The sequence below is a fragment of the Papaver somniferum genome, chromosome 7 (assembly GCF_003573695.1).
Source record: "Papaver somniferum cultivar HN1 chromosome 7, ASM357369v1, whole genome shotgun sequence".
Taxonomy (NCBI): domain Eukaryota; kingdom Viridiplantae; phylum Streptophyta; class Magnoliopsida; order Ranunculales; family Papaveraceae; genus Papaver; species Papaver somniferum.
This window is the reverse complement of record NC_039364.1, coordinates 154,328,501-154,400,589: the sequence shown is the minus strand read 5'-3', so window position 1 is coordinate 154,400,589 and position 72,089 is coordinate 154,328,501. Positions and strand designations below refer to the sequence as shown.

The following is a 72,089-nucleotide window of genomic DNA, read 5'->3' as shown; positions in this document are numbered from 1 at the left end:
TGATACTAACATTGATCTATCTTCTTACTCAGATGCCGATTGGGCAAGATGTGTAGAAGACAGAAAAAGTACATCGGGGGATTTCTACTATACAGGACTAAATTTTGTATCTTGGCATAGCAAGAAGCAAAATTCTCAATCCCTATCTACATGTGAGGCAAAATATATTGCTGCTGGATCATGCTATACTCAACTCCTATGGATGAAACAAATGCTAGATGATTATGGAGTTGATACTGGAATAATGAAGATATTTTGTGATAACTCTAGTGCGATTCAAATCACTGAGAATCCCGTTGAGCACTCAAGAACAAAGCACATTGACATAAGGTACCATTTTATTCGTGATCTCTATGAAAATGGTATCATAAGTATGGAATTTGTGCCTTCCGAACAACAATTGGCTGATATTCTTACCAAACCATTAGACACTGCTACGTTTCAACACTTGCGGCAGTCTATTGGTGTTGTTTTGGTTCATTAAAACGTTTCTATAACTCTTTCCCCTACGCTTATCTCTATCTTTTGGGCCATTGAGTTTGAAACTCTAGTAGGTTTACTCCAGTTCCGTTTTTGTAGAGTTGTTTTTGTCTTGTTAGTGTCATTTTTGTTTCAAAATCCTTCTTTTCTTTCGAAATTAAGGTCGTTCTTGTTGTTCCTTCGGGAATGACATCATATGGGGGAGAATTCTTTTGAACTTGTGCTTAATGGTCATATCTTGAGGGGTGTGCGGCTGTGGAATTTTAGAGGGGTTATCTTGTATCTTTAAACTCCTTGATGATTGCATTTAGCTTCGGCTTTATGATTGCATCTAAATTAGTTGGTATGTATTTTTTCTTTTTGTCATGAAATGTCTCTCTCGGAAATTTCATTATGGTCCCGTTCTTGTACCTTTGCCAATTTTATTGACAAAAAGGGGGAGAATTAATATGTAGTTCACACTACAAATACATATGGTTTTCGGATCATTGTGTAAGAGGGAGTGGTTTCCACGTGAGATGGAGTATTGACTAAGCGGGAGTGATAAATATCACCATAGTATTATTATTGAAGTTGTGATACAAATGGACTTTGACACTGTGTAATAATACTATGACACTGTATAACAATGACTGAGACCGATGCTTTCTCATTGTTATAGCTACGGATCTTCAACAACGGTGATGCTAAACTTACAACCTTTGGGATCATTGGAGTACTTGGAAGTGACGAAGATTTCGAGGAATGTTGAAGATTAGACATGTGGAATAGGAGCTACTAAAGTTTTTTTTATCTTTTTTGTATTCGATATGTATTGACAGTTTTGTCACTAAAATTGACAAAGGAGGAGATTGTTAGAGCATTACTCGGCCGAACTCGCATGCGTTGCTATCTCAAGAATGTTTTTCAATGTTAGTGATTAAAACTATAAGTCTTGATTTCTATTGTATTATCGCTAAGTCTTGGACTAGAATAGAAAGTGTAGTTGAGCTCAAGAACTTCATGGCGATTCATCATACAAGTAGAAGAACTACTCAAGGAGCCGGTGGAACTTCTCGACAAAAAGGTTTGTGAAGACTTGAACTTATCTATCACTCAAAATTCTATCTACTTTATCTCCTACTATTTGAGACAAGAAGTCGTGTGCTATATATATATAGACTTTGATTATAGACATTTGGTATTTCGAGCCGAGTATACCTCGCCTATCTATATCTCGAAATATGATTTTGTAAGCTTTTCGTTTTAACCAAGTTTATCTTTACCATGTGAAGAAAGTCATGATATGTTTCAATCATCTTGTAAATTGTTATGACGAGAAATGGTGTAAAAACTATATAACGTCCTCTAAGAATGTTTCAATAATTGAAATGAGATTTTAGATTACATAACCAATGGTGGACATAAGCATTGTTGTGGAAACACATTTATGTATAAGTCTTATTCCTTGAACCAAAGTTTGCGAACTCTGTTGATCAAGAGAACCGGAAGAATGGCGTGATCCAAGTCCGCGAACTGCCGAAGTTCTCAAACACGAGATTTTCTGCTGGAGTTTACAAACTACTTGCGTGAAGCTAAGTCCGCTAATTCAGTCCACGAACTGGCGAAGTTCTCATACCCGAAAATTTCTGTTGGAGTTTGTAAACTCTACCCGGTAACTTAAGTCCGCGAACCTAGTCTGCGAACTTGAGAAGGTTATATATCTGAAGATGATTTCTGAACTTAAACTTAAAAAGACTAAGGAATGCAGTTTGCAAACCGTGGCTATAAAAGTTCATGAACTGATTCGAGTGAATCAAATCATCTTTGCTTCAATTATGTCTTGTGTAGTACACGAGATTTCCTTGCAATTGAACAACTCTCTAACTAGTTCATTTGAAGTCATTTGTACTAGTTATGGTGAAGAAGAACATGGTTGATATGGAATGCTCATATGGCTAACCATTTGGTTAATTATTGTTGAACCAACAAGTGCATACGTTTGGGTATGGTTAACAAACCTAGAAGCGTGCATTGTCAAGTGTGTGTAACAAGCTAAGTTTTCGATATAATGGTTGAGAAATATTAGCTTGAATCTAAATCAGGTTTTCATCTAACGGTGGATATTGATTGCTTTGTTACCAAGGTAACTTAATTGCAAACCCTGATTTGAAAGACTATATAAGGGGAACTATAGTATCTGTGCAAAAATAATCACCACACCTCACGTGTGATACTAGTTTGCATACTAGAGTCGGTTCTCCTTTAACCTTTGGTTTTCTTCTTCAAAAACCAGGTTAACGACTTAAAGACTTCATTGGGATTGTGAAGCCAGACCGATACTACTTTTATCGTAGTTGTGTGATCTGATATTGCATCTTCTATCGTACGAGTACAATCAGATTGATTGGATTGAGATTGATATCTCCGATAGGCAAGATATGAAAAGTAATCACAAACATCTTCGTCTCATTGTATGTGATTCCGCAACATCTTGTTTCGCTACCATACGATTAAGATTGTTGTGAGGTGATTGATAACTCTAGGCTGTTCTTCGGGAATATAAGATCGGATTATTAATTGGTTCCTGTTCACCTTGATTATTATCAAAAGACGGAACAAAACCTTTTGGGGTTTATCTGTGGGGGGGACATATTGATCCTTTGATAGACTTGTATGTGTGAGACAGATTTGTTTATTGTCAAAGCCTGCGATTTTGGGTCGTAGCAACTGTTAGTTGTGGGTGAGATCAGCTAAGAGAATCAAGTGCGCAGTATCCTGTTGGGATCAGAGGCGTAGGGAGTACAACTGTACCTTGGATCAGTGGGAGACTGATTGGGGTTCAACTAAGTCCAGTCCGAAGTTAGCTTGGAGTAGGCTAGTGTCTGTAGCGGCTTAATACAGTGTGTGTTCAATCTGGACTAGGTCCCAAGGTTTTTCTGCATTTGCGTTTTCCTCGTTAACAAAATTTCTGGTGTCTGTGTTATTTCTATCTCCGCATTATATTGTTTTATCTTTATAATTGAAATAATACAGGTTGTGCGTTTAGATCATCAGTTAGAATAATCCAACCTTTGGTTGTTGATTGTCATTGATTGATCCTTGGATATTGGTCATTGGTACCATCCAAGTTATTCCTTGTAGTTGATTAAAGACTCGTTGATTTCTATTAGATCGAGTAAATCAAAACAAGAGAGATATATTAACTCCTTGAGATACTTTTACCTTGATTGAGTCTGACTGTCTTGATTCTCTAGAAAGTTTTCGGAGTTAGTCCATACAGATTGCTAAGCGAAAAATTGGGTGGTGTTGTTAGACCCCCGCTTTTTCAGTTACGATGACTATCAAGCAGCGCGCTAGTTTGTGCGACAGTAAGTTCGTAATTAAATCCAGTGATTTTTTCTGTCAACATTTCATAATAAGAATTATACTTGAATGGTTGTTCTGTTTGATTCTGAAAATGGTCTCGAGCATCTCGCGTCTGAAATATTATAACAGTAGTTTTCTACAGACCGAGAAAACGGGCCAGGTAAAAACCGCCTCTCACATTTTTTATTTTTTTTGTGGGCCCCGCACTCTCGAAAGACGAGTAGGGGTGGGCTGTGAGGGGCGTTTTTTTTTATGTGTGGTTTTTATCTCGGTCTGCCCAGACTTTTTGATATTACATCCTTAAAATTTCTTATACATTCGATCTTTCAATGTGGGCCATGATTTTATTGTTCTAATTTATAATAATATATGTAACGGCTACTTAGGATCTTCACTTCACCCAAAAGTGAGCCCCCACAGCGTCCCCCAAAACCCAAATACTACTGTAGCATCAAAGTAACCGTTACAAAGACCCTAAAATCCCCATCTCTGCAAAAGAACCCTCTTCTTTACTTCTCCATTGAAGACCCTGATTCTTGAATCTTCAAAACCCTAATCTTAATTTTGTTGATTCTATCAACAGAGAGAATCCAAGAATGGATTCAACTCAAAGAACGAAAAGTGGGATAAATCTCCCAGTTGGAATGGCTCAAACATCCTTACATTTGGAAACAACATTTAGAGCTGTATCAAAATTAACATCACCATCAAAGAAAACAATATACAGTGATAGATTTATCCCTTGTAGATCATCTTCAAGACTTGATACCTTTGAGTTGATTGATAAACCCTCACCTGTTAAAGAAGGTGGAAATGAAGCTTATTCTAGATTATTAAAAGCTGAACTTTTTGGTCCTGAATTTGCTTCTGATTCTCCTGGTGGTGGTCAAGGTGGTTCACCTATTAGTCCTAATAAGAATATGTTAAGGTTCAAGACTGAGCCTTCTTCACCTTCTTCACCTTATTCTCCCTCAACTCTAGGTCATGATAATGGGATCTCTAGTGAAGCTTCTACGCCTCCGAAACCACCTAGGAAAGTACCTAAGACTCCACATAAGGTAAACAATGCTCCCCCCTTAGGTTTGTTTATTTTAACTTGAAAAGGGTCAGAATTGATTTGTTACATGTAGGGTTTTTTAGATGAGAATTTCAATTTTTAGAAGTTTTCGACTCTATTATAGGAATGAATTGCAAAATATGGTTGCTGCTTACTGAGGATTAAATTAAATGGATTTGTAGGTTTTGGATGCACCTTCACTTCAAGATGATTTCTACCTGAATCTTGTTGATTGGTCCTTACAAAATGTTCTTGCTGTTGGATTGGGTACTTGTGTTTATCTATGGACTGCTTCAACTAGCAAGGTAAAGAATTATCTTGATTATATACCACATTGTCATTGTTATTTTGAACTTGTGAGTGTTTATTACCATTGCTAAAGAATGTATTTGAATTTAATTTTTTTATTAGGTTAGGGAAGAGTTTGTGACTAATTTTTCTTTACTTAGGTGACGAAATTGTGTGATTTGGGACCTGATGATGGTGTATGCTCGGTTCAATGGACTCGCGAGGGATCATATCTGTCTATTGGAACAAATCATGGGGAAGTTCAGGTAAAGATTTTACCATTATTAAAGAAATGAAACTAGCAAAATCTTTTTGTTAATGGCTGATATATGGTGAACAGAAGAAAATCACCCCTGTCTGGGAGATTTTATATGTTCAAATATTTGTTACCATTATTAGAAGGAATGGAACTAGCAAAATCTTTAAGTTAATGCCCGAGATATGGCGAACTCTAGAATATCACTTCTGGTGTTGGAGATAGTATACAGATAGTTATATGGGTTGAAAGACATTGTTAATGCCGCCGAGAAACCATTCAAATGACGTAATAGTTCCGCCTTGAAACTACTGAACTCTTTATGTTAATGCCCAAGATATGGGGAACACAAGAAAATCTCCCATACGTGGGAGAATTTACACATTCGAACATTTATATGGGTCGACGAAGTTATTGATGCTACCGAAAAAGCCCTTTAATGCCACAACAGTCCCACCCTGAAACTACCAAAAAGTCTTAGTTAATGGCCGAAATATGGGGAACACAAGGAAATCACCCGTGTGAGAAAATATATAAGCTCAAATTTTTATGAGTCAGAACCAAGTTGTTCCAAAAAACAATTTAATGCAATAGTAGTTCCAACCTGAAAACTTTCTATTTTACAACACATTGAAACTTTTGTTTATTTTGCTATTCAATCTTTGTAACAGGTTTGGGATGGCACTCAGTGCAAGAGGGTTCGTACTATGGGCGGACATCAAACAAGAACAGGTGTTTTGGCGTGGAGTTCACGTATACTCTCTTCTGGCAGTAGAGACCGTAACATACTTCAACATGATCTTCGTGTTTCAAGTGACTTTGTTAGCAAGCTTGTGGGGCATAGGTCTGAGGTATTATCTTCAAGACTTTTTGGATCAATGGTATGTCAACTGTAGGAAAATGGTAGCAACCTAACTCTTCTATTCTTACTCAACTTAATTAGGTTTGTGGGCTGAAATGGTCCCATGATGATAAGGAACTTGCATCAGGTGGAAATGATAATCAGGTGTTACCTTGAGCTCCTAATTAATTTTGTTTCTTAAGTTCCAGCTTTCAGAATAAAGGTACTAACATGATAACATGTATTTCTGCATGCTCTTGTTGTCAGCTCTTAGTTTGGAACCAGCATGCAACTCAGCCAGTCTTAAAATTTACACAGCACACAGCTGCCGTCAAGGCCATTACCTGGTCACCACACCAAAATGGCCTTCTTGCATCGGGCGGAGGAACTGCTGATCGGTGCATTAGATTCTGGAACACCACAAACGGAAACCAGTTGAAGAGTGTGGATACGGGCAGCCAGGTTTTTATACTTAAATTCAGACATTAAGTGATCCAAATCTATTCTATATTACCTGCTAATTAATTCTCATCATACTCCCTTGAAGGTCTGCAATTTAGTATGGAGTAAGAATGTCAATGAGATAGTCAGCACTCATGGCTATTCCCAGAATCAAATTATGGTGTGGAAGTATCCATCAATGTCAAAGGTGACAAAGCTGCTTCTTACCATATATATTAGTTTAAAAACATTAACTTCGAAATAACCAAAAATAATCACCATAAATTTCATTTTCCTCGGTGCGTAAAATTTCAAAAAAGCTCCGGTTTATTTTGGCAATTTTCTTTTTTGGCCAAAGAGAATCTAATCAATTTTTTGGTAAACTAAATCGGACAACAGGTAGCAACCCTGACTGGTCATACCATGCGGGTTCTATATCTTGCAACATCACCCGACGGGCAGGTATTAATCTTTCTTTAGCAATGATTTCGGCCAGTTCCATTATGCTTTTCCACATTTTTTTTCCTTTCATATTAGTAATGTAAACTGAACAACTCACGTGCATCTAGACAATTGTAACTGGAGCTGGGGATGAGACACTGCGATTTTGGAACATCTTTCCTTCTATGAAAGCACCGGTATGTCCTATACCTATCTCTGCAATTTAAAACACCTCATGCGAGTTGTTTACCACTTATATCGGTGCTGTTATTTTGTACCAGGCATCTATGCGAGACAGTGGACTTTGGTCTCTTGGACGAACACATATTCGATAGCAAGTTGATTGCATATAACAGCGGAAGACATTTTTTTTTTGTAAATGGAAAGTTAACTGCATGTTTTATGTCAGTTTTATTCGTTTCTAGTGAATTTGATAATCCCATTAATCATGTAAAAGAAAGAAAAAAGAAAGAAAATTGCAGTGTGTTGTAAAGGTATAGTCTTGATCCAAAATATATATTCAAGAACTTGCACTAAATTAAGGGTTTCTTGATCCGAAACATATTTAAAAACTTATACTTAATAAAGAGTTCAGAAATTTTTGTACTTGTTGTTAATTTGAGATGAAAGGGAGAACAATCAGTGTGTTTTGTAAGTACAGTATAATTTTAGCACCTTACGTTGAACTTGTGTTTTTCCGTTGCAAGGCAACAGGAGTCCTGGAGTGGCCACTCGGCCCACTCCTCCCTGAAGGAGCGCTTATATGATTATATCCCATGAGTCTTGGTCCACAAAAGTCGTTCAAAACTTGGATGCCAAGCGTCCAAGGCAAATAGTCAGCATCAACAATTTTAAAAAGGCGTGGATAATCTTTTTGACACTAGCTAGTTAACTCTGAAAATACCAACTTACCCTCCACCCTCAGTCTAAACCATATCCGTTCCACACAAGACCCGAGAGAAATAAACAAACAAACCTCAGCTTTCATAGATTTCCTGTGATTTCTTCCTTCGTTTTCATCCTTTTTTTTGAAAAAAAAAAACCTAAGTTTGTAGCCCTAATTTAAATTCGTTTGTTCCATAAGTTTGTGTACTGGTTGATGCTTGGTTGCAAAATAGAATGATTTTTTCCAGATTAGGAAGATCAGTGCCTCGTTCGGCACGATATATCCAGAGAGTAAGATCTTATTTTGATGTTTATCGAAGTCTTTAATATCTAAATGATTTGGTTGGTTTTGGATTGCTTGTTTGTTTTGTTTCTTAAAATGAGGGTTTGTATTGTGCAGAATGGATTATTAGGTGGGAATGGTGGAAGGTCTGCTAGTGAAGGGCTTTTGCAATCGGTTAATGGGAACGTTGCAGGGGAAGTTGTTGGATTGGGGTTTGTAAGGGGTTATTTGACTTCTATTGGTGGTGGTAGTAAAGAAATTTTGTCCAAAAATTACTTATCAAAATTTAACTTTGCTCTTGCAAACCCTAAATTACATCGGTTTTTCTGTAGTGGAGCCCCCAAAAAGAGTAAGATCTGTTTATTTGAAAAATCAATTTGTGTTTGAGTTGTTTCGATTGTGAAATGTGAAAAATGTTTAATTATTTGTGGCTTTGATGCAAAGAGGATGAGTTTTAATGGATGCAATTTGATGCAACTGTAGATTACGAGAACTATTACCCCAAGGAGAAAAAAGAAATTCCCAAAGGAAATTCCCAAAAGACAGAATCCAACTCCAAGAGTGGTATGTTTCTCAAAATGTTTTTATATTTATGCATTAGTTCTGACCTGATTTAGTCATTATTAGTGCCACAATAGCATTGTCTGTTGATTTGCAGAGATGTGTGATGCTCTGCTAAAGGATTTTCTTATGCTGTTAGAATACATTATATGATCTAAATCCTACCTGCGTTTGAGTTATTTTCATTCTTCTAAGCAATCATGCAAGGTTTCAGAATCACAACAATGAGTCAGCTTATTTCTTTTTCAGAGGAAGCGCACACCGGTGAGGAGGGGGATAGCTTCCTAAAGCAGTTTCAGAACTTCCTTACTCCTTTGATATTTATTGGATTGGTTCTTTCGTCTTTCAATTTCGGTTCCAGTGACCAGAAGCAGGTGATACTTTTTTTTTCTTTTTCTTTCTAGCACTTCCATATGGGTAACGCTTAGTGAATTGTATATTTTGGATTTCACCAATTCTATATAAGTGGATTCGACTGCTTATGATAAATCTTTAGTGGATTAGGGAGCTTTATTTATACACCCTCAATTTATATAGGATAAGGAACCACTACGTTATGTGATGATTACCGAGTATAGTTTCGTTTTTCTCATTGAGTGGTTGTAATTTTATGTATTGTTTTGGGATGGTACTATATTCATACTCTAATTAATCATAGATATTACAGATTAACTTCCAAGAGTTTAAAAACAAACTTCTCGAACCTGGATTAGTTGATCATATTGTTGTCTCCAACAAATCAGTTGCAAAAGTTTTTGTCAGGAGTGCACCACGCATTCAAACCAACGATGAAGTTAAAGAGGGAACTATTGATGGTACTACTGCTAGAGGAAATGGGGCCCAATATAAATACTATTTTAACATTGGCAGTGTTGAATCTTTTGAGGAAAAGCTGGAGGAAGCCCAGGAAGCTTTAGGTGTAGATTCACATGATTTTGTTCCTGTAACTTATGTTGCTGAGACACTCTGGCACCAAGAGCTGATGAGGTTTGCCCCAACACTTTTGATTCTTGGATCTCTCTTGTATATGGGACGGAAAATGCAGGGCGGCCTTGGAGGACTAGGTGGTGGTGGAGGGGGTGGTAGGGGTGGAATATTTAATATTGGAAAAGCCCATTTCACAAAATCGGATAAAAATACAAAAAACAAGGTCAGTTTTATTATTCTGCTTCTAGTTTACTGCCGTCTTTCTGTCAAACAGTAAGGAATTCCATATATTACCACGCTGTTCGTTAGTTCTACCAAATCCTTTTTGGATTGATGTAGTACTCCTTGATAAAAAGTTCTTCCCGCCTTCAAATGATTCATTTGATATCTATTTTTGGTCCAGATATATTTCAAAGATGTAGCTGGCTGTGATGAAGCGAAGCAAGAAATCATGGAGTTCGTACATTTTCTTAAAAACCCAAAGAAATACGAGGAGTTGGGAGCTAAAATACCAAAAGGTGCTCTTCTTGTGGGCCCTCCTGGAACAGGGAAGACACTGCTTGCAAAGGCAACTGCCGGGGAATCTGGTGTACCCTTCCTTTCTATATCTGGCTCTGATTTTATGGAGATGTTTGTTGGGGTTGGGCCATCTAGGGTTAGGAGTTTATTTACAGAAGCCAGAAAATGTGCACCTAGTATTATATTTATTGACGAGATAGACGCAATTGGTCGGGCAAGGGGACGTGGGGGCCTAACAGGTTCCAATGATGAACGCGAGAGTACTCTCAATCAATTGCTTGTGGAAATGGATGGGTTTGCAACCACTGCTGGAGTTGTTGTACTTGCTGGAACAAATAGGCCTGATATTTTGGATAAAGCCTTGCTGAGGCCAGGCCGATTTGATCGTCAGATTTCAATAGACAAACCTGATGTCAAAGGCCGTGACCAGATTTTCCGTATCTATCTACAAAAGGTTAAACTTGATCACGAGCCATCATACTATTCTCAGAGACTTGCAGCATTAACTCCTGGGTTTGCTGGAGCTGACATTGCAAATGTTTGCAATGAGGCTGCCTTAATTGCAGCAAGAAAGGAGAGTGCGCAAGTCACAATGGAACACTTTGATGCAGCTATAGATAGAATCATTGGTGGCTTGGAGAAGAAAAACAGGGTATTCTAATCCTTGCTCTGCTAGTTCATTTTGATTTATCTATATATATGTTTATTTTACTTAGTATGGACTTCTCCATCATTGATAACCATATCACATCACCTGCAACCAAATATTTGCTACATTCAGTTTTTCGTTATGATTGTGTAGTGAAATATAGTTGGCATGGATGCCTCTAGTTGTTTGAGAAGCTAAAAGCGGATGATGCGCCCTATACCTCTATTGATATTATGCTAGACTTGATTGTTTTATTTTTTTTCTTCTTTCAATTATGCAAGCACTGTTCAGGGAATGCTACAGATCTTTAGTCACGTGGAAACCTTATAGATTTATCGGATCAGAACTTTGGAAGTATTCTTTAGATAAACTGTTTGCATAGTTTTTATTTGGTGTGCCTATGTGCTTGTTACAGAGCACATGAAAGATTCCACCAATATATATGATTGCTTTTTTAAGTAGTTTTTTGTATAATGACCCGTCTAAGAGTCCTAAGGCGTTCATGTTTTCCTCCTGTTTTTGTTGAGCAGGTTATTAGTAAGTTGGAACGAAGAACTGTTGCCTACCATGAATCTGGTCATGCTGTTGCTGGATGGTTTTTGGAGCACGCAGAGCCCTTACTTAAAGTTACGATTGTTCCACGTGGTACTGCAGCACTTGGGTTTGCGCAATATGTCCCCAGTGAAAACCTTCTAATGACCAAAGAACAGCTCTTTGACATGACATGCATGACTCTTGGTGGCCGAGCTTCTGAGCAGGTACTGAAACTTCCTTTTTTCTTTTGTGTTGGAGATAAATGTACTTCGATTATCGCAATTTGCCTTTCCACCAAATATGTAGTCCCATAGAGAACAAAATCCTGGACTTGCTAGATTCAGGCTACTTCTATTTACAAATGGCTGAAAATTTCTAAACCATTTTCCATTTGTGGAATTGCCTGGTAGTGTAGTAATCCTTGATAGCGGGAGTGTTTGATATGCGTTTTTTTTTGGTGTAGGTTCTGCTAGGGAAAATCTCAACTGGTGCTCAGAATGACTTGGAGAAGGTGACCAAAATGACCTATGCCCAAGTGTCCATCTATGGTTTCAGCGACAAGGTAGGTCTCCTTTCTTTCCCTCCAAGAGAAGATTCTATGGAGATGACCAAGCCCTACAGCAGCGAAACCGGGGCTATAATTGACAGTGAGGTGAGAGAATGGGTGGGGAAGGCTTACAAGCACACAATAGAGTTAATAGAGACCCACAAGGAGCAAGTGGCTCAGATTGCGGAACTGCTATTGGAGAAGGAAGTCCTTCACCAAGAGGACTTGGTTCGAGTACTTGGTGAGCGTCCGTTCAAGTCAAGTGAACCAAATAACTATGATAGATTCAAGGATGGGTTTGAGGAAGAAGATAAGAAGGCCACGGATGATGGGTCTTCATTTGAACCCATACCTGTCCCTGCCTAGAAATAATACAAAAAAGTCTCTCTTTGTAATACTAGAACTTCTCTTCCATTTTGATCTCCTTTTTCCTGTATTTTATTTAAATGAACGAATTGTACAGGTCAACAATATCTCCGGAGTTGGTGTTTCGTCTTAAATAACATCTGCTTGGGAGAATTTGTTATACTATTTGTTGTGTTGATTAGCAAGTGCCAGTCCAGTAATGCTATTTGTCCCAAGTTCCCAACTAGGAATTGGGTTTTCTCCGGACCAGCTTAGGTGGATCCCGTGCGGGATATCAACTGATTTTTCCAAAAAAATAAAAAAAATATTCCTCTTTTATATTAATTGGTTTATTAGGCATCTCCTCTTCCCTACCGAAAAAACCTTTCTCATATGGCAGATAACACCATTAGAGAATAAATCTTTGGACAATTTGGGGGTGAAGGTTAGATCAAGGGATAGGGGTTATGGATCTGAGAAATCCGATACGAAATACTTTTATTTGATGGCATAAACAATTTTTTTTTTTTATATTTGAGTTTCTTTCCTGTCTCTTCTTCTTTTTATCTTGGTCTTTAGATGTTGTTTTAGTATTATTGGCTTCTATGGATGTCTATCCTTCTGCATCTTTCTCGAATCATTTTATTTAGGATTTCTATTGCATATTTGTTATTGTTTTGCTTGCTTATAGATTTATCTAGGGCCTTTGTTGCTGATGTATGCCAGTCTAATCTCTAATCTCTGTGTTGACTCTGGTTGCTTTTTAAGTTGTGATGATTCTCTCTTCAGATCTTGCTTCTTTTCTTTCTCTCCTTTTTTCGTTCTTTTGCCCGTAGTTGTGGAATTTGAGATCTGTATCTTGGGGTTTGATAAGATGTCTTCTAAATTGATTCTCTTAATTTTGGGGTTCTTAAAAAGGAGATCTGTACCTGTAGGAAAATGAAATCCTTGACTTTCTTCTTATTGCTTCTTCCTTTCTAATTTTTGTGCGGCTTGTTTAGTTTGATGGGTGTGCTCTTTCCCTGTCCTGCTTCTTCTCTCCTTCTTGATTTCTTCTGAGTTTTCTGCTTTTTGTTAGTTGACTAAGTTAGATTTTGTTGAAAATGCTCCTTTCTTTAACCCCTGCTCTTGTTCTGTTGCTCTAAAAAAAAGGGGCTTCTTGTCTTCTTAACCCCTTGGTATGTCTCTTGAGTGTTTTCTTTAACTTTTTCTCTGTCTTCTCGTTCAGAGATTGTAGAATTAGTTGATTGTTTTTCTTTATTCTAAATGTTGCTAAAGTCTATCTTTCTGTTTTCTCTGGTCTTGATTTTCTCTAGCATCGCTTTTTCCTTTTTGCTTGTTTGCAGCCTTTTCTCCCTTTTACTTCCATTTTCTCTTTAGGATTTTAGATTTTCCTATGATCTTATGCCTCTCTTGATGTTTTTGGGTTCTGTTTTGCCTGAAAATAATGATTAAAATGAAGAAATAAATTTCAGTCTCCAACCCTAGCCCCACTGATATGACTAAGCCCCTAGGTAAGTCCATCCTTAATACCTGTGAAACCTTTCATTTCGTTTCTGTGTTCTACTTTTCTTGTTTTTTTTCTTCTAATCCTTTGTGTCCGAGTTTAGGAATCAAGTGCCTTGGCAGAGTCACAAGTTGGTTTGGCTATTCAGGGGCGTATTTCTTACACTTTTATTTGGTTTCCTTCTTTACATTGTGAATTTCTTCCTCTTTGTATATGATGCATGTCATTCAGGTCCACTAGCTTCTACAAATTTATAGTATCCGTTGATTTCCCTAGGTTTCTTAACACTAAGTTATTAATTGTCTGTAGTTTTGCTCTGTATTTTTGTTATTTCCCTTTCTATTCGTGATGTTACATGCAATTTTACCCAGAATTAGTTGAGACTGCACAATAGACTAAGCTTCTTAACTTGCACTCATCTTGTATAGTTTCATCTGCCTTTTAGTAATAGGTTTTATTACATTAAATTTCATGTTGGTGTTAGCCTTGAATTGTAGTTATTTCTATTTATTAGCTTCTCTCTTTAACATGTATTGTGTCTGTGTAATGTTAGTGTGCAATTTAATCTCCCTTTGTGATCCTTCTTGGAATAGGAAGTTGAAGACTCCTGTGAAACAACATGATGCTGAAATCAATATTGGCTATGTTCGACATGGTTGCATTTTTTTGAAGATGCTGCCCTCACCAACAAAATCTTAGATTGCGGGAAAGGCTATACCGTCATCCTCAATCATTAAGAAGAGATCTCTTTCCTGTACAGGACGTAGTGACACTTTTATCAGACTAGTTCGTGATAGAAGAGCTCAGGAATCCATCTTGATAGTATCTCGAGCAAAGATGCTCAATTTTTACACCTTGTTTGTGGATCCTTACACACTTCCAGTATTGGAAGACTACTCATTGGGTACCGATGGAGAAAGCATGTTTCCTAGTCTCCTGAGGAATTACAAAGGCTTTGGTTGTCTCTGCTTTTTCAGTTGTAGGACTTTTTTTAGGACTTATCGCGTTGTGCTCTTTTCCTTCGTCGAGGTTTTATCCTTTTGGTTATGGGTTTTCTTCGTTAAGGTTTTTAACGAGGCGACATATGCGTGTCCAACACCTCTTGGTGGTTTTATCATTTACTTTCAGTTTGTTTTTAATTTTTCTTGTAATGTTTCTTCTCGTATACCATTCTGATTAGATGGTTATACTTATGTTATAATTTTCACTCCTTCGGAGTTTTAATATCTTAATGCAATGCCTAATTCACAAAAAAAAAATGTAAATATGTAAAAAAAATAAAAATAGTCACCTGTTATATTGAAAAATGTAAAAAACAATAACATTTAAGAATGGTGTTAATTGGCATTGAAAAATGCAATACTTCTTTGATCTATAAATGTATTCCGCAATGTAAATAAGCATTATTTCTCATATATTTTATCGTTGTCTACAATTTCATACGGTAATGATTAGCTCTTATCTTGTGCATTGATATACGAGATAAACAAAACGCAGAGCATAAAGTCGATTTTTTCAATTTTTTCTTTTAATACAAAATCTCACGGGATATTTACATCTCATGTGATTATGTAATCTAAACACTAGCAAAAACGCATATGCGTTTCAACTGCCACTCCATTTCAAAACCTGTGAACTATATTGTTTGTTGAATTTTTTTATCCGTTTTATAATAAGGTTAGTCGAAGGTGGTAGATTCATTGAGGACTTCTCCGCGCAGAAACATTCCCCGATTGATTACCCATGTCAGTTTACCTATTTAAAAGGATAAGTTTCGACGAGGGACAAATTTTTGTGAGGGGTAGATTTTGATATGGGCATGTGGACAAATGTTAAAATGCCAGTTTTTATGACATTAAGATTTTAAATTTCTACTTCTGATATGCCCTTCGTTAAATGATATAAACTCTATTGATTATCTTTAACAAATTTTTGGAACACTTAAACTCCATAATTTTTTGTTGAAGGAATCATCTTTGTTTTCATCGATACGGTAAAATTAAATATAACAATTACAAATACACCAGAGAGGAGAACAATGAAAAATTACGTATATCTTGTTTCATATGCGAAACTGATATTTGAAAACCGACATGTGAAATAATATTATGCCACTAGAGTTCATCTATTCTAGTGAACTTGGAATGTATTATCCATAAAAAGAAAGAGAAATAACAAAATTAACAATCTGGAAAAGAAAAGAAAAGAAAAGATAATAGCAGAAACATGTCCTTGAATAGCCCAACTAACTCAAACTACATTTCCGAACAACCACTTGTCTTTTGTAGAGAAAAGATTGAGCTTGACCGCACGCCCATCATCTAATAGATAACTAGCCACAACGCCAACACAAAATGATCAAGTGATAAAGCTAACCAACTTGGAATTAAGGATGAAATCTGAGAGCTTAATTTGATCAGAGGAGCTTAGGGTTAGAAGCTAATTAAGGATGAAATCTCCATTTTAACACAGATAATCGGCAGGCCAAATAGACAACAAACTCAAAAGGCATAACATATATTCATAAGAGGTTCTAATTCAAGACAAAATAACATTCTCTAGATTTAACTAAAACGTACAACACACAAGAATGAAAATGAAAATGAAATTTTTTATAAGAATTTGAACTAGGCCCATAAAAATGGGTTTCACCCCATTTCAAAAAACTCCCAAAGGAAGAACCAAAGAGAAAACAACCCAAAAAAAGGAGAAATAAAAATAAGTAAAAAGCTCAAATCACAATTAGAACAGGCAAAGAACACTCAACGTCTCATGCTATAAATTCATAACTAATCTGAAAACGCGGGGTATAACAACCACACCAAATATTTCGTTCGGCAATCTGTATGGACTAAACTCCAATGTAATTCCGAGATCACCTACTTAAAAGTGAGAATCAATCAAGAAAGATACCAAAAAGCTTTATCTCTTTCTCAATACAATCAGTAAATCAACTAGATAGAAATCCGTGAGACTGATTAATATGAGAATAACTGGGGTGGTACCAAGGACCAATTGCCGAGTGTCAATCAAGTTCTATCCAACAATCAAGGTCGGATTTATCAACTGATTGAATACGCACAATCTTTGATATTTCAATTACATAAACAAATATAATGCGGAAAATAAATAACACATGCAACATAAATTTTGTTAACGAGGAAACCGCAAATGCAGAAAAACCCCGGTACCTAGTCCATATTTGAACACCACACTGTGTTAAGCCGTTACAGACACTAGCCTACGACAAATTAACTTCGGACTGGAATGCAGTTGAGCCCTAACCAAGTCTCACACCGATTAAGGTACAGTCATGTTCCTTACGCCTCTAAAACCATGCCGGATTCTGCGAACTTGATTCCCTTAGCTGATCTCACCCACAACTAAGAGTTGCTACGAGCCAAAGTCGAAGACTTATTAACAAATTTGTATTCCACACATATGTCTATTCTTTATTCGGTTTTTGTTCCGTCTTTTGATACAAAGATCAAGGTGAACATGAACCAACTAATAATCCGGTCTTATACTCCCGAAGAGCATCCTAGAAATATTAGTCACCTGACAATAACATAATTGATTAACTAAAGAAGTTATTGCGGAATCACAAGAGTCTGAGACGAAGAACTGTTGTGATTACTTTTTATATCTTACCTATCGGACATAAATCTCGAGTAAATCTTAGAGAAGATAAAACTCAATACGATAGAACAAGTAAGATTAGAATACGCAACTACTGACAAATAGTTGGATCTGGCTTCACGAATCCCAAATGAAGTCTTCAAGTCGTTAACCTAATAAATGGTTTTGGAAAAACTTAGGTTAAAGGAGAATCGACTCTAGTTTGCAACTAAGACACAGGAAAGTGTTGGGATTAGGTTTTCTAGTTGCTAGAGTTCTCCCTTATATAGTCTTTCAAATGGGTATATTAATTAATTATCCTTATTTTTGAAACCCTTCAAAAATACCCCTATCACATTATAAATTCACCCCTTCCTCTTATATATAAAGCTTATCCACTTAAAATAAACTATTTTAGTAATCTATTACGCGTAACTTTTTCTTTTCTTTTCAAAAAGCAATAATTTTCTTTCTCAAACACTCAACCACTGCCTCAAACTCCACCGATGGCAATTCACTACCACCACCACTCCACCACCATCATCACCACCACTACTTCACAACCATCACCAACATTCCACCATCACAACTCCACCACAACTCATCGTCACCGCAATTGCGATCACCATCTCCTACAAATCCACCACTGTTGCCGCCAAGTTGATAACGAAATTGAAAATTTAGAAATAAGTTAGGTCCAGATTTTTGTATCAATAACCCAAGTTGATCCGGATTTTCGTATCAACAACCGAAGTTGACATCATATCTAGCGTCAACAGCCCAAGTTTTTACAAAAACTGAAAACTCGCAAATTAGTTAGGTCGAGATTACGTGTCAACAACCCAAGTTGACACCAAAATCTGGTATCAACAACAAAAGTTGATCCAAATCTGGTATCAACAACAAAATTTGATCCCAAATCTGGTGGCACCACCACCTCCATCGCCGGTATCACCACCACCACCACTTCCAGCATGTGAGATAATAAATGAAATGATTTTCATCTAAATTTTTATTAATATTAAAAGGGTATTTATATAATTCAAAATTAAATGGATTACATTTTAGAAGATGAGGGGTATAATTATTGACGGATAAGGGTATTTGTGAGATCCATGAAAAGGAGGGGTATTTATACAATTTCCACCTTTCAAATCACGGTTGCTTTCAATCAAAGCTAAGATAACCGTTAAATGAACTCCTGATTTAAGATTCAAGCTAAGTCTGCTTAGAAATAAAGCAATTAATCTCCACCCTTAGATGGTCTTAGCTTGTTACACTGAAATAAAACATACTTATATTTAGATATGGGTTACCGTACCTAAACGTGTATATTGAGTTGGCTCAATAAAAGTTACCCGAAGTTAGCCATATGAACACTTTTGTCTTAGACATATTCATCTAACACTTCTAGATCAAATATGAAGATCAATCAATCATGAAAGATAATCAAATGAATCTAATTGTGTTTCAAATAAAGTTGTTCAATTGTTCACTATCTCTTAGAAACATATATGAACAAATTGAATCGAAATCGTATAAATTACTTATACAAGAATGGATTCATGAACATTAAGTAACGGTTTGGAAAGATTGCATTCCTTAAATCATAAATGTTTTAGTTCATGAGTATGAGAATCATACATGACCGATTTTACAACTTCATGATGGTTTATCAAAAGTGATTGTAGTAGTGGTAAAAACTGGGTCTTTTCAGACTTGTGAAGAAAACAATTTTTATAGATTTAAATTAAACAGGCAACTAAATAAAATAATTCAAAGTTTTGGAGAAAAACACCAAGACTAGGATTCCACCAATGACCATTTTAATAGTAAACTCTAAATAGTTCTTATGCAATTTTATCTTTAAAATCAATTCTAATATTTGCCTCAAATAAGTTTTTGAAGTAATAATTGTAATTAAAAAGTATAAAACATCAAAAGTTACTAAAACCCAGCATGCTTCATCAAGTCAATTCACAATTACTCAATAAAAACTATTAATTCAATTTTAATTCGTGCAAATAATCAAATAATAATATTGCAAATAAATATAAAAATTAGAATTATACCAATAAATTACCAATGGCTTCCTCCGTCGTCTCGGCTAATGGGTTTAGCTCCTCATCCCAAAAACACACTCACAAGATAAATTCATGGCTAAAATAGATGTTTTTATTGATGATTATATGATGAAATAGGAATTAGCAACGCTGTAGTGGTGTTACAGCGCCACTGTTACAAAAGAGTATGGTAATTTAAGACTGATGTAAACGATAACTATCTACTGCTGTGAAACAACGACAGTGGTATGAAAATAAGTCTGCTGAAGAACGACTGACTCTGCGAGTCTGTTCTTCGTGTTCTTCAGAAGCTTTAATGGCAGCAACAGCAGCAGCGTTGTCTCCTCTATAATTGCTTCTCCTAGGCTCTCATCGACTCTAAACTCTCTCCTAAAGGTTTCTAACCTTTCTTTAATGTAAACCAACACTTATATAGCCTTCAGATTCCCTAGAAACTCGATCAAATTCGAGAATAAATCTCTTATTCTTCACGTGCCGTTTGAACAATAATTCCATCTGTCGATCTTTGTATGCGTCTGTGAGCTATTCTATTGCTCCCAAAATCTTCTCTGACTTGAACTCAACTGTTTTGAAGTATATCCCACGCAAGAATCTCTCCCAAATCTTTCAAACCAATTCAAAACCCTAAACAGGGACCGTGTGCACTGTCTTGACTTTGTGTGGATTTTGTGACTTATCCAGCCCAATTAGATGGGTCTAATCGCTTCTAACAGGTCCCTTATGTCTTGTAGAGTCCGTGGGTATCAAATTTGCCCATTGAATCGCCTGCTAGGTCGCTCAAATCCTTGATCCAAAACTGTTGACGCTGCTGCCTTTTTTCCCGCCAAAATTTTCTTTTGAATTTGAGAAGTTGACCTCCCCTTATCTGTGGCTGGTCTCCCTTTAGCGGATGCCTAGAAATGGGTCACCTCTTAGTAATTAGGTTACCCCTTATCCAAAATCAAGGGTCCGTATAGCAAGTGTCCTCTGGGGCATTTTCCGCATTTTTTTTCGGGGTTCCTCCGGGGTATTTCTGGGATACTTCCGGTACACTTCTGAGGCGCTTCCGGTACGTTATCAACGGAGGTCCAAATGCCACATTTTTAGCCAAATTCGCCGCAAGAGATTATTTTCCAAAAACACCTACAAATACATAAAATAACCAAATAAGTACAATATCGAGTACTAACAATATATACAAATGAGCTATATTAGACACATAAATGCGTCTATCACTTCACCACTGTGTTTGCAAACCAGGTACGCGAACAGCAGCTCCGGACCTTGGTCTAGTCAAGCCATTAGAAAACCCGGTTCGCGAACAACTGTCCCAGACCCAACTCAGGTAAACCCGTTCGCATACTAGGTACGCAAACAAGAGTTTCAGACCTGAATTATCACAATACATTTCTCATACGAGGTGTGCATACCGTGTTGTATCCAGACATGGGTAATTGTTCTAAACTCTCATTTCAATCATTGAAACATCCTTGGAAGACAACAATGGTAGTCTCACACATACCATTAGCTTCAAGTAATTTTCAAGTGATCGAATGATCAATATGAAACTTCCCAAGTTAACACCTGATGGGTGTCGTAGGCTCAACAAATTAATAATCTTATTTCCACACAATTAACTGGTAATATAATGAAGTAAGGATCGTTCCCACGAAGAGAAGTGAGTTTTAGTTGTCGAAGTGTCACAAAGGGGGGGTTTTGTTTTAGATTGTGAACAAAATAAAGAATCAAAGAAAGTAAAGTTGTATTGTAATCAATAGAGAAAGATATGATCGAGGAATCCTTCTTCGTTAATAAACCGTCAATGAGTTATTATAGTTGCCTACTCGTCGTTAATCATATATTATCACCAACCGTGGAATAACAACTAGATCAGTGCTATCCCCTAAATTCCTTATATCACTGGATACATAAGTTCTCGCCTACCAGATTCAATTCAACGAACCACCAAGTAGTAGATCACTCAAGGTGTAATACAATCGAATGCTTTATCTTTTGTGAATTTATAGGTTGACCCTACTAGTTAGACTCTTAGATCAAGGTACACTTTTTAGTGTTGTTTATACACACAATCGCTCTACAAAATCCCTCTATAAGGTTTTGTTTCTCTACTTGTGTACAAGTTATTCGACTATTACTTATCTCCTAACTCAATACTAGCAATAGATTGAATCAAAAAATCAATTTAGTTGGCCACCTAAACAATCTGTCAATCGTAAATATTCAAATAGTATAAACAATCGATAATCATATGAAGAACTTCAAAGTAGATTAATATAATGACTCAAATCTTGTTTACAACTTAGAATTCATCCTCAATCAATAGGTGTTTAGCTACTCATGGATGTAGAAACATCCATGATATACATATAAGAAAAGTTTAGAGATATCGTTACGATTGAAAAACCGCTCCGAAACCCTAGATTTCGATCCGTGTGATATTTATTCTCTCCAAGTCTTCACAATTTCGTGATCCCTTGATGATCATTCATTCATGACCTAATACCTCCTTTTATAGGTTTACATTGCTTGGCCTTCACGTATTTAGTTCGGTTCAAGAACCCGACCCAAAAATACGAAATAACGACTCCAAACGTGACCTTAGACCTTCCAAGGTATGAGTACACGTTTTCCTACTTTCTAAGTACGCGTACCTGGTCCGCAAAATTCAAATTCCAGCAGAAATTTTCGGAATTAAGTATGCGTACCCGGTATGCGAACCTTACTGTCTTCGGTATTGATAAAAACTTGTTTTGGACACAACTTCTTCATCCGAACTCGGAATGACCTCATTCTTTTTGCATTCTTTTTATATTTAAATTCTTTTCAAGATGGTGGTGATAAATCCTTAATTTGAATGAGTTAAGATCGGTATTTGGCCCTTCTCTTGATTTTGAGTGTTTTGCTCCTTTTCGTCATACTTCTTCCACTTCTCTTGGATTTGGGAACTTGGATGCTTGGAATACTAATCTTCTTATCTATTTTCAGCACTTTGTAGCTCCTTTTTTGATGATTCACCTATTGGAGGAAAATAAGAGAAAACAAGAGTAATAATACGAAAATATGCAAGAATAATAGCTTAAACAAGTATGGAATGGACACTAAAATCATATGAATTATGCACTTATCAACACCAAATAACTGTCTCACACAAATCATGTAATTAATATGTTCAAGGTAATTTTCACATGATCATCTTTTGACTTAATATTTAGTTTCCAACAACTCCAACTAAACTCGTCAAGGATATGATAAACATAGCTAAAACAAAAAACTTATAACACATATTTCGAGAAATAGATAAGCGAGATAAACTCGCCTCAAAATATCAAATGCGTATAATGTAAAAGTCTATATAGCTATGCGACTTAGTGTTAGTACAAGATAAAATAGAATAGAATTCTAAGTGATAGATAAGTTTTACTCTCCACATACCTTTTGTTGATGAAGTTCCTCCAAGCTCCTCAGTAGATTTTCGTCTTCAATTGGTGAATGTCGTGAAGTCTAAAGCTCAGCTACACATTCTATCCTAATCCGAGACATATCTATAAGTAGACTAGAAATCAAGTATATAGTTTTGATCAACTAAACTTGAAAAACAAGCTTGAGATAGCAACGTTTGCGAGTTCGACCGAGCAGTGCTCTAACAATCTTCCCCTTTGTCAATTTTAGTAACAAAACTATTAATACATGTGGATTACAAAATAAATAAACTTTGTTCGAAGTGGAAATACCATTAAATAAATAAATAAATTTTAGTGACAAAACTATCAAACATTTAACATCTATGGATGAAATAGATCATGAAAATACAATTAAACAAAGGAGATATTTAAACAAATCCCCATAATAAATTTGAAAAAACAAAACTAGTACAAGAAATTAAAGCAAATAACCTATTTGGGCAGTAATTTTAGACACCTTGGACTGAAAAGTCCTAGACCTAAGAACTCATAAATAAAATCACTAAATTTTTATATATAAAATAACCAGCATCAAGATTTACATTTTATTCAGACCAATTAAACTAGAAAATAAGAGATCTACATATTCTAATGAATCAACTGATTCTATTTCAAGATAGAAAAACGAGAAGATACCCAACCGTATCCTCTCGAAAAGTTATGCGACTTCCATCAGTTTCTCACATCTATAACCCCTAGCCCTTGGTCTAACCTTCACCCCCAAGTTTTCCTAATATTATTCTCTAATGGTGTAAGCTGCCATTGGAGAAGGTTGTTTTCTAGAGTTTTTCAGAGAGGAAGAGAAGAAGAAGAAGAGAGAGAAATATAAAAAATGATTGTAAAGAGAGATGAAATTCATATAGTTGGTGAAGTTCAACCAATTACCTTGATATAAAAATAGAAATTTGCGATTTTTGACTCTTGACTCACTTAAAGAGAGAGTTCTTTTTGTAAGTTGTACGTGAATATGATACTCCTACATATTTAATTACACTATTTTTTCCCCTTAATTTACCAAGGACGCCATATAAACTTCTTTGAACACATCATTTCTTTTTTAAATTAATTTCCAACTTTATTAGCAACATCACTTTTATTGACTATCACCTTAATGTTTGTACTCAAAACACTTCTTGAAAAGGCAACGCACAACTGGCCATGACTAACTATGACATGCTCGGGCGGATATCAATATTTTTTTAATTATTTATCCTTATGATTTATTGACCATGAATATATACACACATACCAAAAACTTCTTGTGTATCATTTTATACGGTATCACGAGATTTTCTGGTGGGATGAATTGCATCCTATGGGTGAACAATCTCTTACCCATGAAATTTGCACTGAGGATCACCACATCGATGTTCGGCAAGAACTTCTTTATTATAAGCCTTATACCTTTGCATAAGCCACTTTTCGCATCAATATTCCTCAGGAACATAACGAATGCTCTTATCCTTAGTTTTAACACATGTAAAGGTAAACCTCCTGGGACTATTTTATTCAACTATTGCTGGTAGAGGTTGTGGATATCTCTTATCTAGGAAACACAATAACCATTGTATCGTTTACCTTTTTAACATGCTCATTCAACGGTATGATAAATGTCGTGTTAACTAAGTAACCCCAATCCTTTAATTTATCGGCGGGTTGGGAGTGGTAACATATATCACTTGAGATACTGAATACTCACCGACCTAAGATATGGTGATATTAAATGGAATTTTTATCATATCATTTTCTAAAGAAGATTCATTTCTGCTACCAAGTGAAATAAAAAATCCAGAATATGACATGTCGTCCACTCCACACATATTTGTCTTCAAATGAAGAACCTCTACATTTTTCCACAATGGTGACTTGATTAGGCACGAATCGATAATTTGATCCCTTATAACTTTTGGTACAACTGGCAGGACCAGGAAAAATATTTACCTCCCATGATTAGAATCTTACCACCAAATAGATTGTCATATTTGTTATATATCTCATAGTCCTATCACGTGCCTCAAATGAAAACCAATGTGCCATGGTAGATTCATCCTACATAATCACAGTATCTTAATGATAAGGTTAGCCAAACCGTCATTTTTAGCGATCTTACATGTTGATATTGCTCTCGATGTAAATGGAAGCTTGAATCTTAAGTGTGCAGTTCTTCCATCGGTGAAGATGCGTCAACTCTACCGAGAAACATACCTTCAAAATTTGGTGATCGTTGTCCTTGATTTGTGAACTTAATCGTTGTTATTACTCTAATATATGATCTCTAGGTAGATTTCTGGTGATGTAAGGTGAGGGTTTCTGATTATCTTCTAAGTCGGTTAAAGAATAAGCAGTTAGAAACGAACCAGAGAGGAGAGATAAATATTAGAGATATGATTTTTATTAATGAAATGATTTTTTATTTTTTCTTACATTATTAGCTTTTCTGGATATCTATACATTATATGAACATGGGGATTACATGTAAATTACAACACGTGATGGTTGGGACCCAATTATTTTCCCGTCTTAAACTTGTTCGTACCTGGGACAGCTCCTCGTAATAACTAATCTAGCTTTCCAAGTTTCACTTGATTGACAATATTGAGGTTCTTCTTAGCTTCGTTTCTGGACTCAGGTCTTCCACGTTTATCTCCGTGTCTTTGCTGTGTTTAGACATCTATGGTTTAATCTTTGGACATCTGGTTCAGGTCTTCGACATCTAACCTTAAATCGTATTTCGCTTCTCAACTGTATTACTCTTCAGCTGTCAGTTCCCGGGTAGATGTTATATTTTGTTATCTACATATTTGCTCCCAGTTTAATTAAAGTAAGTTTGTATAATTCTTTTATTAAACTTAGTTTATTTTGGTTTGATCGCTCACAGCTCTTCAATATCTCATAACTGTATTTGTGCCGACCTCTATCAGTTTATTTTGCTGATGATTGATGGATGTGATACCTAAGTATCTTATTTAGGTGTCTACTCCACCTTTTCAAGTCCCTTCTGGGTGTTTTGGGATTTTCCAGGTCATACACCTGCCCTATTCCTTTCCAAAAGCGAAAATATCTTTTAAAAGGTATCACATATTTTCAAGGATCTTGTAATTTGTGTTGTCATGTCATACTAGGTGTTTTATACAGCCTCAAAGACTAAATTACTTTAGGTAGCTATTTTTTCCTACGGAATGGAGCTAATCAATCTCGTGCTACTCAAATATTCTTTTAAATATTATTTTATATGGTTTCTAATTATTAGCATAGTTCTCAATTTTTTTGGAGTGTTGCTCACCTCCTTGGAATGCCAAAAGTTTGGTAATTAAAATAATTTTGTTTACCCACTCTCATTCGTGCACTTTATTGACTTATGGTAGTGGGTTTCCAATCATGCGTGTCTTTAATGCGTGGAGAGACGTGAGAGTTATTCAAAGTTTAACCGGTTATTACTCTTTCCTTTTATTCTAACTTTTATTTACTTAATATAAAATAAAGCTTATACCCTTTGTGGGTTTTACTTTCATAATCTTTTAGCCCTTTTCTAAAAAAGCTTTCTACAATTTTTCTAGATCTTCAACCTTTTGGTCTTTTCAAGTATGTTCATCTTTCAATTTTCTTTAGAATTCATGGATCCTATTATTTCTAGTTTCGAACCCACTCTTGCTATTTCACTTACTAAGGCTTACAACCTCCCTTCAAATATTACAATCCGTTCACCTTAGTTTCTATGATTTCCGAATTTACAGATTATGCAGAAGATGAACTTTTCAACTAGAGTCTCATCTGGTTTGTGGGTTCAAATACCCATTTATTTTCTTACCCATGGAAAAAAAGAGAAGAAGAAGAGAAAGAAGAAAAAAGGGACAAGGGAAAAACAACATTACTTGTTTTGACATGAGCCCTCAGGCTTATCAGCTGAAGGGATATACGACCATACTTCCAAAGGTCAGAAAAAACGAGCGAGTGTTTATCATTATCCGTGGTGCCATCCCCGCCATTGAAGATGACCTCCTTATTATGGCTAAACTCAGGAATGGATATGGGACCCGAGAAAGTAACATTCTTTAAACCAGATCCTTGCTGGTAGTGCAAGTAAAATGGGTCTTCAATTGAGAAGCGGTGATCTCTTAACCCTCCGGTTAATGCTTATTAAATTCAATAGTTTTATTCATAAACGAATAAAATTCAATAGTTTTATCCATAAAAGCATAAAATTCAGATTTCATCTCTTTTGGAGCAGAATTAATGATTTATAGCTTTTATCCATTTTCCAAAAGAGTTTTAGAAAGAGAGTTTTACTTTCTTCATTCATGTCTTCCACCACGAAAAGTTGAAGCCATCAAATCTTGATGATACGTTAACCAAATCGCCTATAGTTTCCTTCAAAACCATATTTAAATGCAAGTCTTATAAGGTGAAACGCACCAAACATAGATTGTTAGATCTTATCGTGTTTTCCTGCTCTGATACCAATCGAAATGACGAGGGTATCAAGTATACCAAAATCTTTTCGTATTAACCTATTCAAGACTCACCTTGTGTGATCTAATATAGATAGAGACTGTCAAGAAGATGAAAATAACAAGATGTACACTTGGTATGTAGTCAAAGTCCGGAAGCAAATCAACTATGGGATCAAACCAAGTGTTTCATTAATGTACTAGCGCGTTTAATTTTTTGTAACTAAAACAATAATTATAATGCGGAAGGTAAAGTAAAAGCACATAACAAGGTTTTGTGAACGAGGAAACCACAAATATAGAAGAACCCCTACACCAGGTCCTGTTTTGAATACTCTCAAAATTAAAACGATATAAAAATACTATTACCAACTACGCATAGTTGAGACCAAGTAAACTAACTCCAAGTTACCCAATTCCTTCAGTATCTCTGCGCCTACTACCAATCTGGTCTACGCATTTGAATCCTAAGATATAGTCTACTATCTTAAGTTGCTCCATCCGTTGTGAAAATTTCTAGCAGTCAACTCATTTGGATCTTATTCCAATACAGTAAATGACTAATCTGTTTTTGGTAACCACTCTATCAATCTCCCAGATCAAGGTTAATCAGATATAAGTTGAGGTACAAAGGTTCTCCCTTTTAATCAATATAAATTCCTTTTTATAGGTTGGATCAACCAAGATTATGGTTATCGAAATAAAAAGTTAGTTCACTATCTATCAGATTAGGATTCTCAAGAGAATCACCAAATAATAGATCGTCGATCTATACAACAAGTTATAATAGTCTATCGAAGATAAACAAAATTATCGGATCCCAGTCAATCAGGTGTGCACAAAGTATAATCATAAAGATAATATCATCAAAGTACCTACACAAACAACTTGATTCTCTTGTGATCGATCATGCACAAATCTGAGTCTGTTAACAATGGATGATCACAAGTCCTATTTCCAGATCTTAAATCAAAGATCATATCTGAAATCGTCAAACCTTGATCTAGTTCGAGTGATCTTATATCCGAAGAGAAGGATCACAGAATAAACAAACTAGGTCATATCAAGATTCAACTATACCGTTAGTCAATCAAATCAACAATCAAAAACTAAAATAACAATACGATTCTAGTTTCCTACTAACGGTACTACTAGTGCTTCTTGATCCCAAAGAAGTATTTAAATGAAGCGTACATAATAGATTTCACCTAATTAGATTACTTTCCTCTTGAGAGAGTTTGCGACATAACACTATTTGGTAATTCGTTACTAGTATAGTGTGTTGAACTTTGCGTTGATTCCATGCCTAGAAAACAATGTTTAACTAGATGAGTTTAAGGAAGTAGACTTGCGAAACTTGTTTCATAATTGAAATGAGTCAAAGGATCTCTTTTTTGACCGATTCCTTAAACAAGGATCATGCTAGGACCAGTCCCAGAGATGTATAGCAGAACCGATCCCTACCTTAGGATCTATATCCGGATCGATCTCAATTAGGTTAACCAATTATAAAACGTTTCCGATTTGTGTATTAATTTAGGGTTTGCATAGATATCGGAATATGTTTTGGTTAACATGGAAAGTTCATTAATGCCGACATAATATTTTGAACATGTGCTAAACTCTTATTACTTAATGTTCAAGCATTTTCCTTGATACTCAAAGGGAGATCCCGAACCGAAATATTCAATAATATCTTTTGATATTCGGACTTTATATGTCTTTAGTTTCCCAGTAATTAAAGCATATCTCTGGATATTATATTAGTAAAGTATACTTGTATGCTAGCACATATTTGGTTGGCATCCATGAGAGATTTCAGTATATTAGTTGGACAACGGGTTAAATTTAGTAAAGATCGAAAATTAGTATTTATTGCATATCTTTGTATATTTTAGGAATTGGAAATTCCTTGGTGTCCAGACTACCTTGGTCATTAAAAATAGTGAAGTTTGATCTTCTTGCAAACTTATCCTGGAACACACATATTTTATTTTATAATTGGTATGAGGTAAGCCCACTAGTAATTTCTCGTAATACAATCACGAAGTTCAAAAGATAAATGTTATACTTCGTAATCTAGTATACCAAAGTTGTACGAAACAACTAATATATACTTCCTTGACACTTTTATCATAGTAGATTGATCAAGTCACCAATACTAGATATACATAAATATACTTCTTAGGTTATGTTTTTAATATAAACAACTTCAAAGAAACGTGGATAGAAATGGAAATAAGTCAAGCCTATATTACTAACCTTGAAACTATGGGGGTTCCAAAATACACCACCAACTTTTTCTTAGGTAATCTGTATGGACTAAACTCAATTATAGTTTCGAGGGTTACAACTTAATGATTCTCAATCAGGAATTATAAGTAGAGTTTATATCTCTTACTCTCACAATCAATATGTCCATAAGGCCCCATCGTCGGGGCATAAGCGCCCTCTTGCTACCCATATGCGTGGTATTAGGAACAAGTTCGTGAACCTAATGCAGAACGGAAGCGTGAATAAAGGAATTTGGGTAAAAGGTAGAAGAATAGTTAAGAAAACTCAATTTTGATGATAATAATTGTATGTTTATAATAAAAAGAACTTGTCCCCTATTTATATAACTCTAATACTGAAATTTGGAAAATAAGAAATCCCTAAAATAAATGACGTTCTAGAATTAAATAACTTCTAAAAATAAGTAATTCTAAAAATAAGAAATACTACTCTAAATTAATTAAACTCTAGATATAATAATAAAATTATTAATCCTAAATCTAACGAATGTCCTACATCAGGCCCGCCATCTTGAAAAGAATTCGTCTCGAATTAACAAGGTACTGAAGAACATGTGCTACATCAGGCCCGCCATCTTGAAAAGAAATCGTCTTTGATTTCACCAAATATTGTAAACGACCCGTCCAACAAATAATATACTTTGAATATGTGGATGACCGTACAATAGAGCACCATAAAATAGATCCTTGAGCACAAAAGTTGATGTCGATATTGGTAACAATCGGAGTAGCAATGATTTCGCAGTACTTTTGACCAACAAAAATATTCTTATTACCTAGGTCTTGATCCTCCTCAATAGGAACGGATGATACTTCCACTTGGCGAACATTGAAAACCTGCAGAGAAGGTGTTGATGGTAATTCTATTGTTGGTGAAGAAAGCGTTGGAGCAGGAGCATCTACCATTGAAGGAGTAACCTCATGAATGGTATCGATTTGTGACCAATCTATTTGATCCAAAATAAGCTTTGCTTCCGCGAGATGTTGAAGACTTTTCTTTTGTGATTCCGCAAATTTACGTTGGAACTCGGCTTGGGATCCGTTACCACTAACAACATGAGCTACCAAATTGGTTGAAAATAATTGAAGTTGACGTCGAGTCTCAAATTGAGATTCCCAAAGCTGAAATTGGATATCGACTTGAGCATCCGTAAATTTTTGTTGGGACTCTGTAAGTCTCTGTTGAGATTCCGCAATAGAACGGACAAGACCTTCAAGAATGGGGCGATTGTCTTTTCCACCGTATTTCTCTTTGCCTGTCATGGTGTGAAAAAAATCAAAACTGGACGTGAAAATTGTGGAAAACAGGAAAATGCGAGAACAGAACAAAGAATCGGGCCTATCTAGATACTGCTGGGCTTGGTACGTTCAGTGGGTCTACGACTACTGATCAAAGAATAATGGGAGGTGAAAAGTGGTTCTGACAGGTATGCAAAGTTGGTGGACTAATTAAGTAAAGAAAAAGAATAATGGGAGGTGAAGTGGTAATGGGACAGAAGTTGGGTACTGGACGAAGTTGAAGCTTCAAACAGTAAGTGGAGATATAATTAAGGCTGCACAAAACCCGGTCCGATTTACCTGTACCGACCCGGACTCGAAAAATCCGGACTCGAAAAATCCGGACTCGAACCGACCCGGACCCGGAGTTATCGGTACATGTACCGGTTCTGAATGTTGATACCCGGTATAGACCGGTACAGGTACCGGTTCTGGGTATTTCCGGTCTGTACCGAACCGAAAAACCCGGTAAATTAGAGCCATTGATATCTTTTAAGATATTACATCCTAGCCGTCCCTTTTAGGTTTAGTCTCATCTTCAACTCCAGGTACAGGTACATGTACTGGTCCTGGTCTTGGTACAGGTACAGATACAAGTACAGGTACCTTCGTTATTTTGAACTTAAGTTGTAATGTTGAACTTTATATGTTAAGTTAGTTTGTTGTTAGCCTTTGTGTTTCAAAATTTGGGTAAAAAACCCGGTACCGGTATGGAACCGGATCGGTCTTACCAGTACAGGTACAAGTCCAGGTACAGGTACAGGTACAGGTACACAAATTGAGGAACCGGTCAACTCCGTGTACAGGTACCAGTTTCACCAAAAACCCGGTCCGAACCGGTCCATGTGCAGCTCTAGATATAATGGTCTGGGTGCCTAATTAGAATAAGGTGGCGAGGAAATTAAGGGTTCGATAGAAATCCAACAGACGTGTTTTTTTTTTTTTTTGATAATTGGGAAAATAAAAGGATAATTGATAATAGGGTTTGGAAGAAGAGATACGGAGATCTCGATGAGTAAAGGTGACGAAAGGATAGAGAAAAATTAGATGAAAAAAATAAGAAGATCGTAGCCGAAGCTCTGATTCCGCTTAATGCAGTACGAAAGCGTGAATAAAGGAATTTGGGTAAAAAGTAGAAGAATAGTTAAGAAAACTCAATATTGATTGATAATAATAATGTATTAATCTAATACAAAGGATTTTTCCCCTATTTATATAACTCTAATACTCAAACTTGGAAAATAAGAAATCCCTAAAATAAATGACATTCTAGAATTAAATAACTTCTAAAAATATGAAATACTACTCTAAATTAATTAAATTCTAGAAATAATAAGAAAATATTAATCCCAAATCTAACGGATGTCCTACATCAGAACCCGACTATACCATGAGAGACAATTCCAAAGATCAAAATCCAAGATCAATCAAGTCGTATCCAACAAATAAGGATGGATATACCTACTTTGATTGATTTACGTACAACCTGTGATATTTCAATTACAAATATAAACAATATAATGCGGAAAAATAAATAACACATACACTAGAAATTTTTTAATGAGGAAATTGCAATTGCAGAAAAACCTTGGGACCTTGTCCAGATTTGAACACAAAACTGTATTAAGCCGCTACAGACACTACCCTACTATCAAAACTTCGGACTGGAATGTAGTTAGGACCGAATTTACCATCACAACTATTCAGTTACAGTTGCGCTCCTTACGCTTCTTGAATCTCGCCAAACTCCGTGCAATTGATTCCATTAGCTAACGTCCTTTATAGCCTAAGAGTTGCTTCAACACAATTCAAGACCCACGGATAAGCCTGTATGTGATTTCCATTATGATCAAAGATCAAGGTGACATAGGAAATCGATTGCAATAGACAAATTCTAGCAAACCTCAAAATCCGGTACTTACGACTCCCAAAGGGAAGCCTATATTATTATTCACCTCACAGGTAATTCCCACTCCAATTTCAACAAAGAATCGTTCTCGAGGAATATACCCGTGGAATCACAAAGTCTGAGACGAAAAACTTTGTGATTTGTATCTATCTCGCTTGTTGGAGCTAATGGCTCAACAAACAGTAGAAAGATCATGATACACGAACTATCAAGATAAATTAAGATAGTTGTATCTGGCTTCACGAATCCCTAGGTGAAGTCTTTTTAGTCGCTAATCCTAAAAAGGTTTAAAGGAGGGGATGACTCTAGTTTACAACTAAAACACACAAGAATAATGTCAGGGATTCAAAGATCCCAGTTGTTTGAGGTTCTCCTTATATAGATTTTCAAGGTCAAGGTTGCTTTAGATTTAAGCTAAGGTAGCTTTGGAATCAAGCAATCTATAATCACCGTTAGATAGAAAACTTGACTTGAGATTAACATAACAGAATATACACGCTGGTTAGGGTGAACCGTAACCTAACCGTGTATAATGATTTATTCATGAAAGGTTAGACGAAACTAACCATACGAACTATAAGCTTAACCATTTTCATATAACTTTAAGACTTTAATATTTAGTTACAACCATAGATTTTAAATGACTCGAAATATCGAGAACGATTTTCAATAAATTGATCTTAACCAAATTCATCAAGTATGAACAAATGTACTTAAGCTTAGCATATTTCGAGAACGATTTTCAAGATGAAATTGACTCGAAATTTCTGTTATGCATGTACTCTCTAATGTAGTCATGCGACAATCTCTCATAGATAGAACAGTGAAAACTTGAGAAATAGGTGCTTCAGTTTTCACTTATCTTTTGTTGAAGAAGTTCTCCAGAGCTCCTATTGATCTTCGCCTTCAAACGGTATTAACACAGTGATATCTGATACTCAACTACATAATTCTATCCTAATTCGAGACTTGACTAAATGTAGACTAGAAATCAAGATATAGTTTTGATCAACTAAATTTTACAACAAGCTTGAGATAGCAACACTTGTGAGTTCGACTGAGAAATGCTCTAACAAACCTCGAATATAAGGATGATGTGTACATTGACGCCGATACGTCATATGGTTCTTCAGAGTAACACGAGCTTGTCTCAACATTTCCAATGTTCCTCGTCTAACCCAACGAAGTTGATTCTAGTAACCTAATCAAGCGGCTTCAAGTTTTGGAGCTAAAATATGACAACCAAACTTGACATACCAACGCTTGGAACCGAGCAGTGCACTAACAAAATCCATATCTACAGAAAAAGAAATCAAAACACAAAGATATATGTATGAAATAAGGAAGAAAAGACTCAAAATGAAACCCACATAATCAGTGGTAAGGTACATGTATATATATGCACCGATTCCATCTAGAAAATTCTCCAGAAAAATGAAACCACATAATCAGTGGATAACACATACAAGTATATACCGATTCCAACGGGGGAAACTCAAAAGGCTAGTGAAAATAATCGGTTTATACGATACACTAATACCAACTGATATTTTCACTACACAAAATCCAAAAAATTAACACGACAGAATCGATCGATTTTAAATGAACCGATTAATGGTTATCTTATTTAGACATGGAAAATATTATCAGAGTCGATGGATATAGACTATCTTATGCATCGACTTTACATCACGTTATTCATGGACACAAAGAACGATACCAGAATGTGGCGCATCTAGTTTTCAAAAATTTTGATTTGCAAAAATCCAATTTTAGATGTGTAAATCAATAGAACGAAGTGTTGAAAATAAAGTTTTTCTATCAATGTGTAATTAGAATTAGAATTAAGTAGAGGGTAGTTTGGTATTTTTGCTCAATATAGACATCTCGTATCCTAGTTTTAGGATGCCGGTTTTATTTTTTTGGAATTTCATAGTCCTAGGTAAGGATTGGTGGCCTGTAATATATCCATGTGAAAATGGGCCATTTGTCCAAATATTTTTAAAACATGGTTCAGATGGACGAGTAAAAATTAGTATGGATGAAATGGACACAAAAAAAATAGCAAGAATGAAACTGGATTTATCCTGGCTTAAACTTAAAAAAAAGCGAGGATGAAACTGGATGCATCCTGATGTAAATTAAAAATAAGAAAAAGTATTTGAAACTGGGTAGAATGAAACTGTTTACATCCTGGCTATTTTTACATTCTCATCTATTTAAACAATATCAAATTTTACATGTAGAAATTGTTGATTTTGGTCTTTTTAACCAAATTTGTGTATTTTAATAATAATTAGAAAATGCATACGGCAGCAAGCATATACGGCTATGATCCTAATCAGCAAGGCCACCACAATTTTTGGCCTCCATGAATCACTATACGTGTACCCGAAATATTTGCAAATGTTTTGTGTGTGCCATGTTGGTATTGCCATCCCAAAGTAGTAAAAATTTCAGTTTCCAAACAAGTGGAGTTTCCACTTTCCAAATCCTAGTTAGCAATTCGGGATTCGGCAAACGTACGGAACGGCAAACGTACGAGTATTATACGGTTTTGTAAAATCCAGATTCGGTCCAAAATTCGGTCAACGGGACGTGATTCGTCAATAATTCGGAACGGCATACGTACGTGTATAATTCGATTTATAAATGTGAGTTCGGCTCTGAAAATTCGGTATCTATATATAACAAATAATTTGTATTTATAAGGTCATAGACCAATTTTTATGCATATGTGTGAGTTATTTAAAGAAAAAATAAACTTAATATGATGATATCAATAATATATACAACATTAGTTATCCAAGAGGACGTCGTATGGTGGTTTAGATGCTTGGTTAGTGAGTTTGAGATCTCTCTCACCTTCACCTTCAAATCTCTTCAGTCGTTTTTGTTTCATAAAAATTACAACACGTCTAATATTCGGTCGTGTATGCTCGGAAGGCAGTAAAGCCCAAAAAGTGGAGTCTTTGAAAAGTAAAAGCTAAAGAATTTATGGCGAATTAAGCGGACGTATCATTCGAAATACGTAAAATTCGTGAACGGTTCGCGAATAATCCGGGAATGCCACATAATACGCGACTTGGGTTCGGAGTTGCAAACGTACGCGAATAAGACGGTAAAATTCGTGATACGGAAAAATTCGCGAATGATTCGCGAATCATTCGCGAACTTACTAACTAGGGTCCAAATAGCTAGGGTTAAGTATTGGACCAATCGGGCGCTGTAAAGATCTGTCACTTATATTAGTTGACTACAGTAACAGACTAAATCATTGGCTCAGGGTTATTAGTTATTACTATAACTATATTACTCTCTCCCCGACTGGTCTTAGTACCTAGTCTAAATATATACACAAGCTGGTGTGTGTGAGAGACAGACAGAGAGAGAAATTGTTTTCCCCCCTTTAGTTTCAGTTTTTATCGGTACCATCTCTCCTTGATCTGATCATCAAACCTAGACAGAAACAGAATTACCGCCAAATAAACCCTAATCTAGTTATCTCGTTGGTAGTTATTAGTTATACAATTCTTCGCGAATCTACTCCTTCTTAGCTCCTTTTTTCGATCTCTGGTCAAGGTTTTCAGATTTGTCTTCGATTCCGAAATTAACAACCCTTACTCTATTCTGGTTAGTTTCTTGTAGTTCCTTTTATCTTTTCTAGGATTTTGCTTTGCATTCTTGTCCGTTTTTCTGGTTTAGCGAATTTGATTGGGGAATTCAATTTTGTTTTCTAGGGTTTGCGAGTTCTGAATCTTATGGAATTATAAATTAGGGGTTTTTATTTCGTAGTTTCTTTTCTTTACTATGTTGGTGATATCTGTATCGAATTTGACTAGCTGATGCGGGGTAGTTATGTTCCAAGTTTGATTATCAACGTGATGAACAATTCACAGTTGTTTTTGTTTTCGGGTTTTACTAATTATGAATTGGTTTGTCAATTCTCATGGTTTCTCGCTTCAATACTTTATAGTTGAGGGTACAGATTCATGATTGTTCTAGTTTTACTATCATGATTCTTTCACTACATAATAGCATATTCATGATTGTTCTTACTAGTACAATCAGTATCATGACTCTTTTCAGCACATAATAGCATATTCATGATTGTTTTAGTTACACTATCATGATTCTTTCACTATATAGTAGCACATGTATGCTGTTTTGCTTGATTATGGTTAGCATATGCTCAAATTGGCACTATAATAGCTACTGATTCATGGATGTTAGATGACTTATTTGTGTATTCTTGGTAACTTTTGATTTTGACAAGAATGAAGAGTCACTGTTTTGTTTATTTCATTTAAAGGTCAGATGCCCCACTGGTTTTTGTGACTTCAATCTCAATGGACCCCGAAAGCAAGAAGTTTGGGAAAGGTAATACTTTTAGGATATTTACAGCTTTTGATATTGTTCCTTGCAGTTGATTATTTAAAGTTCTTGATGTGGAGATTGCTGTTTTGTTATGTTTGGATTTTTCTGTTCTTTATTGGGTACCATGATTACCTAGATACAGTATCCTTATATGGGTTATATGCTAGTTTTTCATCCTGTCCGCATAATTGATTTCTCTTGCTGGTTGGCATTACTCTTCTTTCAGTTTTGCAATTTGCTGTTTCAGATATTCGGCTTAACTAAGAACCCCCTTATTTGAGCCATCAGGACCCAGGGAACTTACTGGTGCTGTGGATCTTATTACCCACTTCAATTTGTCGACACACCATGACTTCTTCTGCAAGAGACCACTTCCTTTATCAATCGCGGATACGCACTATCTTCACCATGTGGCGGACAACGAAATAAGGAAAGGAGAAGGAATGGAATTGTCTCAGCTCATGGAGAATGGATCAAATGTGAGAGATAGACCTGTAAAGATACGGCCTTTTGAAATGGAAACCCTCATTGAGGCGTTTCGCTTCAGCGAATCAGGCCCCATTGATCTACCTTCTGTAAGAATCTAATTTTCCTTGTGTTTACTTTTTACAAGTGTCATTACTCTGTATGATTTCAGTATCTATTTCCAGTCTTCTCGCATCGCTTAGTTTGTCTTCCTGTTGTTGTCTATATATTATGCATATTGCTGATGATGGTCTGAACTGTTGATTCTTTTTTGTTGGTTTTCTATAGGCAGAGAAGGGAACCCCTACTATTGCAGGGAAGTCCAAAAGCGAGTCCAAGGATAAGGACAAGAAGCACAAGAAGCACAAGGATAAAGATAGGGAGAAGAGTAAGGAGCATAAAAAGCACAAACATCGTCACAAGGACCGGAGTAAAGATAAAGATTCAGAGAAGAAAAAGGACAGAAGTGGGCACCATGATTCTAATGCCGAACACTCGAAGAAGCACCATGACAAGGTTTGTTCAAATTTATGTCTTAGAGTCTTCATGTCTATTTCAGATCCTGCTTTTGTTTCAACATGTGTAGTTCATGTCTTACCCTAAATATTTTGTTTTCAGAAGAGAAAGCATGAAGGGAGTGAAGATTTCACTGAAATACAAAAACACAAGAAAAGTAAGGTAAAATAAATCAATAATACAATACTGCTAAGTTAGTCCATTTCAGATTTTTTTTTATGTCTTTCTAAACCCTGGTCGCATTTCTTTATCACACCCTTTGATTCTTCGGTGAATTGTTTCAGCATAGGAGCTCAAAGATTGATGAGGTGGGTGCAATAAAAGTTGCAGTATAACAACTAATCGTTTTGGTCTTACACAAATTTTGTCATCATAATTGGTCTTACTGTTGTAACAGCAGAATTTGTTCGTTACACAGTCAGCATTCTTTAGGTATACTCATTTTATGTTCTTTTCCTCAATTCTCATTTTCACATTGTGCAGGCATTATATCTGTCGAGTCTGGTTTTAAGAGAACGATGTATTTTCTGTATTTTGGTGGCAAAACTCATTCTTGACCCCCTTTTGTTCTTGTTCATTTCTGCAGAGTATGATATAAATCTCTCCACAAAACTTACAGTTGTAAATGGGTTCAGATGATATTAGTCGGCTGTAGATAGGTTTTAGCTTGTTGTTTTTTCTTTGTCAAATCTATTGTTTTTCTTTGTTCAGTTATGTAAATTGTTTAATTTGATATGTAATGGACCAAGAAACTAATTTTGGCAGTAATATTTACTTCAGTAGCATTCAAGTTGTACGTCATAGCTAAATTTTGTGTGTTACATTTTGTTCTCGTTATTAACACTATTGGGCATGCATATGTTTGCAACTTGGAAGATGGCCTCTCTTTCAGAAGTGTAGTTCATTAGAATTTCAGCTTAATAATCATCAGACTTTATGCTTAAACATTTAATTACCCATAAGTTGAAAACATTCTTCACCCTAGTTGAAAACATATTCTACAAGTTAAAACCACCATATACAAAACAATCGGTTAATACTAAACTGGAAACATTCATCATTTAAGTTCTTATTTAGGTTCAAGATCAACATGATTTTACCAATCATTCATCATTTAATTTCTTATTTAGGTTCAAGGTCAACATGACTATACCAATCGACACAACTAGTACTTTGAATTGAGCATCGCCTATAAGGGCAGCGTAACGACGATATACAACACTACGTGTTTAAATAAAGGAAATAAATCGAAGGGAAACAAAAATATCACTAATTTTAACAGGTTCAATGATTTAGTTTCTGCTTCTATTTCCTCTTGCTTCGATATGGAGAGAATCAAACTTTCCAGATTATGCAAAATGTTAGAAGAGATTTTAGTCAGCAACCACGTGCCATCCAATTGGATGACACATCGATAAGTGAGCTATATGACAGCTAAAATGCTTAATTGGTGATATAGGGAGCCGTACACTAATACTTTAATAATTATCATTGAGCTGCATTTTATCCTTGATACGGGGAGCTTTAACTTTACAATGCTAGGCATTTTAAGAAAATTTATACTTTCTCAAACCCTTGTGAGAGGGACATTGAAGAATCTTTAAGATTTATCACTCCTATCATAACTGAAGACATTAATTCTTCCTTAATTGCCATCCCCTCCTACCAAGAAATATTGGATACGGTTAATATGATGGCGCCTTGGAGTTCTCCAGGTCCGGATGGTTTCCCGCCTGGATTCTTCAAGGACAATTGGGACACTGTTCATACTGAGGTTGTTTCGCATGTGCAGAGTTTTTTCATGAATAAGTATCTTCTTAAACAAACAAATTTTACTTATATAACTTTAATTCCTAAAATCAAGAATGCTGCCACTGATGTGATTTGTAGATAGTGGTAAAAGTGGTTCGATTCTCAGACTTGTGAAGGATATTAATTAGACTTAAATTCTAATATTAAAATAGAAAACTCACTAAAAATTATAGCAAACTCAATCAAAGTTGATATCAATATTAAAAGAACACTGAGGCTAAGATTCCACTATTTTCCAAGTTCAAAGTGATTTAATCCAATATTTATATTCATGCAATTTTTTCGTTCTATTTGATTCTAAACTATTGCAACAAGTAGATTCTCAAAATAACATGTGTAAATCCGGATCATAGAACATCAAAAACCTAGGTCCAAGCATGTTCTATCAAAAGAAATAACAATTGCTTAACAAGAATCATTCAAACAATTTTCACTCAAGGCAAAACAATCATAAAAATAATTGCGATAAATAAATAAATAAGAATATACCACTTTTTGTTGGAAAAATAGCTTCCTCTATCGCCTCAGCAATGGGGTTTAGCTCCTCATATTAACCATGTTCTGAAAGTATGTTTTTATAGCTCAAAAGTGTACAAGGAGGTGAAAAAATGATAACACAGCCGATTCGCAACAGTGTGAAGGTGTTGCAGAATATCTGTTACAAAGAGGAAACAGTAGCTAAAGACCTAATGCAATTAATGTTGATAAACGATAGATGGGTTACGCTGTTGAATAACGATAGTGTTCTGCGACAGATACTTGTGCATCAATGTTCTTCGTGTTCTTCCTCTTCAGCAGCAGCAGCAGAATATTGTATTTTTCCTGCAACTCGATCTCTGGAGCTCTGTGGTGTTATAAACTTCTCATAAGGTTTCGTACCCCTTCTAGGAGTTATCCCAACTCTTTTTATAGCCCACAAGTCGATTTAATCTCCAAGAAATCTCCTTTTTCTTTTTTCCAAAGTTACGGGTTTTATCTATTCTTTCCATATCCTCATATGCGGCTTCAAACACTCCCTGTTTTTCTTCTCACGCGTCTTCCAAGGATAATCCAACGTCCCAGACTCTCTCAAAGATAGTCTTAACTTCAACAGAGAATCCTATTTCCTTATCTACCTGATAGTTTCCATATATCAACCAAAATCCCGTGAAAAACTTCACCTCCCTGTTTTAGACAACTCGATGATTTCCTCCTCTATTTTCGGATCTAGAGGGATTACCATCCCTGTTTTGATGAATCTAGTGAATCCCAACAAATATCGACGTCAAACTCCGACTAAATCTGCTCCTAGTCATCAACAAAACATCGATAAACTTCCACCTCCTCTGTTTCACTCCAACACGGTTGTGTAGCCCAAAATACTCGATCCAAACATACACACCAACCCTGTCAGGCTCTAACAGGTCCATTCCAACGAAAATAAGCCATTGAATCTCCATAAAAATCGCTCAAAACTCCAACCCTAAATCTGCCTGCGTCTGCACTATTTTCCCGCCAATTTGAAATTTGAGTATGGGAAGAAAGGTGGTTTCCCCCTATCCAGAGTGGGGGTGCGAATAACAGCTGTCTTGGGGATGTCCTGGGGGTGCCCCTTATCCAAACCGGGGGTCAGAATAGCAAGTGTCCTCCGGGTGCTTTCCGACAACTTTTCGAGCCAATTTTTTCCAAAAATGTTTATTGGCCAAAAATACCTATAAATAAATAAAACACCATAATAAGTACAAAAAATGAGCTCTAACAATATATAGAATCGAGACAAATCGGACACAAAAATGTGTCTATCAAATACCCCCAAACCTATTATTTGCTAGTCCTCGAGCAAAAATAAAATAGAAATAAAATCCTTACTCACTGTCGCAGGCATCGTCGATTGCATTTAGCGTATGCAATAAGCCTTTAAACTCCTAGGTGTCCCTAGTGGCCGAGTTATAGTCTCGGGAGGGCTTACCAGAGGTATACCCACAAAACCTTTACTACAGATCCTAGCTATCTACGCAGAACCTTGAAAGGCACTAAAGAATCTCCTTGGTTGGCATACTTATTGACTACAGGAGGAAGTACCCTGATGCGAAATTCCAATTGTTGTACACGAGTTCGCACTCAAGCATACTAAAATTCATATGAAGTGACAGAGCTATACTCAGATAGTCGCACTATGGACATCAATATCCGGAGTCAAAACTAATCACATGGATAGATCAAGAAGATGGATATAGAGAAAAACATAGGTGGTTTTGATGTTTACTAGGTGAACGGTGTTTCTCATATCTGTCTGAATGCCTCCGCCAAAATGAACCTATCCTAATGGACTCAGATACTAGTCTGACTAATATCAACACACTGGCATATACAAGGGTACTAGTGGTCGATAATCCTAACTCTAGGTCAACACAACCGGCATATACAAGGGTTCCAGTGGTCGACTTTATTGAATCTATTCCAGTTGGTCTGATGGTCTGGTCTTAATTTCTCTTTCTTTTTTTTTTTTTTTTTTTTCTTTTTTTCTCAATCACTCTAATTCACCCTAGCATTGGTAACAACTTGAATCGTGAGCCCCACCTAATCACTTAGAGAAACATAGTTTAAAAACAAAACAAAATAAAAACAGAAGTGAAAAGGACTCAACGAGATATGGTGAAACTATCATGTTATTTCTAACACCTGAGCTCTGTGCTTTTATGAATAGACTCTTTAGATGTTGTATCTAGTCAGATTGGTTCCTCAACTCCTACAACCAAAATGCTTCCATCCACTTAGATTGGTTAGTGCCATCCTTAATAGGCATAAATTTCTAGGCTCTGGAGTTTAATTATGCAACTAAAAAGTAACAAAAAGTTCTACCCCACCCCCAAACTTAAATCTAACATTGTCCTCAATGTTTCTAATTAAAGAACAGTACCAAAAATATAAGTAACATGAGGAAATAGTAAAGAGAGAAGTCGGAAAGATAGTACCTGGGTGAAGTGTAACCAAAAACCTACAAAAATAATATACAACATACAAAATCGCCTCGATGGTCAATCAAGGTAAACAGGGTCCTCCAGAGGGACCTCCTCAACATCACCTGTAGGAAAAGGCTCTAAAAAGGGCTTCAATCGCTGACCGTTAACCTTCGAAGAACTACTACCATCTGGTGTCTCAATCTCAACAGCGCCATGAGAAAAACAGTACGGACCACAAAAGGACCGGTCCACCGAGAGCGCAACTTCCCGGGGAATAGATGCAAACGAGTGTCATACAGAAGAACTTTTTGACCTGGAGAAAATGACTTTCGTAAAATATTCTATCATGCACAAGTTTCATTTTGTTCTTATACTCCTTAGCACTATCGTATGCATCTCTACGAATCTCGTCCAACTCATTGAGCTGGAGCTTTCTTGAGCTCCTGCCTTGTCAAGTGAAAAGTTTAAGTTCTTAATAGCCCAATAGGCTCGATGCTCTAACTCAACGGCAGGTGACATGCCTTTCCAAACACTAAACGATAAGGTGACATTCCAATGGGTGTCTTAAACGCAGTACGGTAAGCCCATAAGGCATCAGTAAGCCTCGACGACCAGTCTTTCCTATTGGATTAACTGTTTTCTCTAAATACTTAATTTCCCTATTGGAAACCTCTACCTGACCACTAGTCTGAGGGTGATATGGGGTTGCTACTTTATGGGTAATACCGTATTGTTTCATTAAAAGAGCAAACGGTCTATTACAAAAGTGTGAACCTCCATCACTAATTATAGCTCGCGGCGTACCAAAACGTGTAAGTATATTCTCTTTCAAAAACTGGACGACCCTGTGGTCATTCGTTTTACACGGAACCGCCTCAACCCACTTAGACACATAGTCCTACAACGACAAGTATGTAAAGATAACCAAACGAAATAGGAAATGGACCCATAAAATCAATGCCCCACACATCAAAGACCTCAATCACTAAAATAGGGTTCAAAGGCATCATATTTCTACGGGAAATGGTTCCTAACTTCTGGCAACGCTCACAAGAAACACAATGACTATGGGAATCTTTAAACAACGAAGGCCAGTAAAATCCACACTGCAAAATCTTAGCAGCAGTCTTCTTAGCACTAAAATGACCCCCACATGCATGTTCATGACAAAAGGAGATAATACTAGACTGGTCACTCTCAGATACACATCTCCTAATAATCTGGTCCGGACAATACTTAAACAGATAAGGATCGTCCCAAAAGAAATGCTTAACCTCGGCTAAAAACCTAGAACGATCTTGCTTACCCCAATGTTGAGGCATTCGACCAGTAACAAGATAATTCACTATATTTGCATACCAAGGTGATTGGGAAACATAGAACAATTGTTCATCAGGAAAACTATCCCTTATAGCAAGGGAATTATTAGGGGAACTAACAACTAGCCTAGACAAGTGGCCTGCTACCACATTCTGTGCACCCTTTTTGTCTCTAATGTCTGGACAAAATTCTTGTAACAAAATGATCCATCTAATCAATCTAGGTTTGGTATCATTCTTAGACAAAAGGTATTTCAAAGCAGCATGATCAGTATAGATTACGATCTTAGAATAGGATCTAAACTTATCCAAGGCAAACACGATGGCTAGCAATTCCTTCTCGATAGTTGTATAGTTCATTTGGGAATCATTCAGAGTTTTGCTAGCATAGTAAATCACATGGAGTAATTTGTTTTCTTGCTGACCTAGCACAACGCCTATAGCATAATCTGAAGCGTCACACATAATTTCAAAGGGTAGGTTCCAGTTAGGTGCCTGGACTATCGGGGCAGTAGTGATTAAAGTTTTAAGCTTATCAAAAGCCTTTAAGCAAGCATCATCAAAGACAAACTTAACATCTTTTGCAAGCAAATTGCAAAGAGGTCTAGAAATCAAGCTAAAATCCTTAATGAATCGGCGGTAAAAATCTGCATGCCCTAAGAATGACCTAATATCTTTTACGGTTTTTGGGACCTGTAGAGTCTTAATAAGGTCAATTTTGGCTTTGTATACCTCTATACCTTTTGAAGAAACGATGTGTCCTAAGACAATTCCTGATTCAACCATGAAATGGCATTTTTCCCAATTAAGCACTAAATTCTTTTCCTTACACCTAGTCAACACTAATGTCAAATGATGCAAGCACTCATCAAAAGATGAACCAAACACTGAAAAATCATCCATAAAGACCTCTAAAAACCGTTCTACCATATCAGAAAATATGCTCATCATACAACGCTGAAAAGTCGCAGGGGCATTACATAACCCGAAAGGCATGCGTCTATACGCAAAGGTACCAAAGGGACAGGTAAAAGTGGTTTTCTCTTGGTCTTCTGGGGCAATAACGATCTGATTATAACCGGAGTAGCCATCTAAGAAGCAATAGTGACTATGTCCAGCTAATCTCTAGCATTTGGTCGATAAAAGGAAGGGGAAAGTGATCCTTCCTTGTGACCTTGTTCAATTTCCTATAGTCAATACAGACACGCCATCCCGTGGTCACTCGGGTTGGGATTAATTCATTATTATCATTCTGGACTAGTGATACCTGATTTCTTGGGGACAACCTGAACGGGCTAACCCACTTACTGTCTGAAATTGGGTAAATAATACCCGCATCTAACAACTTAAGCACCTCTTTTCGAACTACCTCTTTCATGTTAGGGTTCAGTCGACGTTGCATCTCCCTAGAAGGTTTGGAGTCTTCCTCTAAATGAATCTGATGCATACACACAGTAGGACTTATACCCTTAATGTCTGCTATAGTCCACCCTAAAGCTTCCTTATTGTCTTGAAGTACTTTTACTAGCCTACTTTCCTGATCACTATCCAAATCGGAAGCTACAATCACAGGTAAAGTCTCAGATGGGCCTAAAAACACATATTGTAGAGTATCGGGTAGTGGTTTAAGGTCCAACTTTGGGGGCTCTTCTAAAGAAGGAATTAGGGTAGTCTCAGAAACTGGTAACGGTTCGAACCTAGCTTTCCATCTATCAGTGTCTAACACAGGGGTAGAATCTAATAGAGCATTCACTTGTTCAATAGTGCTATCGTCATCAAAATCTAAACCAAAATGGGATAGACAACTTTCTAATGGGTCTTCAAATAAAATGTTTGGTAATGACTTCTGAACTAAGGCTTCTATCATGTTCACCTCTTCAACACATGTGTCATCTAGCTCATAAGGTAGCTTACTGACATTAAAAATGTTCATCTCTATAGTCATATTACCAAAAGATAAATTCATCACACCATTTCGACAGTTAATGATCGCATTAGACGTAGCTAAAAATGGGCGACCTAAAATCACAGGTATCTGGTTCTCTGGGTCAGGGACAGGTTGGGTATCTAGGACCACGAAATCCACTGGAAATAAACTTGTCGACCTCAATAAGAACATCCTCGATAACACCTCGAGGGATTTTAACAGACCTATCAGCTAACTGCAGTGTCATCTGAGTAGGTTTCATTTCACCAAGTCCTAGCTGTAAGTATACATGGAATGGCAGTAAGTTCACACTGGCTCCTAAGTCAAGTAAAGCTTTTTCTACCCGGAAGTTACCTATTGTGCAAGCAATGGTAGGAGAACCTGGGTCTTTGTACTTTGGAGTTGTGGTGTTCTGAATGATTGAACTTACGTGACTAGCTAAAAAGGCTTTCTTATGGACGCTAAGTTTTCGCTTTCGCGTACACATATCCTTAAGGAACTTGGCATAAGCAGGAATTTGCCTAATTGCATAATAAAGGAAGGTTTATGGTAACTTGCTTAAAAACCTCCATATGTCATTAAAGTTCGATTCCTTCTTTGTTGGTACTAATACTGAGGAAATGGGGCTCTAGGCACAGAATCAGACCTCTCAGGAACTGAGTTGGCATCATCAGAAATTTTATCAGTTTCCTTAGCTAGTGGTCCTGAGGGGTGAACTACAGTATGTTCACTATCGGGCATGGTTACCTGATTGTCTACTATTCTACCACTCCTAAGGGTTCTAATAGCATTCAATTTTCGATGGTTTTGTACCTACTTCATGAACTCCTCTAGGATTGGGATTAGTCTGACTAGGGAACCTACCATTATCTCTCTCACTTAAGGTCTTAGCTATTTGGCCGACTTGAAGTTCTAACTTAGCAAGGCTCTGAGCATTAGTTTGAAAATTCTGCTTGGTTTCCTGTTGAAAACTAACATGGCTCTGTGCTAACATTTCCTGAGTTTTTGCTAACATCTTAATAGATTCCTCTAAGCTAGTCGTTTTATTTTGGGCTGATGTATTCCTAGTGTAGCCAAAACCTGGGGAGCATTAGAATTATTAGACTGACCCTGACTCTGGCCCTTAGACCATGAAAAGTTCGGATGGTTCCTCCAACCAGGATTATAGGTTTCTGAATATGGGTCAAACTTTGACGATTATCAAACCTAGTGTTATTATATAGAGCATTGGCTTGCTCTTCATTATTCTGGCCTTCCCAAAAAGGCTCCAATCTACCACTAGTGTTACCCACTTCTAAAGCTTCTAACCTTTTCGCTATAGCAGCAATTTTGGCATCTGATTCATAGCCTCCTTCTACCCTATTAACGTTTCCTCTGCCGAGAAGAATTGTTTTCTGGGGTCCCCTACTACTTTCCCATTGTTGGGTCTTTTCGGCGACTTCATGCAAATATGTCATCGCGTCATCAACTGTTTGGTTCTCAAATCCACCAGTACACATAGATTCTACTGTGGTTGTGTGGGATAATCTAAACCCTCATAAAGGATCTGAACTAACCTAACCTTTCTAAACCATGATGAGGACATTGGGCTAATAAATCATTGAACCTTTCCAAATACCTATACAAAGTTTCTCCCTCCTGTTGAGAAAACGTGCAGATTTGCGTCCTAATAGACGATGTTTTGTGCCTAGGGAAAAACTTGTTCAAAAAGGCAGATGTAAGTTGTTCATACGTTTCGATTGACCCGGAAGCCAAACTATATAGCCACGATTTAGCTTTATCTTTCAGGGAAAAGGGGAATAACCTAAGTTTCAAAGCATCATCATCTAAGTTTCTAATCCTGAGGGTACTACAAATTTCCTCAAAGTCCCTAACATGGAAATAGGGGTTTTCATTTTCTTTCCCTAAAAAGATTGGGAGCAGCTGTAAGGTCCCAGGTTTAAGTTCATAAGTTGCTTCCGTCTCAGCTAACCTGATACATGAGGGACGAGTAGTCCTAGTTGGATTCAACAAAGCTTTCAAAGTTTCCATTTCTGGCGCTATCGGAGCAACATGGATTCTCTCCTCGGTCAAAGGACGTTCAAAAACAGAATCTTCAAAAGTCGGACTCTCTAGATTAAGGTAATCGAGACGCTTCGAACTACTAGGTTTCTCTTTAACAAATCTACCCAGTGCATCTCTTTTACGTTCAGGCATACAATAAAATTTTCTAAATTGGAAGGGTAAGCAAACACAGATCAAGGCCGACTCAACCAAATCAAACCTATTGATTTCTAGCAAACAAAAAGCATGATGGCTCCACTTAGATTGTTTCTAGACCAGCTTCTAATCCTTCGAACAGGAATTCGTTACTTTTTAAGCACACCCCTTTGGAATCAATCCGAGTTAACGTAAGTTGAATAGAGGCGAGGGAAGCTCGGTGGAGATTTGATACCCAAGGCCTCACCGGTATTACAAGGCGGCGCAGTCACTCATTCAACTTACAGAAACCGTCAAGAACTTCGAAGTATGCTTAACAGAGTAACCAATATTTTCCGAATGACTTTCCTGTTAAGCTCGTTACCCTATCGGTCTCGTTCTAGTCAAAATTTTAGGCTTAGGTTCGCGTAGGTTACGTGTTCCTAAAGCGGTCAAGAAGAGAACGGTGATGAAATCCGAACCCTTATCTTGTATGTCCAGGCCTTTCCCTTTACTAGAAAAATAAATGTCTGTATTCAGTCCTCAACATATATGCATACGAAGGAGTCCAGTAACTCGCTGACAGGGGATTCGCGAGTGTTTAGAATCTTACCTCCCGTTCCAGACGGGGGATAAATCGGTTGTAGTCGACTCGGGCCACTGACTCCGATGTCAAGTGTATGAACCCAAGGTGCCGAGACAATATCGTAATTGTCCTACTTCTCTGCAAACAGTTTATATTAAAGTACCCTTCCGTAGGGTAATAAAAAAAATATTGTCCCAAAGTCCAAAAGTCCAAAAAGTAAAGAAAAATTACAAAAATAATAAACCCTAATATAATTTTTTTTAAAGAAAAATAAACAAACCCTAAACTAAAATTTTCTAAAATAAAATTGTCTTCTTTTCTGTTCTTTTTGCTTTAGTATTTAGCTCCAAGCCTTTATGAAATCACCAAACTCTTTGGCTCAATTTTCTTTATGATCCAGAACCTGTAGGCACAAGATAAATACCCAAAAACATAAAAAAAAACAAAAATAAAAAAAAAAACAAAAACAAAAAAAAATCTAAAACCTTAAAAACAAGTCCGCGTCGGCGGCGCCAAAAATTGATGTGATTTGTAGATAGTGGTAAAAGTGATTCGATTCTCATACTTGTGAAGGATATTAATTAGACTTAAATTCTAATATTAAAATAGAAAACTCACTAAAAATTATAGCAAACTCAATCAAAGTTGATATCAATATTAAAAGAACACTGAGGCTAAGATTCCACTATTTTCCAAGTTCAAAGTGATTTAATCCAATATTTATATTCATGCAATTTTTTTCGTTCAATTTGATTCTAAACTATTGCAACAAGTAGATTCTCAAAATAACAAGTGTAAATCCGAAGCATAGAACATCAAAAACCTAGGTCCAAGCATGCTCTATCAAAAGAAATAACAATTGCTTAACAAGAATCATTCAAACAATTTTCACTCAAGGCAAAACAATCATAAAAATAATTGCGATAAATAAATAAATAAGAATATACCACTTTTTGTTGGAAAAATAGCTTCCTCTATCGCCTCAGCAATGGGGTTTAGCTCCTCATATTAACCATGTTCTCAAAATATGTTTTTATAGCTCAAAAGTGTACAAGGAGGTGAAAAAATGATAACACAGCCGATTCGCAACAATGTGAAGGTGTTGCAGAATCTCTGTTACAAAGAGGAAACAGTAGCTAAAGACCTAATGCAATTAATGTTGATAAACGATAGATGGGTTTTGCTGTTGAATAACGATAGTGTTCTGCGACAGATACTTGTGCGTCAATGTTCTTCGTGTTCTTCCTCTTCAGCAGCAGCAACAGAATATTGTATTTTTCCTGCAACTCGATCTCTGGAGCTCTGTGGTGTTCTAAACTTCTCATAAGGTTTCGTACCCCTTATATGAGTTATCTCAACTCCTTTTATAGCCCACAGGTCGATTTAATCTCCAAGAAATCTCCTTTTTCTTTTTGCCAAAGTTACGGGTTTTATCTATTCTTTCCATATCCTCATACGCGGCTTCAAACACTCCCTATTTTGCTTCTCACGCGTCTTCCAAGTATAATCCAACGTCCCAGACTCTCTCAAAGATAGTCTTAACTTCAACAGAGAATCCTATTTCCTTATCTACCTGATAGTTTCCATATATCAACCAAAATCCCGTGAAAAACTTCACCTCCCTGTTTTAGACAACTCGATGATTTCCTCCTCTATTTTCGAATCTAGAGGGATTACCAATAGAACTTCGATAAACTTCCACCTCCTCTGTTTCACTCCAACACGGTTGTCCATCCCAAAATACTCGATCCAAACATACACACCAACCCTGTCAGGCTCTAATAGGTCCATTCCAACGAAAATAAGCCATTGAATCTCCATAGAAATTTCTCAAAACTCCAACCCTATATCTGCCTGCGTCTGCACTATTTTCCCGCCAATTTGAAACTTGAGTTTGGGAAGAAAGGTGGTCGCCCCTATCCATAGTGGGGGTGAGAATAGCAACTGCCTTGGGAGTATCCTGGGGGTGCCCCTTATCCAATCCAGGGGTCCGAATAGCAAGTGTCCTCCGGGTGCTTTCCGACAACTTTTCGAGCCAATTTTTTTCCAAAAATGTTTATTGGCCAAAAATACCTACAAATAAATAAAACACCATAATAAGTACAAAAATGAGCCCTAAGAATATATAGAATCGAGACAAATCGGACACAAAAATGTGTCTATCAAATACCCCCAAACCTATTATTTGCTAGTCCTCGAGCAAAAATAAAATAGAAATAAAATCCTTACTCATTGTCGCAGGCATCGTCGATTGCATTTAGCGTATGCAATAAGCCTTTAAACCCCTAGGTGTCCCTAGTGGCCGAGTTATAGTCTCGGGAGGGCTTACCAGAGGTATACCCACAAAACCTTTACTCCAGATCATAGCTATCTACGCAGAACCTTGGAAGGCACTAAAGAATCTCCTTGGTTGGCATACTTATTGACTACAGGAGGAAGTACCCTGATGCGAAATTCCAATTATTGTACACGAGTTCGCACTCAAGCATACTAAAATTCATATGAAGTGACAGAGCTCTACTCAGATAGTCGCACTATGGACATCAATATTAAGTCAGCTTATAGAATCTACATGAATGATACCGCTTCTTCTGAGGACTCAGCTTTCTAGAGAAAAGTTTGGGGTATTGATTGTTTACCGAAAATCAAGTTTTTATGTGGAAATGTTTTGCATATATGCTCCCTGCAACTCTTTATTACGATTTTATAACCCAAATGCTGATGTGACTTGCCCTCTCTGTCATACTCATGAGGAAACCATTATGCATCTATTTATAAACTTCCACGTGGTCTCTCATATTTGGTCCGGACTCTCCCTTCAGCATTTTTGTTCAAACAGATTTTGAATGGATTGATGATAATTTTCTTTATCGTCATGATACTAATCTGGGAATATCCCCCTATAAAGTCTCCTGGCCTAGTGTTGGTGCTATAGTTTTATGGTGTTTCTGGAAATTGAGGTGTGATGTGATTTTCAAGAGTGTCTCTGTGGATATGAACATGATCATTTTGGACATCAAGAGAATGATTTGTTCCTATATTGCTCCGCAGTTTTGTTCTTCGAATTATTCTCGTGAAGTTAAAATTCCAGGAACCGAAGTAGATCATATTATGTTTGTGGATGGTTCTTACAAGGAATTTAAAATGGGTATTGGTGTTATTTGGTGTGACGTTGCAGGAACAGTAAGAAGGGCTAGATCAGAATTTGGATGGGTTCAATATGCAGTAGGAGCTGAAGCTGTTTCTCTAATTTTGGCGATCTCTTGGGCAGAAGAGATGAATCTCTCCAAAGTGTTGTTTGTCAGTGATTGTCTCCAACTGGTGGAATTTGTGAATGGACGCAGTTCTAACGTGGATTGGAGAAGTTTTGATCTTTTGGAACATTGTCGAAATTTAATTTTTATTATTGTGTCCTTTAAAGTTATGTATATAAAACAGTTGAATAACTCTCTAGCAGTCCGGCTTCCACGTCGGGCTAGGAAGAACAGTCTTAAGGGTCTTTGGTTCTCCCTTCCTAATTTTCCGAACTCTCTACTTAGGAAGGTAAACCTGAATGTAATCTGTAACTCCTTCTTTTGTTAATGCATGATGTGTTTCAAAGCAAAAAAAAACTTTACAATGCTCAACATTACCCTTAAATAGATGCTCAATTACTTATATCACCCTTTAGATCTCAACCCGAAATCTTTATACAATCATTTATATCAAAAGTGAGATCTTTATGTATTTTGTATAATGTATAATTTCCTTAACATGAGAATCCTTAATGGCCTCGAAAGAGATCCCTTAGGTCTCATTATGAAGATCCTAAATGACTTCAAAAGAGATCCCTTATGCCTCAACACTGTCTCCAAAAAGATTGTTTGTTCTCAATATGAGATATCTACGAAGAGACGTTCTATGTTTCAAAATCATACGTGTTTCCATAAAGACCTTTATTGATCTCTTACGAGATCGTCCATGTCTCAACATGAGTCGTCTTTATAATTTCCAAGATATTTTCTATGCTCATTATGAGACATGTCTCGAAAGAGAGTTAATATGTTGATCTCTAACTGATTTTTTGTTTTTTATAAAAAAAATATGAACAAGAACAGTTACTCATTTTAGATGATAAAAAACAAAGAAACCGGTATCTCTTTTTCTAGACTCTATCATAATATAATGTCGTTTGTATTTTATCGATACACATGATATCATTTAAAATAACATGTCTGTTAGAGCATTGCTTGGTTGAACCCACCAAGCGTTGGTATGTCAAGTTTGGTTGTCATATTTTAGTGAATCAAAACTCATGTTAAGAGTCGCTCGATTATGTACTAGAGTCAACTTCGTGTAGGTTATCTTGAAAGTATTAGGATATAAGACATTACAAGTATTGCGAAGTCTTGAAGATGTGAAGAAGCAAGGAGCTACAACGACAACAATCATCCTTCCACTTGAGGTTAGTGATATTTGACTTGAACTGTTTCATTCCCTAACATATATTTCAAGTCGTGCATATTGAAAACATAACTGCGAAGCATATTTGAACTCTAGATAGACATAGTATTAAGGAATACAATACGAGGTTTATTGCTTAACCATTAAAATTTGTAGATAAGACGTCGCCATAATAATTTGAATGCTATTGTGATTATGTATGGGTATGAGGTGAGGGTTTCATCATAGGGAACAATGTTTACATGTGTTCTAAGGAAGTAAGTTCATAAACTTGGACCGAAAAGGAAATTGCCAGGTGTTATTGGTTTTGTTATTCATTGTATATCTTATGAACAACCAATATGTGTGATAGAGTATAACCTCTCACAACTTGTTGTGTTCTTGGTAGAACTATTCACAAAGGCCTGACTTATGTATTGGTATAACTTTTATAAGTGAAGCCGATCTTAAGTAATCACCTGTGGTATGATCGGATTTTGTATGTCTGACAAATTAAAAGGAAAGGGGAACTGATCCTTGTAAGGGGTGCAGTACATCAAAGGGAACTGATCCTTATATGGGGTGCAAAAAGGTTTACAGCAGAAAGGGGAACCGATCCATGGTCATGTGCAACACGTTTTTAGGCGAAGGGAAACCGATCCTATGGACATGTGCAACACATATAAGTTAGATACCATATATATGTGGGGAACCGATCCTAGTACCTAGTCAACCGAATTTTTGGAAAGCTAGTGTGACTATGCACAGTACTCACATGGAGGTAGAACCGAAACTTGTTTTGGTAGAACCGTAAACCCATAATTGTGATTGAATGTTGGTTTGATCAATCGCATAGTCCTTGAAAGTCAGATGACCCAATTCTAAACTTGTTTGGAAGTGTGGCAAATCGGTTTCAAGGTTGTAAGTGTGAAAGAGAACTTACAAAGTTAAGATGTCGATAAACTTTGAACACGTGCTGTGAATGTTTATTTCTTTAATTGTTCAAAGATATTCCTTAACGGCTAAGGGAAGAGAATCCCAGGATCGAAACATAAGTAAGTTAAGAATCTTTTAATTAAGGTTATTAATTTCATTTTGTAGGAAAATTACAGAATTAGTAATGTGTATTTACTAATTAGATTTTCCGAGAGATTTCGATCGTTATATTTGGACAGAGCATTTCCAGGAATTATGAAAACCGAATCTGTGCTTTTATGAATATCTTGAGAATATTTTCGGTTTTGGAAATTCCTTGGTGTCCAAACTTCCTTGTCTATAAATACTCGAAGTTTTCCTTTCTAGCAAACTAATCCTTCGTAACAACAGTTTTACTCTTTTGTTGTTGTTACTGGTGTAGCCTTCGGAGAGGAGAGTAACCTAATTAGGCAAAATCTCTTACGACCGCTCATTTTAAAGTCTTCTTTGGGATTGAGAAGCTCTAGCGTGTACCGTTGGTGGGAAACTAGATAATTGCGGTTTATCATTTGTTTTCGATTGATTTGATTGACTAACGGTGGTTGAAATCTGATTGCACCTAGTTTGTTTATTCTTGAGAATCTTCTGTTCTGATATAAGATTCACTCAAACTAGTTCGGAGTTTTGACAGGGATCTTTAGACTGTTGTTAGTTCTAAAGAAGATCTTGTGATAATCCATTATTAACAGACTCCGTTCTGTGCGTGATTGATCATTGTGTGCAGGTTTTTATTGAAGATTTAAGAAGATTTGAAGACAAAGAAGATATTGAAGATCTGACTTGGGTTTTAAAATCTTTAGTGTGCACAATACTTGTTTCGGTAAAAGAGGATCCAATTGATAATCGGTTTATCCTTGTGGTAGATTGGATTGATTGATTGAGTAGATCGGCATCAACACGATTCTTCGGATTAAAGGTGTTGTTGGCTTAATTTAATCGATTACCTTTGGGTGATTGAATATAAGATAGATATAAGGACCTGACGAAGGAGTTTATGTTGAGATAAACGGAAGAGACTTTGTCCGACTCTGAAAAAGCGGGGGTCTAACAACACCACCCAATATTTAGCTTAGCAATCTGTATGGACAAACTCGAGTATACTTTTAAGAGAATCAACAAGACTCAATCAATTAAAAGTATATCAACGAGTTTATATCTCTCTCTTGATTTGATTTACTCAAGCATGAACTGCGAGTTCTAATCAAATGCAAGGAATAACTTGGATGGTACCAAAGACCAATATCCAAGGATCAATCAATGGAAATCAACAACCAAAGGTTGGATTACTCTAATTGATGATCAAACTCACAACCTGTATTATTTCAATTATAAAGACAAAACAATATAATGCGGAAATTGAAATAACACAGACACCAGAAATTTTGTTAATGAGGAAACCGCAAATGCAGAAAAACCCCGAGACCTTGTCCAGATTGAACACACACTGTATTAAGCCGCTACAGACACTAGATTACTCCAAGCTAACTTCGGACTGGACTGTAGTTGAACCCCAATCAATCTCCCACCGATCCAAGGTACAGTTGTACTCCCTACGCCCCTGATCCCAGCAGGATACTGCGCACTTGATTCCCTTAGATGATCTCACCCCACAACTAAGAGTTGCTATGACCCAACATCACAGGCTTTGACAATAAACAAATATGTCTCACACAGACAATTCTATCAAAGGATCAATCTGTCTCCCACAGATAAACCCTAAAGGTTTTGTTCCGTCTTTTGATAATAATCAAGGTGAACAGGAACCAATTGATAATCCGGTCTTATATTCTAGAAGAACAGCCTAGAGTTATCAATCACCTCACAACAATCTTAATCGTATGGTAGCGAAACAAGATGTTACGGAATCACAAACAATGAGACGAAGATGTTTGTGATTACTTTTTATATCTTACCTATCGGAGATATCAATCTCAAGCGAATCAATCTGATTGTACTCGTACGATAGAAAATTCAAGATCAGATCACACAACTACGATAAAAGTAGTATTGGTCTGGCTTCACAATCCCAATGAAGTTTTTAAGTAGTTAACCTAGTTTTAGAAGAAGAAAACCAAAGGTTAAAGGAGAACCGACTTTAGCACGCAAACTAGTATCACACGTAAGGTGTGGGGATTAGTTTTGCACAATACTAGATGTCTCTTTTATATAGTCTTTCAAATCAGGGTTTGCAATTAAGTTACCTTGGTAACAAAGCAATCAATATTCACCGTTAGATGAAAACCTGATTTAGATTCAAGCTAATATTTCTCAACCGTTAGATCGAAAACTTAGCTTGTTACACACACTTGACAATGCACGCTTCTAGGTTTGTTAACCGTACCCAAACGTATTCACTTGTTGGTTCAACAATAGTTAACCAAAAGGTTATCCATGTGAGCATTTCATATCAACCATGTTTTTCTTCACCATAACTAGTACAAATGACTTCAAATGAACTAGTTAGAGAGTTGTTCAATTTCAAGGAAATCTTATGTACTACACAAGACACAATTGAAGCAAAGATGATTTGATTCACTTGAATCGGTTCATGAACTTTTATAGCCACAGTTTGCAAACTGCATTCTTTAGTCTTTTTAAGTTTAAGTTTAGAAATCATCTTCAAATATATAACCTTCTCAAGTTCGCAGACTAGGTTCGCGGACTTAAGTTACCGGGCAGAGTTTACAAACTCCAGCATAAATTCTCGGGTATGAGAACTTCGTCGGTTCGCGGACTTAGCTTCACGCAAGTAGTTTTTCAACTCCAAGATAAATTCTCAGGTTTAAGAACTTCGGCATTTTGCGGACTTGGCTCACACCATTCTTCTGGTTCTCTTAATCAACAAAGTTCGCAAACTTTGGTTCAAGGAATAAGACTTATACATAAATGTGTTTCCACAACAATGCTTATGTCCACCATTGGTTATGTAATCTAAAATCTCATTTCAATCATTGAAACATTCTTAGAGGACGTTATATAGTTGTTACACCATTTATCGTCAAAGCAATTTTCAAGATGATTGAAACATACGATGACTTTCGTCACTAGGTAAAGCTAAACTTGATCGAAGCGAAAATCTTACCAACACATATTTCGAGATATAGATAGGTGAGGTATACTCGGCTCGAAATACCAAATGCCTATAATCCAAGTCTATATATATAGCATACGAATTCTTGTCTCAAAGAGTAGGAGATAGAGTAGATATACTTGTGAGTGATAGATAAGTTAAAGTCTTCACATACCTTTTTTCGAGAAGTTCCACCGGTTCCTTGAGTAGTTCTTCTACTTGTATGATGAATCGCCATGAGGTTCTTGAGCTCAACTACACTTTCTATCCTAGTCCGAGACTTAGCTATAATATACTAGAAATCAAGACTTATAGTTTTGATCACTAACATTGATAAACATGCTTGAGATAGAAACGCATGCGAGTTCGACCGAGCAATGCTCGAACAGACTCATATCACTTGGTTGAATAGAGTTGATACCAAACAGATTTGTTATTCCTTTACTGTTTGGAATACGAACCAAAGGAATTGTTCCAAATACGTGACTTATTTATAAGTTGGAGGCGTGGGAATACAGAAGGAACTAGGTGAACTATCGGGTTAGTTACTTGGTCTCAACTATACGAAGTTAGTGTAATTTTGTGTAGCGGCTTAATCCTGAGAGTATTCAATTCTTGACAAGGTCCCGGGGTTTTTCTGCATTTGCGGTTTCCTCGTTAACAAAATCTTGTTGTGTCATTTACTTTTATATTCCGCATTATAATTGTTTTATTATAATTAAAGTAAATTACACAAACATTAATTCTTGTTTACTTGATAAGCAATCCTATTATGTTTGGTTAAGTCTGAACCTTTGTGTCAAGTAAACATACTTCGTTGTCGTATTGTCTCGATCTCGTATCCATAGACGATCACACGAAGTGTGAACCGATTAGTTGTATTGTCTCGACTCAGTCCATAGAAAATCACTTTCGGAGAAAGGACTTATAGGTAGGAAAAGTTTTAGCTTGAGGTATATCTGGGTACCCTCGCCTTTTCAATGTCAATAATCAAACCATACACAAATAAAACATTGGAACATATTCAATACCATCACAAGTTCACCTTTGGGTAAATCATGATACACACGAATCTTTGTTGCCAAGTTTAAAACTTTATGTCTGGCTCAAAGTAAATATCACAAGTATTAAACCTTTGGGTCTAATAGTTAGTCAACAAAGTATGAGATATGATTCATTTCAAATACTAATACGAATCACCTTTAGGTTAATTCATACTTAAACTATCTGAAATGAATCATCACAAAACCACAACAATCTCATAATTAATTAACACCTTTTTTATCACTTTCATAACACTTCGTCGAGTATCAAAGGTACAAATTATCTGCAAATACAACTTTTGGAATCTAAAATCAAACGATATAGTTAAAATGAACTATACAATGAAGTCCCAATATGTACCTTAAATAAACACATACCTTGAATTCTATTCCTAATTTCTGGAATCCAATTGCTAAAAATCTGTACGTTTTTTAGCTCTAGTATAGTCTCAAAAACTCTTTTAGATTAGAGGTATCATTAATATCTGGACAATCATCTCTAGATTTTACTTCAAAAGGAAGAAGACGTGGAATGTCTGCTAAAAGGGGCGTACAATAGACCTCTACAAACAAGATATAAATTGCTAGGTGCGTTAAGGGGTCATTGTTAATGATAGGTTTGGATTAGTGACATACACAGATGACAAGAATTACAAGCCTTCACGACCTTGCCAGAAGTATGCACACCTATGGGGAGACTGTCCTCACCATGGCACTTGATATGCCAATCTCAATCGTTATTTCTACTAGTGTATTAGCACCACCATACATTTATGCTCCTTTACCATCAAGTTTGTCATCATACATTTATTTCTCTCAAACCTTGACATTAAAAAGTGGGTAATCTTTTCCCAAATAAGGATTGTAAGGGCTTCGTTAACCACTAACCTATCAATATAAGTTGGATCTAAAAAACTGTTTATCGGTTGCTACAATAACACATGCACCACCATTATACTAAATATCAAACTGAGCGATAACTACAACATCGGCAAAAGCAAGCTGCAGAAGCCCCACTATTTATGCAACTTAAAAAGCTTTATCAAGGATGAAAATAAATTCATCATGTTAGAGCATATCTCGGTTGAACCCACTAAGCGTTGGTATGTCAAGTTTTGTTGTTATATTTTAGCATCAAAACTCATCTAGAGTCGCTTGATTAATTACTAGAGTCAACTTCATTTAGGTTAGACTAGAAAGTCTAGGAATGTTGAGACTTATATTACTCTGAAGACCTGAAGAATGTGAAGAAGTAACGACTAAAACGAGGACATCATCCTTCCACCTGAGGTTAGTAATACTGACTTGACTTGTTTTCATTTCTAACGTATCTTTCAAGTCGTGCTATATTGAAAACATAACATGCGAAGCTATATTTATGACACTCTAGTGATTAGACTTGGTCATAGCATTATGATCAAAGTATCAAGGAATTATATTGAATTACGAAGTATAATGCTTATCTTTGAACTTTGTAAACAAAAAATCAACATAATATATGTATATAGTTATTTGATTATGTATGGTATATATGTGTGATTTCATCCTAGAAAACTATGTATTATTACATTGGTTTAAGGAAATAAATGTATGAACTTGTTTCATAAGAAACGGAAATCATAAGTGTGTTTGTCCGGTTTTTCATTGAATAGTATTTGGATGACCAATGCAAGATGACAAGGTATAACTATTCTTAACTTATGTTGAGAATCAAGGTAGAACCGATCATAGCCTATATTGTGTGACAAGGTATAACCGATCCTAACTAGTTTTGGAAATCAAGGTATAACCGATCATAACCTATATCTAGTGACATGGTATAACCGACTATAACTAGTATTGGGAAGCAAGGTATAACCGGCCATAACCTATACTGGGATTCATGGTATAACCGGTCCTAACTTAGTTTGGGAGTCATGGTAGAACCAGTCCCAATTGCAAAACTGAGTTTCTAATATTCACATATTTCTTTATGTTGTGTGTGAATTTGGAATTATGGTTTGCTAAGATAGGAAACTTCTATATATCGATGTTGTTTGAAGATGTGCATAACTCTTATCATTAATTGTTCAAAGATATTCCTTGATGCTCAAGGTGATCCCAAACCTAAATATTGAAAAGCACTTAATTATGATTTTCGATTTTATATGTTTTAATTACCAGCAATTAAAGCATATACTCTAGAAAAGGATTATTAGTTAATGGGCTAAACTAATAATAGAAATTTTTAAAGAGAGGTTTCATAAATATTTTTTGACATTAATTGGAAATAGGAAAACCGAAATAAGGTACTTTATTGCATATCTTGAGAATATTTTCGGTTGTAGAATTTCCGTGTTGTCCAAACAACCCTGGTCTATAAATACTTGAGTTTACATTTCTTGCAAATCATCCTAAGATCCAGGCAAACTTCATTCGTGTTGTTTCTGGTTGAGTCGTCTATCCGGAGAGGAAAGTAACATAATTAGGCGAAATCTCTTACGAACGCTCGTTTAAAGACTTGTGTGGGATCAAGAAGATCGACGAGTACCATTGGTGGGAAACTAGATAATTGCATTTTTATTTTAGTTATTGATTTGATTGACTAACGGTTATTGAACTTCAATTGCTCCTAGTTTGATTATTCTTGAGATCATTCTCTTCTGACATAATGGTCACCAAACTAAATCAAAGTATCAACGGGGTCTTTAGAAATGTTGTTATATCTGTAGACATCTTGTCATAATCCATTGTTAACCAATTCCATTCTGTGTGATTGATCAAAAGAGGATTCAAGTTTTTGTGTGTATGAACTTTAAAGATAGTCGAAGATTTGAAGACGAAGAAGATTTATCTAATTAGTTTTCCAATTTTGTGAATTTTGTGCACACATCTTGATCGGCTGAGATCCAACTAGTTCTTGTTTATCTTTGACAAACTTGTGATTATCTAGTTGATAAGATCGGCATCACTTTATAGTTTCTCTTTGAATTCTATATTGTTTGATTGCAAATCTGGAAATTGATTATTTCGGTAATTAAGATTCGGATTGATCTAACCAGACAAAAGAGTTTATTAGATTAAACGTAAGAGCCTTTGTCAATGACTCAACATATCTTTTACCAAATATTGAATATAGTGGTTACCAAACAGATTTATTCCTTTACTGTTTGGAATTCGATCAAAAGAAATAAAGTAACTTGAGACAGTGATTTATGTCTTGAGATTCACGTGCGTGACCAAAAGGTCGAAGACGCAGGAATATTGAGGAAACTAAGTAACTAGGGTTAGGTTAATTGGTCTCAACTATACGAAGTTGGCTTTTTTTCTTTGTATAGTGGCGTAATTCTGAGAGTATTCAAAATTGGACTAGGTCCCATGGTTTTTCTGCATTTGCGGTTTCCTCGTTAACAAAATCTTATTTGTGTCATTTACCTTACTTTCGCATTATAATTTTTTATTATAACAGAGTAAATTACACTTGTACGTTAATCCTAATCACTTGACTTTGATCCTATAGTCAATCGGTCTTACCGTAACTATTATCAAGTGAATATCAAGTTTTCGTATTGTCTCAACTTTATCCATAGACGATCACACTTGGTATAAGAATTATATGTTGAAATTAAAATATTGTGGTGTATTTGGGTACCCTCGTCTTTTCACATCATGTGAGGTTTTATACACCTTTCTCTGAATCTGGTAAAATCTGAGAAAGTACACCACAAAGACCTATCTTCACGTGAGGGAAATGTCTAAGCCAATTATTGTATAACAACTCAAAGGAACAACTTATTGACCCTTGGAGTGATTGCAGAACAAATTAACAACTACCCCACATATTTAAGCCCAAAAACCACAATCAAGTCAGAATCAAACACAAGTAGTTCTTTCCTTGCTTGTATGTAAGCCTTTTTTGCAGAAATATAGGAAGTCACACATAGGATTTCTAACATTGTTGCCAGTCAAAATGGAAAAACAACTATACCCAAATGCCCTAACATAACCAAGAGTCAGTGGAAGGATACTACGTATACGAGGGGAGATTTTATTTACAAGCCATGGCCAATGCAAGTCCTGATTAGAGAGAGAAAATTCCGACACCATAATTCTAGAAAATTGATCTTGGTGAATTGTGTAACCATACCATATATACCAAGAACAACCGGATTGTATACCCTTCATGCTAGAAACCAGAGTTGAACCTTGTTATAGTCATAATTTATCATTGCATCCTTAGAAAAACTTTGGCTATAGAAAACCCTTATCTTATTTTATACTACCAACTACGGCACCACAGACTCGTTTAGCCTAAAGCTGACAAATATCGGAAATTTTGAGGCAGCCATACCGATAAAGTTTTGATTTTCATTGTTTGACTCAACAAAGAACAAATCTAGAGCAACAATTTTTTTTCAAGAACTGGACAAACAATTTTGCTTTCCTAATCGGACCATTATATTCCATAGAGATACCGCACATATATAAAGAAGCCTAGAACAATTTTTTTTCTAAAACAAACAATCAGCAGAACTGTTGAACATTCCAACCAGCATATTCCACAATCACCAAATATTAAAGTTATATACCTCATAGAGTATAAATAGTCATATACAAGTAAATACTGGGTAACATACTCAATCAACATTGAAAACAGTATTGTATAGTACTCCATCAACAACTTCATAGATAACTAAACCAAAAACATCATCCTATGTATGAAATAATTAGGGGATTTAGAAGTAGAATGTTGGAATTTCAGCTTCATAATCATCATACTTTTTTCTTAAACATGGTAATATAACTTCCCTTACGCGGAAAACATTTTTAACCCTAGTATTAACATATCCCTTAAGTTACAACAACATATGCTGATAAGTGCATAATTATATATTTTGAGTATGGTTTTCTTGCACTCGTTTGCTAGCTTTTATGTGAATTACCTTGTATTATTGTTACTTTTGTATTTTATGTCTTTTATTAAGTGAATCATCCAAAAGGAAGAGTTACTCATTCAAATCTAAGATTTTTTTTCACCATCTTGAACAGAGCGAAAAGATGAAGCCAATGGCGAAACATTGACATCATTCCGAAGTTGTGTGAGGAAGTTATGAGAAAAATAAATGGTTAAGCTTGTCAGTTCCGGGGTACTGAAAGTTCAAAGAGGAAGAAGCAGGTAATTAAACTGTTGGAGATTACTAAGGGTAGATAACTAAATTATTAAGGGCATCCATGGATTATAAATGTTAAGGCATTGCTCGGTCGAACTCGCATACGTTGCTATCTCAAGCATATTTGTCAAGTTTAGTTGTCAAAACTATATGTCTTGATTTCTAGACTACTTATAGCTAAGTCTCGGTTAGGACAGTTTAGTGTAGTTGAGCTCCAGACTCCATGGCGATCATCTTGCGAAGACGAAGGACTACTCAAGGAACCAGTGGAACTTCATCCGACCAAAAAGGTATGTGGAGACTTGAACTTATCTATCAGTCAAAAGTATACTCTATCTCCTACTCTTGATACAAAGTCATAAGTATGTTAGTTTTCATACATACACATTTGATATTTCGAGCCGAGTTTACTCGCCTATCTTTTATCTTGAAATACGTGTTGGTAAAGCTTTCGCTTTAGCCGATGTTCATCTTTATCCGTGATGCAAGTCATGAAGACGTTTCAATATTGAAAATATCTTTGATGACGATAGTCGTGAATAACGATTATTATAACATTATAGAAGAATGTTTCAATGATTGAAATGTAGAGTTGAGAACAAGTAACCAACTATGGATATAAGCATATATAGTGTGTTTGCGCATTAGTGTATAAATCCATGTGCCGGAAACCAAGTGTGTGCATTTGTGCATACGGTATTGGCGAAGGAGACAGGTTGGGTACGTTTACCCGTACACGTACTGGCGGAAGTTTTCGAACCGAAAATTTCTGCTGGGTTTAAAAACCCAATTCCGGTAAAGTTAGAGTACACGTACCTGTACGCATACCCAAGCTGGTTATATCTCAAATCTGTAGCTCATGAACTTAAAAACAATAAATCAGAAAGGAATGCAATATTTGCAAACCGTGGCTATATATTTCATGATTGATTCAAGTGAATCAAACCGATTTTGTTTCAATTGTGTCTATTATAAAGATCTGAGCAATTGAACAACTCTTGGACTAGTTCTTTTGAAGTCATTTGAACTAGTTATTGAAGAAGATGAATATGGTTAATATGAAAGTTACTCATGTGGCTAACCATTGGTGACCATTTATGAACCAACCAAATGCACACGTTTAGGTATGGTTACTCAAACCTAAATGAAAGCATTTCATTTGTGTGTGACAAGATAAGTTTCGATCTAACGGTTGAAAGATATTAGCTTGGAAAAATCAGGTTGATCATCTAAAAATATTGAATGCTTTGTTACCAAGGTAACTTAGATTGCAAAACCCTGATTTGAAAACTATATAAGGAGGACTCTAGCATCTGTGCAAAACTAATCCCCACACCTTCTGTGTGCTACTAGTTATTTTTGCTAGAGTCGTTTCTCCTTTAACCGTAGGTTTATTCTCGAGACCCTATCGGTTAAGGAGTAAAATACTTCATTGGGATTGTGAAGCCAGACGATACTACTTCTCTTGTAGTTTGCGATCTGATCTTGCCATTTTCTATCGTACGAGTTCAATTGTAAGATTGGATTGAGATTTATCTCTGATATGGCAAGATAAAAAGAAATCACAAACATCTTCGTCTCATCGTTTGTGATTCCGCAACATCTTGTTTCGCTACCATACGATTAAGATTGTTGTGAGGTGATTGATAACTCTAGGCCGTTCTTCGGGAATATAAGACCGGATTATCAATTAGTTCATGTTCACCTTGATTTATCAAAAGACGGAACAAACTTTAATAGGTTTATCTGTGGGAGACAGATTTATCTATCTGGTAGACTTGTTTGTGTGATACATATTTGTCTATTCAAGTCTTCGACTTTGGTTCGTATCAACTCTTAGTTGTGGGTGAGATCAGCTAAGGGAATCAAGTGCGTAGTATCCTGCTGGGATCAGAGACGTACAAAGCGCAACTGTACCTTGGATCAGTGTGATATTGATTAGGGTTCAACTACAGTCCAGACCAAAGTTAGTTTGTAGTAGGCTAGTGTCTGTAGCGGCTTAATACAATGTGGTGTTCAATCTGGACTAGGTCCCGGGGTTTTTCTGCATTTGCGCTTTCATTGTTAACAAAATTTCTGGTGTCCTGTTATTTCTGTCTCCGCATTATATTGTTTATCTTTATAATTGAAATAATACAGGTTGTGCGTTGAAGATCAATCAATTAGAATATCCAACCTTTGGTTGTTGATTTACATTGATTGACACTTGGATATTGGTCTATGGTACCATCCAAGTTATTTCTTGTATTTGATTAGGACTCGCAGGTTTTTCTTGAGTAAATCAAATCAAGATAAGAGATATTAACTCCTTGATATACTTTTATCTAGATCGAGTCTGACTGTCTAGTTGATTCTAGAAAGCATATCAGAGTTAGTCCATACAGATTGCTAAGAGAAATATTGGGTGGTGTTGTTAGACCCCCACCTTTTAAACTGGTATCAGAGCAGGCAAACACGCTTAAGACCTCAAAAGTCTGTGTTTGTAGCGATATGACTCTATGGACAGTCATGATATCTCTAACGTCAGAAATCCAGATCAGAAATCTGTTGATGCTGGTCAAAGTGCTGAGACTCTCAAGGATCCTACCTTATATCCTCCTCTAACGGAAACTATTGAAGACTGGGAAGAACGCCTAGATAAACAACTGGACGAGCTTTCAAATAAAAGTGACTCAAAGGAGGGACCAAGTATTGAGGATGAAGTATCGCAATATGTTATACTATTTGATAGCATCATACATGAAAAATGATCATCTGCTTATCTTGCAGAATATATGTTTCCTCTCTGTCGTGAAAACATGAAACTTAAAAAACTCTTTAAAGGATACGACAGTGGTTACACGCTGCTAAAATCCATCCTCAAAGACCGTGATAAAGATATCCAGTCAAAGGATGCTGAATGTGAAAAACTTCATAAATGTATCTACGAGTTGAAAGAAAAACTTGCAGAATCTAAGGCAATGTTTGACTCTCAACTAAAAGAGGCAAATGACAGAGAACTTCTTCTTCACAACAAAGTGAAGCAATTGGAAGATGATCTACATACATCTGTCAACAAGACAAGGTCTCTAGAAGGAAATTTGAAAAGGTTTAACTCTAGTTCTACTAAATTATCTTCCATGTTAGGAGCATGTAAAGAACATCGTGATACACGTGGTCTGGGCTATAAAGGGATAGACGCTCCAAACACTGGAAAGATAAACTTTGTCCTTGCTAATGACAAATCACCTTGTGAAAAACATTCGATTCACTTGATGATCCTGTAGATAAAAACTGTCATGCTTCGAAAATAGGAAATAGGAAAACCGGCAAAACCTTCAACTGCTACTACTGTGGAAACAAAGGTCACGCTGAACATAAATGCCGTTTTCGATTAAGGAATGAAAAACTCTATAACATTCTTGTATGGATGTCAAAAGAAGTAATCAAACCTACTTCTCTCCATACTGGAAACATCGTCGTCATAAAATCTGATTATGGTGACAAGACTTCTCTTGGTTACAGAAGGCGCCAGAGAAAGAAGGATGTCTTAATCAAGAAAGAAACATCATCGAGTAAAAGGGATCACACTGTGTCAAATGTATCGGATATTGATCACATTCATATCAATAATCATGTCGCCGATTTAAAGACCAGTATAAATAACCTTAAGCGGAAAATCAAGAATCTAAGGAAGAAAGCTTTCTCAGGTATGCCTCTGTCTCCCTGCTATAATTATTCTGAAATTATTTATGTTATTTCTTCTTGTACTGCAGAAGAGGAAAACAATGATGAGCTACTCGCTCATACAACAACTTAGCGAGTTTGCATTCTGAGCATTCTCTTCCAACCCTGAGAGAATGTGGTGAGTTCAAGATATAACCCATCTTGAAACAAATAGTTGTTGTTGTACTTTTTTTGATGCCTTCTAAGTAGAATTCTTTTCTTTTAGTTCCTCTTTCACAATAAAGCATGGTCGTTCATGCCTTATTGAAATACTGTCTTTTTTAGTATTCCTTCCTTGCTCTGTAAATCCCTTGCTAAAATGTAAAGGCTCCCATACTTGACGGTTTAGAACTTGTTCCCTGACCATAAGCGTTTGCAAACCTAGATCTTTACCATTTTTGACCCTAGGGTTTCTCTATATGTATTTTATACATATCTAATATACCTTGAAGTCTTCTTGGTATATACTAGTTCGATAACGAAAGCTGTCTTCTAAGAATTAAAGGTGCAAACTATGGAGGGATGCAAGAAGGAAGTTGAGAATGAAAGAGAAGTCATTGCTGGGTTTTATGAGAATCATGTTCTTATAAACTGCTATAAGGCAACAGATCACGAAAATCAGCAACCAGTTCAATTGTCACAACAACTGGTTGGAAATCTTCTTCTAGATTTTCAAGTGCTACGAGAAAAATTCGTGATTGCTAAAAGAAATCTTGATTTCGTGAGGATCAAGCTGAAGGAGGCTAATGAAGAACTTGATTGCGTTCGAAGTTTTATAGTTCAGCTTAGTTCATAAGATTGTTTGTTGTTGCCTAGAAAACTTCTTATTTTTTTTCTTTGTTTTATTTAAGAAGGATTACTAGAGTTTGGAATAGCCATTATTGTGATTATACATAAGCTATGTCCATTATTTTCATCTTGCAATGTTTTTAGATTTATTTGTTTAAATTCTAAAGTGATTTGGAAGATGATGGTTGCCGTATTAATCTTTATGGTTTCATATATTGCAATATTTTATGGGATATGTGTGTTTGCGTCCGTGAACTGTTATTGTCCCATATGTTGTCTAAAGTTAACTCTTTCACATGTCGATATGAAAATATTGATACAAGATTTATGAACTCTTGACAACAATAACAAAAGTTAAGCCTATATTGTCAATTATCGATGGAAGATAGATTAAATCTTTTGTTTACAAAGATTATGTATATTATAAATCGTTATGCAAATAGTGATGAAAGATAGAATGAATCTTTGTATTTTCCGCAGTATTGATCTTTTACTGATCCATATTTTTTGTGTATACTGCGATACTCCATAAGGTATTCTTGTGTTGAGTATATGAACGGTTAAGTTGATCATTCCTTTATGGTTAACTTAGTCGTAGCTCCGTAAGTTTTCTTATATCGAGCATAATCAATTAAATTGATCACTTTTGTGTTTAATTTGATTGTGTATTCCAATTAAATTAATCATGGGTTTATGTGTGATTAGTTTGGTTGATAATTTTGGATATGAAAAATCATTTCTTTATGGTTTTTAGTGTCCAATAAAATCCTTTCTTTTATCGTTTAAAGAAAGGTCGCTCTTGTTGTTCTTTAGGAATGACATCAAATGCGGGAGAGTTCATTCGAACTTGTGCTTAATTTCCATATCTTTGTGGGGAGTGCGGCTGTGGAATTTTTAGGGGTTATCTTGTATCTTAATAAACTCCTTGATGAATGCATTTAGCTTCGGCTATATGATTGCATATAAATAAGTTGATATGTACTTTTCTTTGGTCTTGAAGCATCTCTGTGGAAATATCATTAGGATCCCGTTTTCGTACCTTTGCCAATTTTATTGACAAAAAGGGGGAGAATTAATATGTAGTTCATGCTACAAATACATATGGTTTACGTGTTTTACGGGCCATTATGTAAGGGGGAGTGGTTTTCATGTTGAGATGAAAGTATTGACTAAGGGGGAGTGATACATATCACCATAGTATTATTATCGAAGTTGTGATATAAGAACTTTGATACTGTGTAATAATGCTACGACACTGTATAACAATATCGAGAGATTTTGTTTTCTCATTGTTATGACTATGGAACTTCAATAACTATGATGCTGAATTGAACATCTATGGAATCATGCGAGTACTTGGAAAAGACCAAGTTTTCGAGTAATGTTGAAGCACCAAGGAGATTAAGCATGTGTACGAGAAGCTACAAAGTTTTATTTATTTTGTAATCCATATGTATTTATAATTTTTCCACTTGACAAAGGGGGACATTGTTAGAGCATTGCTCGGTCGAACTCGCATGCGTTGGTATCTCAAGCATGTTTATCAAGTTTAATTTTCAAAACTATATGTCTTGATTTCTATACTACTTATAGCTAAGTCTCAGTTAGGACAGTTTAGTGTAGTTGAGATCCAGACTCCATGGCGATCATCTTGCGAAGACGAAGAACTACTCAAGGAACCAGTGGAACTTCATCGGACCAAAAAGGTATGTGGAGACTTGAACTTATCTATCACTCAAAAGTATACTCTATCTCCTACTCTTGAGACAAAGTCGTGAGTATGTTAGTTTTCATACATACACATTTGATATTTCTAGAGGAGTTTACTCGCCTATCTTTTATCTCGAAATACGTGTTGGTAAAGCTTTCGCTTTAGCCTATGTTCATCTTTATCCGTGACGCAAGTCATGAAGACGTTTCAATCTTGAAAATAGCTTTGATGACGATAGTCGTGAATAACGATTATTATAACATAGAAGAATGTTTCAGTGATTGAAACGTAGAGTTGAGAATAAGTAACCAACTATGGATATAAGCATATATAGTGTGTTTGCGCATTAGTGTATAAATCCATTTTTCGGAAACCAAGTGTGTGCATTCGTGCATACGGTATTGGTGAAGGAGACAGGTTGGGTACGCGTACTGGCGAAAGTTTTCCAACCGAAAATTTCTGCTGAGGTTTGTGAAGTTTGCAAACTGGAAACCGTCACCTTAGGTATGCGTACCCGTACGCATACCCTTGGAATTTTTCGAACCAAAAATTTCTGCTGGGTTTACAAACCCAATTACGGTAAAGCTAGAGTACACGTACCCGTACACGTACTCAAGCTGGTTATATCTCAAATCGGTATCTCATGAACTTAAAAACGATAAATCAATAAGGAACGCAATCTTTGCAAACCGTGGTTGTATTGTTCATGATTGATTCAAGTGAATCAAACCGATTTTGTTTCAATTGTGTCTATTATAAAGATCTAAGAAATTGAACAACTCTTGGAATAGTTCTTTTGAAGTCATTTGAACTAGTTATTGAAGAAGATGAATATGGTTAATATGAAAGTTACTCATGTGGCTAACCATTGGTGAACCATTTGTGAACCAACCAAATGCACACGTTTAGGTACGGTTACTCAAACCTAAATAAAAGCATTTCATTTGTGTGTGACAAGTTAAGTTTCGATCTAACGGTTGAAAAATATTAGCTTGGAAAAATCAGGTTGATAATCTAACGGTAAATATTGAATGCTTTATTACCAAGGTAACTTAGATTGCAAAACCCTGATTTGAAAACTATATAAGGAGGACTCTAGCATCTGTGCAAAACTAATCCCCACACCTTCTGTGTGCTACTAGTTAGTTTTGCTAGAGTCGTTTCTCCTTTAACCGTAGGTTTCTTCTCGAGACCCTGTCGGCTAATGACTAAAAGACTTCATTGCGATTGTGAAGCCAAACGATACTACTTTTCTTGTAGTTTGCGATCTGATCTTGCCATTTTATATCGTACGAGTTCAATTATAAGATTGGCTTGAGATTTATCTCCGATAGGGTAAGATAAAAACAAATCACAAACATCTTCGTCTCACCGTTTGTGATTCCGCAACATCTTGTTTCGCTACCATACGATTAAGATTGTTGTGAGGTGATTGATAACTCTAGGATGTTGTTCGGGAATATAAGACCGGATTATCAATTAGTTCCTGTTCACCTTGATTTATAAAAATACGAAACAAACTTTAATAGGTTTATCTATGGGAGACAAATTTATCTATCTTGTAGACTTGTTTGTGTGATACAGATTTGTCTATTCATGTCTTCGACTTTGGGTCGTAGCAACTCTTAGTTGTGGGTGAGATCAGCTAAGGGAATCAAGTGTGTAGTATCCTGTTGGGATCAGAGACGTGAGCGCAACTGTACCTTGGATCAGTGTGATATTGATTAGGGTTCAACTACAGTCCAGACCGAAGTTAGTTTGTAGTAGGCTAGTGTCTGTAGCGTCTTAATACAGTGTGGTGTTCAATATGGACTAGGTCCCGAGATTTTTCTGCATTTGCGGTTTTCTTGTTAACAAAATTTATTGTGCCTGTGTTATTTCTATTTCCGCATTATATTGTTTATTTTTATAATTGAAATAATACAGGTTGTGTGTTGAAGATCAATCAATTAGAATATCCAACCTTTGGTTGTTGATTTACATTGATTGACACATGGATATTGGTCTTTGGTACCATCCAAGTTATTCCTTGTATTTTATTAGGACTCCCAGTTTTTTCTTGAGTAAATCAAATCAAGATAAGAGATATTAACTCCTTGAT

The 72,089-nt window shown here is 36.1% G+C and overlaps 4 protein-coding genes and 1 pseudogene across 11 annotated transcripts; all 5 read left to right on the top strand.

The window, feature by feature from the left end:
• The first annotated feature begins 4,302 nt into the window (after positions 1-4,302).
• Positions 4,303-7,543, top strand: LOC113293093 (protein FIZZY-RELATED 3-like). The gene is made up of 10 exons (XM_026541856.1): positions 4,303-4,886; positions 5,068-5,190; positions 5,335-5,439; positions 6,101-6,280; positions 6,373-6,435; positions 6,538-6,732; positions 6,818-6,919; positions 7,111-7,173; positions 7,281-7,349; positions 7,434-7,543. The coding sequence occupies exons 1-10, from the start codon at positions 4,425-4,427 to the stop codon at positions 7,485-7,487; spliced, it is 1,416 nt and encodes a 471-aa protein (XP_026397641.1). The 5' UTR covers positions 4,303-4,424; the 3' UTR covers positions 7,488-7,543.
• A 558-nt stretch (positions 7,544-8,101) lies between these two features.
• On the top strand, positions 8,102-12,608 carry LOC113298816 (ATP-dependent zinc metalloprotease FTSH 10, mitochondrial-like). The gene is made up of 8 exons (XM_026547657.1): positions 8,102-8,328; positions 8,438-8,669; positions 8,804-8,884; positions 9,131-9,255; positions 9,549-10,031; positions 10,212-10,979; positions 11,507-11,734; positions 11,974-12,608. Exons 1-8 carry the CDS (start codon positions 8,272-8,274, stop codon positions 12,421-12,423), a joined length of 2,424 nt encoding a protein of 807 aa, XP_026403442.1. The 5' UTR covers positions 8,102-8,271; the 3' UTR covers positions 12,424-12,608.
• Positions 12,609-36,346: 23,738 nt separating this feature from the next.
• Positions 36,347-39,144, top strand: LOC113298814 (mediator of RNA polymerase II transcription subunit 19a-like). 8 transcript variants are annotated; one of them, XM_026547650.1, is made up of 7 exons: positions 36,347-36,634; positions 37,319-37,381; positions 37,667-37,953; positions 38,132-38,359; positions 38,462-38,521; positions 38,644-38,667; positions 38,843-39,144. In XM_026547650.1, the coding sequence occupies exons 2-7, from the start codon at positions 37,351-37,353 to the stop codon at positions 38,996-38,998; spliced, it is 786 nt and encodes a 261-aa protein (XP_026403435.1). In that variant the 5' UTR covers positions 36,347-36,634; positions 37,319-37,350; the 3' UTR covers positions 38,999-39,144. The 8 variants fall into 8 exon arrangements, with proteins under 8 accessions (XP_026403435.1, XP_026403441.1, XP_026403438.1 ...); XM_026547656.1 differs by having other exon boundaries at positions 37,626-37,953; XM_026547653.1 differs by having other exon boundaries at positions 37,314-37,381; positions 38,462-38,516; positions 38,946-39,144.
• An 8,782-nt stretch (positions 39,145-47,926) lies between these two features.
• LOC113300722 lies at positions 47,927-48,026 on the top strand (annotated as a pseudogene).
• Positions 48,027-66,281: 18,255 nt separating this feature from the next.
• Positions 66,282-67,582, top strand: LOC113295396. Its single transcript, XM_026543735.1, has 4 exons — positions 66,282-66,471; positions 66,607-66,871; positions 67,288-67,472; positions 67,539-67,582. Exons 1-4 carry the CDS (start codon positions 66,282-66,284, stop codon positions 67,580-67,582), a joined length of 684 nt encoding a protein of 227 aa, XP_026399520.1.
• Positions 67,583-72,089: the final 4,507 nt, after the last annotated feature.

Excerpts from the sequence above, each read along its gene's own strand:
- LOC113293093 (XM_026541856.1), top strand. The coding sequence starts at position 4,425 with ATGGATTCAACTCAAAGAACGAAAAGTGGGATAAATCTCCCAGTTGGA. Across the intron at positions 4,887-5,067 it reads TACCTAAGACTCCACATAAG|GTTTTGGATGCACCTTCACT; the intron begins GTAAACAATGCT and ends ATGGATTTGTAG. Across the intron at positions 6,733-6,817 it reads GTGTGGATACGGGCAGCCAG|GTCTGCAATTTAGTATGGAG; the intron begins GTTTTTATACTT and ends ACTCCCTTGAAG.
- LOC113298816 (XM_026547657.1), top strand. The coding sequence starts at position 8,272 with ATGATTTTTTCCAGATTAGGAAGATCAGTGCCTCGTTCGGCACGATAT. Across the intron at positions 8,885-9,130 it reads AGAATCCAACTCCAAGAGTG|AGGAAGCGCACACCGGTGAG; the intron begins GTATGTTTCTCA and ends TTTCTTTTTCAG. Across the intron at positions 11,735-11,973 it reads GTGGCCGAGCTTCTGAGCAG|GTTCTGCTAGGGAAAATCTC; the intron begins GTACTGAAACTT and ends TTTTTGGTGTAG.
- LOC113298814 (XM_026547650.1), top strand. The coding sequence starts at position 37,351 with ATGGACCCCGAAAGCAAGAAGTTTGGGAAAG. Across the intron at positions 38,522-38,643 it reads AAAAACACAAGAAAAGTAAG|CATAGGAGCTCAAAGATTGA; the intron begins GTAAAATAAATC and ends GAATTGTTTCAG. Across the intron at positions 38,668-38,842 it reads GGAGCTCAAAGATTGATGAG|GCATTATATCTGTCGAGTCT; the intron begins GTGGGTGCAATA and ends CACATTGTGCAG.
- LOC113295396 (XM_026543735.1), top strand. The coding sequence starts at position 66,282 with ATGGACAGTCATGATATCTCTAACGTCAGAAATCCAGATCAGAAATCT. Across the intron at positions 66,472-66,606 it reads TGACTCAAAGGAGGGACCAA|GATACGACAGTGGTTACACG; the intron begins GTATTGAGGATG and ends AACTCTTTAAAG. Across the intron at positions 66,872-67,287 it reads CTAGAAGGAAATTTGAAAAG|AAGGCGCCAGAGAAAGAAGG; the intron begins GTTTAACTCTAG and ends TCTTGGTTACAG.